This window comes from Oryctolagus cuniculus, chromosome 19 (genome assembly GCF_051225735.1).
Source record: "Oryctolagus cuniculus isolate XC-2025 breed Fujian yellow rabbit chromosome 19, ASM5122573v1, whole genome shotgun sequence".
In the NCBI taxonomy this organism is placed as follows: domain Eukaryota; kingdom Metazoa; phylum Chordata; class Mammalia; order Lagomorpha; family Leporidae; genus Oryctolagus; species Oryctolagus cuniculus.
Genome location: NC_142885.1, coordinates 57,503,886 through 57,575,974, shown reverse-complemented (window position 1 = coordinate 57,575,974; position 72,089 = coordinate 57,503,886).

The following is a 72,089-nucleotide window of genomic DNA, read 5'->3' as shown; positions in this document are numbered from 1 at the left end:
TAGGCTTTCAACACACGAATTGTGGCAGTAAACAAACATCCCAATCGCAGCAGCATCTCACCCTACGTGTGTCCAAATGGGCTCCCGAGTCACCCCCTAAACACTGTCCAACCACAGGCTTGCCCATCTCAGTAAGTGCAGCTCCATCTGTCAGGTGGCCCAGGCCAAAGAACTTGGACTTCCTAATGCCTTTCTCTTGCTCTCTCTCTCTCCCATGTTCAACCTATCAGCAAGTCTCGTCCACTCTGCTTTCAAAACAGATCTATGATCCACCTCTGTCTGTCATCACCTCTGAGGTTGCCACCTGGGGTGAGACCACCCTCATCCTTCAACTAGATAGTCTCAATAACCTCTTAAACCAACCCCCCTTCTCCTGTGCTGTCTCCCTAAAAATACGCTCCTAGAAGGACAACCAGAGTAATCTCTTACAACAAAAGTGATGCAGACTATATAGCTCCTCCACTTGAAACTTTCAAAAACACTTTCCATTTCAACAAGAGTAAAAGTCACAGCTCTAGCCATGGACTAGGAGACTCATCCAGCCCCACTGAGTCTCTGTTGTTCTTTGAATTCACCAAGACAATTCCCACCCCAGGACCTTTGCCCATGCTGCTATTCTACGAGAATGCCCTTCCAAACATCCACATGACCCCCTCACTTCTTTTAAGTCTTTGGTCAAACATAATATGATGGTGGACGCTTTCTCTAGCCACCCTGTGTAAAATAATAATTCTACTCCCCATCCCAGCCCTCACCTTTCCTCCCAGTCTACTTCCTTTCCCTCTATGGCACTCATCATTGAAAGATACATTAGATATTTACTTGGTTTGTTTGCTTAGTCTGTTCCCCCTACTGGAATCCAAGTGTTATGGAGGCATGGCCTTTGCTTAGGTTGTAGACTGATGTATCATTAGCACCTAGACTACAGTCTGGTTCTCACTAAACAGTTGTTGAAAGAATGGATGAAATTGTTGGTTTCTAATAAAACTGCTTTCCTACCTCCAAAAGGGCACAGAAGTGGCCCTGACTGCCCCCAGGAGGACAGCATGTCAGAATTAGATGGATCATCCCATGTTCACAAACAAACTGACAGGGCGATCTCACAGCCTTCCAGGGAACCAGCCAAGGGAGTGCTGATGGCAGGAAGGTGGGTCCACACTGGCCCTCTTCCCTTCACCCATGAGGCAGGTTCTTCCTCACTGTGGCAGGTAGATACAAAGCTATTTCTAACTGCTAATGATAATATTTAGCTGTGGGTGTGTGCTTTCAAGAAACACAGCCTTCTCCCATACATTAGATTTAATCCTCTCCTACTGCTCAGAAAAAGTTGCTTATTAACTCAATATTTACATAAGATTTTATTCACACTGTGAGCACAGCACTTTAAGTTAGTTATTTGTTTATATGCCTCTTCTGTTGGTCTATGAATTTCTAGAAGGAAAGAATGTTTGTATTCTCAGTGCTGAGCACAGTAGCTAGCAGATAGTAAATGCAGATCAAATGCTTGCAGATAATATCATTATCTAATATTTACTGAGTTATTCTGGTTTCCTCTTATTAAAACAGAGGTGTTCTTAGAGGCACCTTTCAAGGTTGCTGGTTGAGGACTGAAGGAGTTAACAAAGAAACCACTAGCGCCACTCCATGGTCAGCATTCAGCACATCTTAGTCAATGTCCGTGGTGTTGATGATGTTGTCATCTGAACATCTAGTTAATGCACTAATGTGCTTTCCTTATAGTAATTAGGAGAAATGCTAAACCAGTTGTAATCACGATAACACTTAACAGTTATTGAGTAGCTAATCAAATGCCGAGTTTGGGGTTATTTATATAATGCATTATCTAATTTTCACAGTAAACACAGGAGATGGGTACAATTCCCAATTTAGTGAGTTGGGAACAGACTCAGAGAGATTAAGTGACCTGCTGAAGCCTGCACAGCAAAGGACAGCAGGACTGGGGTTGGCTAGAATCTGGAATGGAATGGACTTTACAAACGCAAGGAGTGATGTGGTGGCAGCGCGGGGGGGGGGGGTGGGGTGTCAGACGCAGGCAAGCCCTTGGCAGTGAGTTCATTTAGTGCTGTTAAACCAGTCTGTAATGTGAAAGCATGCTGAAGAAAACTAGGCGTGCCCTCCTACCCTCACAGGATACTGAAAAGCTACTTACGTGATTAATTATTTAAGGACAAACTGACACTCACTGTAAGGTGCAGGGCGCTCTCAGAGATCACGACAAGAATTCCCAACGGGGTCGAGGTCAGAGAAAACCACAAGAGCAGAGACCGCAGCTCGCAGCAGGAACCTGACAAAGGTTATGAAAAACCCCACCTCTGGCAGGAGTCAGAGAAGCCGAGTGGAGCAGCACCTTTTAGGGGAGACAGATTCTGGGGGAACGAAACGGCCCCGCCTTTCCCCTCGGCCGTGTGATTCCAGCACCACTGGCCACTGTTCGGCAGGAACAGAGATGTGGAGAGAAACGTAGGCAAGGTTAATATCCTTTCTTCTGGTTTATGAATTTCATCGATTTTGCTAGAAAGAGAAGACTTCGTTTTCTGACCTGTTCCTACAAGCGGATTTGCTTGGGACAAGGAGGCTGCAACTGTGCAGAGACAGATGACCCTGGCCCCGAAGAAGGGAGCCAGGCTGCATCAGGAGAGTGAAGGAGCAGACGGCCCCATGTGTCTGGAACCGTGCCCTCCCCTTCAACTCCACGGGGGCTTGTCACTACATCTTGTCAATTTCACTCCTCAGCTTCTCTCCAATCTGCCTGCTTCTCCCAGCCCCACTGCCACCACGCCCCTAAGCTACCATGCTTTCCCCAAAGACCATTCACCCCACCCCGTTTCCTCTTACTAACAACACATTTGAGCCAACAGTGACTGTCTTGATACATATTTTGGTTCCTTGCACCTCGGTCTAAATCTCTTCCGTCACTTCCCGTGGCACTTGGGATGAATATCAAAAATCCTTTATGCACAGAAACAAGCTAAACATAAATCCAGGAATGAACGGATAAAGAAAATGTGGTCTATCCACGCAATGGAGCAGGATTCGGCCTTGAAAAAAGAAGGAACTCCTGCCACGTGCACAAACATGGATGAACCTTGAGGACATCACGCTAAGTGAAACACCAGGGTCGGAAGGAGGTCAAACACTGCACATTTCCACAGCTATGAAGTACCCAGAGCAGTCCAATTCATAGACTCAGACGGAACAATGCTTGCTGCCTATCTCCCATGTTTACTGTGAAAATTAGAATCTGCCGTTCACCAGGCACAAAGTCTCCACGAAGCAAGATGAACATGTTCTAGATATTTGCTGTAAACACTGCACCTGTTCAGGGGGGTGGATCTCATGTTAAGTACTCCTACCCCTATAAAAGATAAGAGAGTTAAATTAAATTTTCCTGAAAATTGGTATTTTAAAATTGCAATTTAATAAAAACCCAAAATTTTGTATTCCTCAATCCATCTGGGAAATGGGCACTTAGTAATATACTGCTAATTTATTCCAGCAATAGGATAAGCTATGTGTACGTTATTGAAAAATGCTGGAAAGGTATTATTGAGCTGATAAGTTGACAATCAGTGTTTTCTGTATATTGGGTTTTTTGTGAAGTAGAACTCACACACACACAGTTTGCAGCAGTTGGGCTTTGCAGGGTCTTCTGAGCCCTCCATGGTCTGGCCCTTGTTTACTGTTTCTCCTGCCTCCTCTCTTCTCTTCCTCAATATGCTACAGCTCAATTGACTCCTCCTGTTCTGTGGAAAAGCCCAATTGCTTCCACCTTGGTGACCTTGGAGGTCACAATGTAAGTGACTTCCTCCAAGATCCCTAGTAGGATGACCCCTTCCAAAATCCCAATTAGATCCACATGTTACACTCTACACAGCGACTTCTAACTGTGCTTTGTAGCACTCCCTGTATTTTCTAAGCCTATGTGTATCTGTGATGGTCTGTATACAGCCTCCCCAGTTAGAATGTCAAGGCCATGAGGGTAGAGGTTGTTCTGTCTCATTAATTAACTCCCAGGCATAGAAGGTTCAATGTATGCCATAAATGATTACAGAGTTTTTAATGAGGTAACAGATCCTGCTCTAGGTGCTAGGGATACAAAAGGAATCAAATATAATCTCTAAGAAAGCTGGAGTGGCAGATCTCTGCTGAAGCATGTATATCCAACTATAATTTGAAAAGGTAACACTTGATATGCCTCCTGGCTCATAGATATAAAACATGCTCAAGGGAGGGAGGAAGGAAGGGAGGGAGTGAGAAGGGAAAAATGGAGGAAGAAAAGGAAATAGGAAAAGAAACGTAGGAAGAGAGGGAGGGAGGGAAGGGAGGGAAGAAAGGGAGGGCTAGAGGGAGGAGCTTAATGGAGATTGCCATAGTGCTATACTTGGGAAAGGAGAAGGAAATGATGGGTTTGATCTTGACTAAAGGATGAACAGGCATTTGTTGAAAGTATGAATCTGGGGAAAACTTCTATCACAAAGGCTGCACTATGGAAGATGATCTGGGTGAGACTGGAGGCAGGGAGCCTGACTAGAATTCTGTAGCAAGAATTCGGATAAGATGATGAGCAGGTCTGACCTGGGAAGCAGAAGGAAGAGGACTTTTAGAGATGTTACATAAACACAGAATTTGGGGAGGCTGCTATACTGGCATTGTGTTTGGCTGTAACAATTCTAATCAATATTAGGCTAAATAATACAGACATCTCCTATCTCATTAATGAGAAGACCTGAGGCAGACACTCCTAAGTTGCCCAGAAACTCATTTATGTCTTTGAAGACCCAGATCCATTCCAGCGTGGACTCTGGCATTGTGGCTTTTGAGCCTCAGTTTGTTGTCTCATGTCTGTAAGATGGCTGCCATTGAGCCGGCGCCGTGGCTCAATAGGCTAATCCTCCACCTTGCGGCGCCGGCACACCGGGTTCTAGTCCCGGTCGGGGCGCCGGATTCTGTCCCGGTTGCCCCTCTTCTAGGCCAGCTCTCTGCTATGGCCAGGGAGTGCAGTGGAGGATGGCCCAGGTGCTTGGGCCCTGCACCCCATGGGAGACCAGGAAAAGCACCTGGATCCTGGCTCCTGCCATCGGATCAGCGCGGTGCGCCGGCTGCAGCGGCGGCCATTGGAGGGTGAACCAACGGCAAAGGAAGACCTTTCTCTCTGTCTCTCTCTCTCACTGTCCACTCTGTCAAAAAAAAAAAAAAAAAAGATGGCTGCCATTGCCCTAGGCATTATGGCTACTTCAAAGACAGGAAGAAAAATATGAGCAGGAAGAGCCAAGACATCAAGAAAGAGTTATTTTACTTCTTTATCCTTTGGATGGGGAGGAAGCACTTTCCAAAGTTCCCTCAACATCGTTGATGTTCCACTTGTGAGAATGGTGCCAAGTGGTCGTTCCTAACTGCAGGGGAAGCAGAGAAACCAGGTATCTAGCAAGAGTAAATCCGGGTGTCATGGATGGTTCAGATTCGTAATGATTTTCCTTCTGGAACTTGCATATTGCCCCAGCAAACAAAACTGAGATTCTGTCCGGCAGCAGAATGGCTGCTTGGTAGAGAACCAGCATTGTCTGCCACAGGGTGAAAGGTGGGACTTGGTTTTACTGCAACCACCTCGTCCTAGATGGGAGAGATGTCAGCCACCTCTCGGCTTCAGGGCCGTGGACATGACCACTTCCTGAGGCTGAGCGACTGCTCTTCGCTCAGACATTCCCGAGAAGATGATTATGCAGAGCAGCATGCGCTTCCTCATTTCCCAGAATATTCTCAAGAAATAAGACTGCATTAATAATTTGTTTTCTTGGTATGGGCCATTTGGTTGCAAAACGATATTCCAGTCATAGCACGATACTTCCCTCCCTCATTTACATTCACCGTTGGTTTAATTATGCTTTTCAGTCAGAATACTTATTAATTTTATAGACCTACCTGAAAATTAAATTGGATAAATTCCTTTTGCTTGGTATCTTGAAAAATGTGTTTTTCCAAGCTGTTGCCAGAGCCCACTTTAGCCCTGTGCAATTTTGTTCCTCTTTAAGTTCATTTGCAAATAACATTGTGCTGGTTTAAAGGACATTCATCATTTCTGAGCAGGAGAAACACTGCTGAATTCAGCCCAGTTCAAAGCAAAGTAGGACAATGGAGAAAATGGCCAGTATCTCATTTCCTCACTGAAGGGGGGAACCACTGAGGCATACAATATCCCCTAGGGTCCAAAGACTATGTCTTGCTTGTGAAGAGAACATTATGTGGTAAAGAACTAGGAAGCTGCAAGCTACATAAACGGAAGTGGAGCATGAGCCATCCCCACTGACCAGGGCTGGGGGAGCACAACGTGAGACCAGCAGGTGGTACATTTACTCATTAAATATTTACCAGCATTGACTATGCCTCAGGCACCATGGTGCTAGAAAGATAATTTAGACATTCTGGCCTATTTTTAAGTACCTTTTATTTTCAATAAGGCAGACAAGCAAATACACAATGAAGTGAAGTGTTAACCATGGTCAAAGCACAGAACACTGGAGGAGCCCAGAAACAAAGCTCTATGAGGACAGGAAATACGTTGGTGCCATACTGTTTTGTAACTAAACTGGTTAGCCCAATACCAGGCATCTAAATGCTGGATAACTCGCTGTTGAGTTGAATTTGATTAAGGAGAATCAGGTCTGCTGGCATATGCCAATGAGATGAGGTTAGCTGCTATAACAAACTAAACCCCAATATCAAAATATGAAACAGAGAGAGAGAGAGAGAGGGAGGGAGGGAAGGAGGGATTGCTTTGCTTTTCTTTCACACAGTATCTTGCAGGAACCCAAGATCCTCCCATCTTGGGGTTCTGTCATCCCCCATAGTCTCACCATCGTTTGCCCTCAGCTGATGAACAGAACAAGAGGGAAGAGAGAGCCACTGGCAAGTTCAATGGGCCATGATGAAGAGTGGCACTCAATGCCTCCTCCTGAATTCTTTGACTGGCATTGCACATGGCCACATGCAAGAGAGGTTGGGAAATGTGGTCAGACTGTGTGCCTGGGAGGAGAGGACACATGTTTAGTGAAAACATCACTGTCTCTGCTGTGTGGCTGGATAAGGCCACAGAGTAGAGGCAGAAGTTAAGTCATGGAAGAGATTCTGCTTCATGCCGAGGAGTTCGGAAATGGTCCTGTGGACAGTTCTTTGATCCAGAGAGCAGTATGGTTCAGCTTTGTGTTTGAGGGATTACTCTGAATCTGGTATAAGGGGCCACAATTACACACAGGGAGGAAGAAGAGGGGATGGACAGGAGAGATACCGGAAGGTAAAAATGGCAGAGCCAGGAGGCACTTGCACACCTTTCTCTTTGACGCGAACATTATACCTCCTGTGTCCTCCTTCTGAGTTCCCTTTCTATACTGTGCCACATGAATTGGTTTTCGACTTTCAGTGTAACTCTTAACTACATTTTCCTATTGTTCATTGAGTATGTTAAAACACAACTGCTTTTTGTGATATTGTTTGTCTTGGGATCTTGCTAAATGACCTACAACTTTTAGTGATTACTTTGTACCTATAAAAAACATAGGAAGTGGAGCAGCTGGAACTTGAACCAGCACCTATGTGCAATGCCAGTGTCGCAAGTGATAGCTAAACCCACTATGCCACAGCCCAGCCCCAACCTCCTCATCTTCTTGTCAGCACCTCTGTCTCTAGCCTGCTGGCCTTCGTATTTGCCTTTGCCTCTGTCTGGAATATTTCCCCTTCCTTGTCCTGTCACAAAACCTTCAAAGCTCAGCCTAGGAATATCCTTAGCAATAATGAAATGTCTACACTTACTCCAAGAAGCTTCTTGGCTTCAAGCCCATCATGAACAATCTTTACATGTAAACACAGTCCCATCTCATGGATGTAAATACAGTTTGCAATGCTAGTGAGCGCATATTTCAACCAATGCTTATGGGAACACATTGTGCTTTGGGCCCAGATATTCTTGTGGGGCTGATAATGCATTGTACAGTCTATGTAACGTAGAAACCATGCATGACCTCTCTCTGAGAGCCCCAACTACAAGCAGCACTTCGGGGTATTTCACTGCTTGACTCAACTATTGAGATTCCTGGAACCAGGGCAAGTATGTAAGTGGCCTGCCCAATCTCCGGCACCCCCTTTCCTGACAGCACAGCTTTGCTTTTATTCAGAGAAGTGATGCACCCAACTAAAACACATCCCCAGCCTTCTGTACAGTCAGGTATGTACATGCCAAGTTCCAGCCAATATACAAGTTGTTGTGTGGTATCGCAAGGAATGCCCCTTAGAGGGAGCTGACTGCCGGTAGAATGCCTGTTATGGCCAGGACTCTAGCGACTCTACTTGACCATGAAGCTATCATGAAAACGGAGACATTTGTTGTGGGCTCAGGGTGTCTGAGGGGAAAACCTGAGAGGGTGGGAGTGACTGCAGTGCTGGTCCTGGGCCTCCTACCTGCAGACTGCCTTTCATCGAAGAGTGAACCTTGCAAATCTGAGCCACGGTCATCCTGAGTGGTCTGATATTCATAGCAGCTGAACCTTATCAACTTCAGAGACGCAACATAGGGATTCAACCAATAGTAACTGGGGAAAAAAAAAAAGAAAACCACCTTTCCCAGCCTCAAATCACGCAGAGCATTTGCAAATATTACTGCAGAAGCCAAAGCAGAAAAATGGCTACTGTGCCTCTTTATAAAGCAACACGGATAACTGAGCAAAGGAATTACTTCGGTTAGTGACTGATCAGAAAATGACCTGGTTAGACTAATCACAAAACAGTGCTATGTCTTAGAGAAGAAGAGCAAGTAACAGAAACCTTTACACAAAGGCCATTTTCAAAGAAGTTAACTGCAGTCCAGTGTCCACTGACAGAAGGATGGATAAGCAAAATGCGATGTGTCCATAAATGGAGTACTCTTCCGACTTGAAGAGAGGAAATTCTGACGCCTACCACAACGTGAAGAACCTCAAGCATATTATGCTAAGGGAAGGCAATCAGTTGCAAAAGACAAACACTAGGTGATTCCACTTACCGGGGGAGCTTCAAGCAGCCAGGCTCACAAAGTAGAGCAATGGTTGGAAGGGGCTGGAGGAAGGGTGAGCATGGAACCCTAGCTGAATGAGTACCGAGTTTCAGTTTTACAGTATGAGATGGATGGTGGTGATGGTTGCACAACATTGTAAATATATTTAATACCACTGAGCTGTATACTTCAAATGGCTAAGGTGCTAAGCTTTATGATATTTTCAAACATTGAAAAAAATTAAGGGGTCACACACTGTGGTATAGTGGATTATGTCACCACTTGAATGCCTGCATTCAATTCGATATTGGTTTGAGTCTCAGCTACTGTGCTTCCAATTCAGGTCCCTGCTAATGCACCTGGGAAGTAGCAGATGATGACTTAAGTACTTGATTCCTTGCCACCCACGTGGAATACTCAGAAGGAATTCCGGGCTGGCGCCGCGGCTCACTAGGCTAATCCTCCGCCTTGCGGGGCCAGCACACCGGGTTCTAGTCCCAGTCGGGGTGCCGCATTCTGTCCCTGTTGCCCCTCTTCCAGGCCAGCTCTCTGCTGTGGCCAGGGAGTGCAGTGGAGGATGGCCCGAGTACTTGGGCCCTGCACCCCATGGGAGACCAGGATAAGTACCTGGCTCCTGCCATCGGATCAGCGCGGTGCGCTGGCCACAGTGCGCCAGCTGCGGCAGCCACTGGAGGGTGAACCAACGGCAAAGGAAGACCTTTCTCTGTGTCTCTCTCTCTCACTGTCCACTCTGCCTGTCAAAAAATAAAAATAAAAAAATTTAAAAAAAAGGAATTCCTGGATTCTGTCTTTAGCATGGCCCAGCCCTGGTTGGGGCAGCCATATAGGGAGTGAATCAGCAGATGAATTCAATCGATCTCTGTTACTCTACTTCTCAAATAAATAATTTTTTAAAAAGAAAAAAAAATTACCAAGGCAGTAGGGACAATAAATACTGTTCATTGGACAATAACTATTACAAGATAAAGTAGAACATCAATTCCTGGGTCTGGCACTGTGATGTAAGGCATCAGGCTGCCATCTGCAGTGCTGGCATCCCATATGGGTGCTGGTTCGTGTCTTGGCCACTCCACTTCTGATCCAACTCCCTGCTAATGTGCCTGGGAAAGCAGAGGAAGATGGCCAAGTACATGGGCCCCTGCATCTACATAGGAGAACTTGAAGAAGCTCCTGGGGAGTGAATTGGCAAATGGAAGACCTCTCCCTCTCCCTCTAACTCTGTCTTTCAAATCAATAAATTTTTTTTGAAAAATCCTGATTTTTCCAACAGGGTTGCTTAGAGAATCATCATATACTGGGTCACAACTGAGAGGACATCGACTCCCCTAGGTTATCAGCAAAGAGTGACTGACATCACAGGCACCACACCGGGCCGGGATCATCAGGACGGGGCAGTCCCCGGAGGGAAGCTTGAGTGTGGGCCATTCTGCGGCATCTTCCTTGTGGAGACACCTGAGGCAAATCTGAATGGAACAGAGGTTCATGGTTTTGCTCAATATGTAAGTCGGGCCAGGCATGTTGAAGAACAGTGGGTGCAGTGGGGCCCATGTCCCTCTAGCTGCATCACCACCTCTGTGTGATTCAACACTGGCTGGCTCCCTACTCTAGCTCCAGCGTCTTTGAAGGACTGTTTTTAGAACTGGCATGCCAAGGGGCAACCCTGCTTGACTTGCGCTTTACTGAGATGAGAGAGATGGGGAGGAGAATGCTGAGGATGGGATGATGATAAATACAAAGGTGGAGATGATGAAGAGGGGGGAAGATGAGGAGGAGGAAGGTAACGAATATGAGGATGGGGTGATGATGAGGAAGAGGAGGAAGAAGATGAGGAGGCGGGGAAGGGACATGAGAAGAAAGAGGAGGAAGATGAAGATGGGATGATGATGAGGAGGAGGAAGGTGACGAGGATGGGATGATGATGAACAGGGGGAGAAGGATGAAGAGGAAGAGGGCATGGAAGAGGAGGAAGAGGAGGCAGGTGAGGATGGGATGAGGAGGAGGAAGAGGAGGCAGAAATGAGGAGGAGGGGTAGGAAGAGGAGGCTGTGGGGGCAGCAAACACATCCCGCGTGGGGTGCAGGCGCTGCTCTAAGCACATTACTTGTTCTCACTGATGTAACCCTCACAACTGGGCGGGCCTGTGAGGCAGGCACTATTCTCTTCATCCCAAAAACAAGGCAAGTGAGGTTGAGAGGGAGAATAAACTGCCCAGGGCCACACACTTACAGCCAAGCCTGGTGAGTCCCTGCTGAGTGTGAGCAAAGCTCTTTCCTGTGCCTGGGAGGAATGGGGCCACAAGGGCTAGACATCATGTGTAAGGGTCTGAATGGCTGCCTCTCTGCTTGGTAATTATGTCTTGCATCTCCCAACTATTTTACGAATTCCTTAAAAGAGGAAATGTTCAGGGGTGTTATGGGCATTAAAATAAAGTATATTCATGTAGCATATATTATCATAGTAGGTAAAGAAAATAAGTTAACATAACTGGGGAAACAGGCATCAACAAACTAGAGTCAAAAGTATGAGGACACTATTTATATAACATTCTCCAAATATCAAAATTACACAAGTGGGTGCTACCGGGGGTTGAGGTGGGGGAAGGGTGTGTTTGTCAATAGCATGGAATCACCAATTGGGGCTGGCATTGTGGCACAGAGGGTTAAGTCAGTGCCTGTGATGCCAACATCTAATAACAGAACTGCTCTGTTTCTGATCCAGCTCCCTGCTAATGCACCTGGGAAATCAACAGATGATGGCCCAACTACTTGGGCCCCTGTCACCCACCTGGAAGACCAGGATAAAGTTCCTGGCTCCTGCCTAGCTCAGTGCTGTCTGTTGTGGCCACTTGGGGAGAGAACAAGCGGAGGGAAGATGTGTCCCTGTCTATCGCTCTGTAGCTCTTTCAGATAAACAAATCTTTAAAAAAATAGTATGGAACCACTGTTAATTTCCTAGGTAAAGAAGGGGCTACCACTACTGCACCTAAATATGTTGCCTGCCCAGGCCATATCCTAATATATATGAGACACTTCCAAAAGCTGATGGAAAATATAACTAGAAGAGTATTTTGGTGCAAACAATTTTGAAATCCATGCATACAAGGGATATCCAAAAAGTTCAAGAAAAATGCATCTTATCAAAACCCCATACACAGATTTTGGGTTTTCTTGCACAAAAAATCAACTTATATTTTAATTCCATTTTCCATTAAATTTTGAAGTTCCCTGGTATTGGCTTTAAAAGAAAGCAACTTTAAATCCTCCCATTAAAAAAATGATTAAAACACAGTAAATACTTTACACACACACACAACCCATCCTTGCAGAAGTTCATAAAAATTCCAGTGTGCACAAAGACCAAGAAAATTTTCAATTATAAATGAGACGTTAAAAGGTAGACAGAGCCCCCAAAGCGCGCACACCCTATGCAGCACTGTGGCGATGGAAGAGAGCTGTCTGCCCGTATTGATGGCGCGTTTATAATTGAAGAGTTAGAGAATGCAAATGAAAATGAATCAGCACCAACAGGGATGCCTAAAAGACATGAGAGAGAATCGCGGCAATTAAGCCTGTTGTCTCAGAGGAAATTAGACTGGCCCGTTAATTACAACACCTTAAAGGGAAAGAGGTCCCAATGATAATGCAATAAATTAAAATATCAAAAAGAAAATCAGTGAGTGCCAAGGAGAAGCCAGTCTCAGAAGCTGGGATGGGGATAAGAGAAGGGAGAAAAACATATCAGGAGTGAATACTGACAACTCGGCTCCCCTCCCGTCCTCTGCCCTCCTCCATCCTTCATTCCGGCTTCCTCTCTTCCTTTTCCTTTTCCCACTTCCCTTTGTCCTTCCCTTCTTCCCTTTCTCTTCCTTCTCTCCCTCCTCCTTCCCTTCCTTCCATCCACCACCCTTCCAGTCTTCTGAACACTTCTTTCTCTCTCTGCTTCCTCCCATTTCCCTCTTCCCCTGTGACTGTAAAGAGCTAATTCCTAGGGGCCAGAAAGGAGCTGGGGGCCTCCACTCATCCCACCGAGCACAGAGCACTGAAACCTGCCTGGGAAGAAGCCCTCACAAGCCTGCTGCTCTCTGGCCCACATCCCCTGCCTCTGCCCTTTATCTCTGCTGCCTCCACCGAGGTGAGCAGACAGCAGGTGGAGTGCTCCAGGAGAAGTGTTCTGCCCAAAAGGCATTCTCAGGCCTTCCTTCCTGTGACAGGGGGAGTTGCTTTCTATGGTGCAAAACTGGCCCAGCTTCAATTGCGCATGGGTTTATCTTCAGCCATAGACACTTATCACCTGCAGAGTTGTTTACTTTAACATGTCTTTAAAAATGCACTGCTTTTGAAGCAATGATATCTATTAAAGCAAGACTTTGCTGGGGACCGGTGCCGTGGCTCACTAGGTTAATCCTCCGCCTGTGGTGCCAGCATCCCACATGGGCGCCGGGTTCTAGTCCCGGTTGCTCCTCTTCCAGTTCAGCCCTCTGCTGTGGCTTGGGAGTGCAGTCCAAGTGCTTGGGCCCTGCACCCGCATGGGAGACCAGGAGAAGCACCTGGCTCCTGGCTTCGGATCGGCACAGTGTGCGGGCCATAGCAGCCATTTGGGGGGTGAACCAATGGAAGGAAGAAGGAAGACCTCTCTCTCTCTCTATAACTCTACCTGTCAAATAAATAAATAAATAAAAGACTTTGCTGTATGTTATATATTTTTCCTAGAAATATTAACACAAATACATGACTGCAGGACTTAAAACATCCACCCAGTTTCTACTTGCAGATTTGCCTCTTTCAGGCAGAAGCACTCCCTGCACAAGAAAGGCTGCTGCTCCGAGTCAGAATGAGATGTGGATTAATTACAGTTTCACTTGGCTTCTTGACTGCTGTGGGACCTTGGGCAAACTGTAATTACCCCAGAGCCACGATTTTCCCATCTGTACATGAGCTGTGATTATACTTTTCTTTCTAATGATTGTTTTGAGAACCTAATGCATGTATTAGGATGCATATGTTTTTTAAAATTACATTTTACTTGGAAGAGAGAAGCATAAAGAGATCTTATATCCACTGGTTCACTCCCCAAATGCCTGCCAACAGCTAGAACTGGGTCAGGATGAAGCCAGGAGCCAGGAACTCATTCCAAGTCTCCCACGTGGGTGGCAGGGGACCTCCCCGGGTGCGACATGAAAAGGAAGCTGGAATCCGGAGCGGATCCAGAATTACAACCCAGGCATCTGATACAGGATGCAGATGTCTTGAGCAGCATGTCAGTACTCTGTCAAAACTCCCGCCCTCTGCCACAAACACATTTTGAGTCCCTTCTTCCATGGCTCTTATCTCCCCATTTTATGTGCATTTTTTGAAAGTGGATAACATTTTTATTGTAAATCCTGGTTGGATGTTCAGCCCCTTACCGCCTGTTAGTCTCAGTGGTGGTACCAGAAGGGTGAAGACATCTGACCTTCTTTCAAAGTAGACCATAAGCTCTTTGACGAATGGGCCATATTTCCTAAGTCTTCACATCACGGTGATGCTTGACTGGTGCCAAGCATGTAGCAGTATTCCATCAATACCTGCTGACCTATTGATTTCCCATCCTGGCCAGAACTCTGAGCACTGCCAACGCTGGGCTCTACTGGAGGTGTTGGGGTGAGGTTGGCTGTGGAGCCATGGCTTCAAGACAGGGCTGCAAATAGTGCCCTGAGTTCTTTGGCTTGGCAACCCTGCTACCGGTTCCCATCTGTGTATCTGTTTTTCCTGTGAGAGAAGCTTTACTGATTCCATTAATTCTCTTTTACAACTCTGGCATGGGAAGGTGATATTATCCACGCTTTAGTGCAGCCTGTGTTTCTGCAAATTACAGGCTGATTATGGATGGAATGACAAGAAATACTGTTTTCACCAAATCATAGTGAAAGCCATGAACTGTCCCTTATTTAAATGACTGGGGGTAATCTGTCCTGGGGCCCATTCACCCCGGTCTGCAAACACAGATGGGAAATTTCCTCTCTGCTGAGACATTTTCATGTGAACCAAAGGATTCTTCCATTTGAGTATTTTAATTTTTGAATTCCTGAAGTCAGTTATAGGTTTCTTAATAAAGGGATTTTCTTTCTTTTGTAGCAATTACATTTCACTGTTTTTCCTCTCTCGATCGAAAATAAGTTTCAGGAGGCCTTAAAAGGAATCATCCATGGGAGTCTGTAGCTCAGGGTTTGGAGTTCAATAAGTACCTTATAAAAAAGAAATCTCCATTGCTCTGTGGTAAAGACAAGGGAAAGTCTGTCTTGTGCAAGTTCTTTTAGCTCAATAACTAATTAAAAACACATCCACTGCTAACAAAAAAGTTTCTCCCGATCTTATCTGCTACTTAGAACTCTTGGCAAAAAAAAAAAAAAAAAAAAAAAGAATCAGAGATTTCTGCACAGACTTTGGGTCTCTGAAGTAGAGTCTTGCTTACCTTGACTTCTCCCCAAAGCCTAGCAGAGTGTCTAGAACCAGACAGGCACATAATAAATGCTGAGCAAAATGAATGAACTCTTCTTTTTACACATTTTTATTAAAATATAATACACATACTTAAACGTTCATATATACTATACGTACAATTAGATGAATGTTTAAGATTTTATTTATTTATTTGAGAGGTAGAATTACAGATGGAGAGAGGAAGAGGCAGAGAGAAAGTTCTTCCATCCACTAGTTCACTACCCAGATGGTCACACTGACCAGAGCTGGGACGATCCAGAGATAGGAGCCAGGAGCTTCTTCCAGGTCTCCCACAGCATTGCAGGGGCCCAAGCACTTGGGCCATCCTCCACTGCTTTCACAGGCCATCAGCAGAGAGCTGAATCAGAAGAGGAGCAGCCACGACTAGAACTGGCACCCATACAGGATGCTGGCACTGCAGGCAGAGGCTTAGTTTACTATGCCACAGCACCAGCCCGATGAATCTCTATAGACTTGAAGATGCCTATGAAACCAGAATCCTGACTGATCAAGAGACAGAACAATTCCATCACTTCAGAAGTTCCTCTCGTGCCCCTTTCCAATCACTGCTCAGCACGCAGAAGCAGTCTCCTGACTTCTAACAGCACGGAGTGATGTTCCTTTGGGGATGATCTGGTAGGTGTGCTTTCATGAGTCTTCTTCTGTTGCATGTTAAGATTCTGAAATCCATCCTGTTGATGCAGGTAGATTCAGCTTGCTCATTCTCATTACTTTGGTATTGTTCCATCACAGGTGCCACAGAGAGAATGTCCCCCCGCCCCCAACGCCTATGCTGAATCTGTAATCCCCCATGGGAGGGTATTTGGAGGTAGAGCCTTTGGGAGGTAATTAGAGTTAGGTTAGGTCACAAGGCAGGGTCCTTACCATGGGGTCAAAGCCTGTACACAAAGGAGAGGGAGAGACCTGAGATGGCTCTTCCTGCTCATCCACGCACTAAAGAAAGGCCAACTACGCATGAGAAATCAGCCATGTGCAAACCAGAGAGAGCCCTCACCCAACACTGGATCTTCTGGGGTCTTGATCATGGACTTCCCAGCCTCCCAAAAAGTGAGAAATAAACGCTTATTATTGAAACCACCCAGTGTATGATGACTTGCTATAACATCTCAAACTGAAAAGAGCATGGAAGACACAATTCATTTTCCATTCTACTGCACACAGGCATTTGGCAGTTTCAGATTTGCAAGTTAGCATGAAAGGTATTGTTATGGATAATCTAATGCATATCTTTCGGTGACTATGTGTATGTTTTCCTGAAGGATTATATCTCTGAGAATGAACATGGCTGGACCATAAAGTGTGGAAGAAACTGCCAAACATTTTCACAAAGTATTGGTATCTATAAAACACTCTCAACAACAGAATATGTTAGTTCAACTTGCTCCATATCCTTTCCAGGATTTGATGTGACTGGTCTTTTTTAGTCAATCTGATAGCTGTGTATGGGATCTCAGTGTGTGTGTGTATATGCGTGTGTGTTAGTTCTTTCTACCTGAGATGATTGTAGATTCACATGCAGTTTAAGACGGAATACAGAGATCCCATAGACCCTTCACTCAGTTTCCCCCAATGGAAACATTTTGCATGACTGGAGAAGGACATCACAAACAGGAAACTGATTTGGTGCATTCCAACCACAGGCAGATGTTCCAGTCTGACGGGTGCTCCTGTGTGTTGTGTCATCTAATTTATTCAATTTTACTGCATGTAGACTTGCTGATCACCACAGCCAAACTACAGAATAATATCATGGCAATGATCTTTCTGTCCCCTTCTAAATCCAGTGTTGCTTCTGCCCCTGCCCCATTCCCTGGCCCCTGGCAACTACTAAACTACTCCTCCTCTCTGTAATTGTGTATTTCAAGAATTTTCTGTAAGAGGAATCATACAGTAGGCAACCTTTTGAGATTGGTGCTTTCCTCACTCAGCATAATTCTCTAGAGATCCATCTACATTGTTGAGTGAATCAGCATTGATCTTTTTCATTGCTGAATAAATTCCAGGAATAAACTTTTAGAAACAGAGTAGCATCTGTTTCCAAATAAGCATTTGTGCTGATTTAATTTAGGTTGTTCATGCTCAAATAGGTTTTCACAAGTTAATTTGTTCACCAGTTCAACAAGCATTTATTAAGTACCTACTGCATGCCAAGCAGAGTGCTAGAAGCTGTGCACACAAGAGACACCTAGGGCTCTACTTTGTGTTTGTATACAGTTACCTGCTTAAGACACACATCTTCCTTCACAATTTAAGAGTAATAACGTTGAGGCAATGTTCATTCTTTGCTTAGAATTTTCTAGCTACATTATGGTACCTGACACATAGTTGGTCCTCAGTAAATTCTCTAGATGAATGAATGAGCACATGAGTGAATGAAAAATTGAATGAATCATTAAAGTTGTATTGAAAAGAACTTGATGTTCTGTAACTGCACCAGTCCCCTGAAATGTCTTGGCCGATGCTGGCATAATAGACATCCTGGACACCCAGCACTGTCTCTAACAGACTCACTTGATTCCCAGGCTTCTGTGAGCCCGGCCTGCCTGGAAAGTCTGCTTTTAAGTTCTTCAATTTGATCTCCATCATCACCCACTGCAAGCAGGAATTGTTGATTTTCTTTAATTAAGGCTGGGTGGATGGCTTCCTGAGTGGGTAATATATTTCCCGATTTCAGCATTTCATCTGTACAGCCCACATTTCACTCAGAAATGAGGTAGATTCATATGGCTTCCTCTTTGGTTGCTTATTTGCCTCCATTTAATGAAAGCATAAATAACAGGTCTATTCATTACCAACTTTTGAGTGGAAACAATTGCTGGGTTCCCTTATTTGCTTGCAGTAATGTTCTTTGCCTTGGGAGTGCCTTCTGCCTCGGTCACTGCAGTATTTCCCCAATCAGTGGCCAGAGACATCCTCCAGAGGCTGGCACTCACCTCCAGCTCACCTTTGAGGGAAGCAATCTCTCTCCTAGCCCTCCAGAGCCTCGACCAGTGCACTAGGAATGCTCCCTCCCTTATGGGAGGAGAACCTGGGACCTTATGAAGTAAATGAGACTGGTAGGTCCATTAATTCTATGAGTACACCCCAGGGGCACGTAGGTCTTTATAATGTAATTACTACTGAGAAAGTCTAAATTTCAGTGTACTTTGCCAAAAAAGCACTTTCTAGACAAGAAAGTATCCCATTTTGCCTACTCTGATCATGTGCCTAACTTTAGCCACAGAAAGCCTACAGGGTCTTCATGGTGACTATTGACTGATAAAGGGGATAAATGGTCTTTGAGAATTTACCATTCATCTCTAAGTCATAACCCATATTTGCCAAGTGTCTACCACACTGGACATAGAGTAAGGATCACCAGAGACCTAATCTCTATCCTGGACCTGGACACTAGCTGCCCAAGTGGTCTCCCAGCCCCTTTCACTCCCTGTGTCAAGGCTATTCACTCCATGGTTGCATATTGGTCTTCCAAAAGCATAAACAGCACAGTACTCCTCTGGCAGGGGTGGCGGGGAAGGAAGGGAAACTCCCATCCACTGGATGGCTCACTCCCCAAATGCCAGCAACAGCCAGGTCTGGACTAGCACACTAGCTATGAGTTAGGAACTTAATCAAGGTCTCCCACATGGATGGCAGGGACCTAACTGCTTTAGCATCACCTGCTGCCTCCCAGGGTACACATCAGCAGGAAGTGGCAATGGAGAGTACAGCCAGGGCTCAATCCTAGATACAATATTTGGTGCAGTATCCTAAGCAGTATCTGAACCACTGTACCAAGTACTGGGCCCCTTCAATGTGGATCTGAGCTCTAAGTGCAGTTCCTGGCTAGTGGCTCTTGACCTCTACCTAAGAGAGACTCCTCCTTGTCCTGGAAGGATCAGTAACATGGAAACTTCTGGGTGACATCACCCACCCTTCATTTTGACATCATAGCTTGCGGCTCAACTGAGAAGCTCGGAAGTTAGCCCAGTACATGGCCCAAAGTGAACACACCAGTAAAATAGGATGGGTAACGAATGAATAAAGACAGATTCCTTTTCTGTCCATTTGTAAGCTGACATAGGTCACCCACTTAAAGATGTCGCAGAGCAGGGCAGGAATTGTCATTTTTTTTTATAATGGTCAGAAAAAGAATGTTTTTATATGCCAGCCTCCAGCACTGGCCACAAAAGGAGTTGGCATTGGCTTGTAAAAAGCAATTTGAGAGAGAATACTCAGTCCTGTTGCCTAAAAACACCCATCATATATGAGTTCTGAAATTTCCAACTTAGTGCCTTTAATGGAATGTATCATAGATATTACCTTCTCAGGCATCCTTGCATACTTAGCCTTTTTCTGGCACGAAATCTAAGATGTGTCGTCAGTTTTTGAAAGATAATTAAAAAATCTTGGGTTTTTATTTTCAGTCATACTACCAACTTACTGTGTGTCTTAGACAACTTCCTTCCCTCTCAGAATACTAGTTTCTTTATCTATAACGGGAAAAACAGGATTAAACGATGCATGAGGTCTCTGTTGATTTGGACATTTGGAATGAAAATAACGTAACTGCTATCTTACAGCAGATCAGAAACTCAACTGCACATAGGAACAAGGCAAGGAAGCCATACTAGCAAGCTGACGAATCTGGAAAACTGGAAAGCAGCTGCTCATGAGAGAGCTGTCCAACTCCAGCTGGGAACGTCAGCCCAGAGTTACCTGATCATCTGACATTCTAAGAAAAGCCAGAAATCCACAGTATCACATAAAACATCCTAATGGCATGCATGCTGGCAACTAAATCATTTAGTCAAATGAAGAAAAAGTGTTGTCAACACCAAACATTTATGTTAACTCCATCTGATCCATGGCCAAACCAACGCACCTGAGGAGGAGAATGAGAAACTGCTTGACTAAGCTTGCATTCCGTGTCCACGTCCCTTTATTGTAAAATGCCCCAAAACTGGTTCTATTCTATTGCTACAGAATCCCCCAACTGGGTCTGCTCACCTGATGAGCTACAAGCCAATCTGTGACACCAGGTGGTTGAGAAAAGGAGGGGCCTATTGCAAGGTGCAGAGCAAGGAGCTGGGCAGGTACTGCTTAAATTCCTGTCTCCGCCCATGAGGAGTTAGGGGTGAAGGTGGTTATAGACTGAAGTTGAGAAGAAAGGGACATGTTCAGTGTGTGTCCAGGTCTCTGGTTGCTCGGAAGTGCTTTTGGCCTTACTTCAATTGGTCAGTGATACTGTGTTTTTGAGAGAATGCTGATGATGGCAAATGACCTTCAGTCAGTCTGGGGCTCCATGCAGGTGGCAGTTATGTTTTGCTCTGGGTTCGGAGTTCCTAGAAAAGAAACCTCTTGAGACAAGACTGAAAACCAAGATATCATCTATAGGGGAAATAAATGACCTCATAAGTCTGATGATCAGGGACCACATGGGGCTGGTTACACCACTCCATCAATTCAGTGAGCTGATTTTAGCAAGTGGTTGATTCACAATCAAGCAGGACAAGGGAGCACTACGCTGAGGGAGGGAGGCTGGGAGACTAGGACCTCCAGGCATCCAGCACTTGTGTTCAAGGCACTGTGTAGGGCTCAGCTTCTCCTTGAGATGGTTCCTTAAGTCAGAATGGGGAAAGATTACACAAAAGCTGCGTATGTCTAATACAAGGCACAGATCGAAAAGACTAACATCACCCAGAATCCCTACTGCTTTTCCCCCCTAAAGCCATGCATTGTTTAGCTTGAAACTGCTTGATTTGAACAAGAATCCATGCATCTATTCTAAGCAGATTTTTCCTTACTATATAGAATTTCTACACCCTTGAGAACAGGCCACCACAAATGATCCTTGTGTTCCTAACTACAAGTCTTGGCAGCCACGGAGCAGTTTTGCTGAAGGAGGCCCTGGTTCACTTCTCAGCAATTCTGACTTCTTGAGGGACTGGCTTTTGTTTATTTTCCTCTCTCCAAAGCATGCATATTTCATTCCAGCAGCTTTCCCACATCAGCAAAATCTGTTGCGCCAGCACCAGGTTCCTCTCGTGCATTGGCTCCATCCTGATTAACTCTATTTATATAATTTATTTTGGTTGCCTGTTTCCCATTTGGGAGATCGATACAAATTTAAATGAGAAGTGAGAGTGTTTGCAGCCACCTCAAGTGTTGATCAAACGCAGAACAGGCTGCTAGACTCTGGGAGAAGAGCTCGAGATGAGGTCACTTTGATCTCATCTTTCCCCAAAGGAGAAGGCAAGAGGGAGGAAGGCAGAGTGGAAGCAACGGAGGTAGGGAAGGAAAGAGAGAAGGAGGGAGGGAGTAGGGAAGAACAAAGTGGAGAAAAGAAGGAGGGAGGGAGAGAGGAAGGGAGGAAGGAAGTGAGGGAGAGAAGGAGGGCAGGAGAGGAGAGGGGAGGAAGGAGGGAAGAGGGAGTGAGAAAAGGAAAAGGGAAAAAAAGAAAACAAAAAGGAGGAGAAAAGTAGTAGCCAAACCAGCTTTCCCACTTTCCAGTTTGGTTGACAGTGCCTTTGGCTAAACTTTGATACAGATATCTGCACGCTGAGACCTGATTAGAAGTCAGTCACCCAGGTTTTTGCTGCTATGGGTTCCCAGGTAAAATCAGAAGATGCCGCCAGCTCATGTGTGCAGGAGTTTTTGGCTGTCAGTGGGTATTTCAAACAGCAGGCAGGAAATGACTGCATAAATCAGCCTTGGTGGGCAGGATGCCATCAGGCTGGTGTGAAATCCAGGATGTGATTGGGTTTCCTGAGGACCTAGCCTCCTGGAACTGGACTTAAGCCTGTGCAATGCAGGGTTGGGAAGAGAATTCTGTGTGTTCTCCTTTCCTTTGGGATTTGCTCTGACACCGCCTGCTTTCTCAGGAAGAGGTGGTTGTGGAAAGCAGTGTCAAGTCCAAGCTGGCCCTGGGCCAGTTCTTGCCACATATGTGGCTGAGGAGAGCATGCAGGGTAGGTGGCAGAAGGACATGGTCCTGGTTTGTCCCCACCTCTCTGAGTCTGGGCAGTCCTGCAATTCTGCACTTGGAGCTGACTGTGGCATTGCAGCGCTTGGGGAAGGCTACAGTAATGTGATCAATGGCACAGGTCTATTTGGCTCTCCAGTCGAGGAACACAGATTCACACGTCAATACAGAAATCAATTCTGAATAGATTGAATATGTAAATGTGCCTTTAAAAAGGAAAGAAAGTAACAGACTGTATAAACTCAGAATAGGGGAAGAGTTTCCCAAGCTAGACAAAAAGTCCACAAGCTGTAAAGCAAATGATTGACAAATTAAAAAAAAAGTATTTAAGATCTTTTCAAACAAAGACCATATAGAAACAAAAGACAATGAGGTCCATTTGTGTAATGACACATGCATATGGTAGCGTTGTTTGTAGAGACTCCTACACAGAAAAGGAAAAGGAAAAACAAGAGATAGTAGCAGACACACACACACACACAGAACAAGAGCCTGAGAACTGAAAGCATTCTGCATCGATGTTGTTCAGAATGAATGCGTAGGCACCAAGATGAAGGAGATATGGTAAACCAGAAAGGCAACGTGATGTGGTCATCCAGAGGCATGCGTCACACAGACGTGCACAGACATGGAAGAGCAGCAACGAGACGACTCGGAGATTTAAAAATCAGCACCAAACCAACCCAAGGCGATTTTTAAAAGCGTGGAGTAACAGATTTAGCTTAGCTTAGTTTGTGACACTGAAAAAGAAGTTTCTGAGCCAGGCTGCTCGGATTTGGCTCCCTCTATCTGCACTTACTAGCTTGCAAGCTAAGTAACCTCTCTGTGCCTCGGTTTTCACATTTTGTGAGTCAAAAAACAAAAAAAGAAAAAGAAAAAAGAAATTGACCCATAGATGTAGACGGCCCTAGTGTATGCATGAAAATAAATGAGTGGGATGCTTTGCTAGAGTGAGGAGAGGTGAGGCTGAAATACTGCAACTAATACGGCTGATATTCAGTAGTTAGGGACTCTGGGACCACTGCAACTGGTTTGAGACTGAAGTATTTTCCTTGCAGTAGACGAGGAGTCTCCTGCTCTCCTGACTTTCCAGACTGCCCCATGATCCAGGGAGTAAAGGGTTAATGCTGTGGCTTTCCAGGAGGTCTCCAGCTCCAACCTGAGGTATTTCCTTGTTCCTGTGGTTGGATTCTGGATACTGCTTCTAAGAACAGCAATGTATATTACCTGTGTGTTTTTTTAATCAGTAAACTAAAACATGGACAATAATGTAAGCCTACATTTCTGCATCGCAGTGCCATTTTCCAAGGCCAAAGCTGGCCCCTGCAATTTGCAAACTGCTGTCTTCTCCTCCCTCTCCAGGCAGTGTTATTCAAACTATTCTCCACCAGAAGCCAGCGTGGTAAATAACTGAACCTCTGAAAGAATATTAAATACTTAAAAAAAATCCTTAAATACTACCTACACAGGCTCTTACTGCAACCTATGGGATGTCTTCCTCAAATTCACTGTTCGAAATCTCTTGAGCCCTAGAAGTCTTTTAGAATAATACCAGGCAATGAATGCCCACCTGGTAATGTGCTATAATTTCTCTATCTAGCTGTAGATGGAAGCCACACCTGGATTTGTACAAGTTGAAAAAGAATAAAACATCCCAGGCTCCAATAAATAGCTGTGTCGATGACAGATTTTAATGTACTATATTCCCCGGAGGGCTGGGAGTGGAGAAATGAGCAGAGAGATTAGATCATAGGCTTAAAGGGGAAAGCAAGCCTCCTCTAAGCTGGCTCCTTTACAGGTGGGATAGTGGAGTGGTATGGGGATGCTTCTGTTTTAAAGCAAGAACAATGAAAATGAGAGAGGCTGTTTCAGGACTGGAAGTAGTTTCCAAGACTTCACAGGAGACCTGAATGGGACCCATTTCACAGAGGAGGAGGCAGAGGTGTTAGACAGTTAATCTGACCCACAGGTCTCAAAAGCAGTCAGCCTTGATTAACGGGAGTTGAGAGCAGGCGCCTTTGTTGCCATGGTCCCAGGAAGTGCACAAGTGGAGACATTTCAGTCCCCAGGACGTACAGAGACACAGAAATGATGGCAAGACAGGTAAGTGTGCGACGTGTCTGAGGAGGTCTCCTCAGGCCTATTTCCAGGGAAGGTGATTTCTAGCTCACTTTGAAGTGGAAAAGCCAGGCAGGGAGTTAGATGGGGATAGATGAGCCGGAATTTCTCCTGTTCCTGCACTGTAACTCTGTCTCCTTACCTATCAATTTAATATGCCCATTTTCCCATGGTGCATCTGTGTCTTATCCAGGACCAGGAAGGAGGAGATGCCCTAACAGCTATGTGGAAATTAAACTCCACGTGGAAGTGCCATGAAAATCCCAGAAAGCCTCAGGTATACCAGACTCCAACCAGGCCCCTCCCCACTGTTTATTCAATTAAAGCACCACCATCTATCTCATAAAAGAGCTGATAACACAGGAGGTTTCTTTTTGTATATTTTTCTTGACCACGTGTGGGCCTCCTCTCCCACTCTCTCCTCATAGGCAGCTCACTGGCCCACTCAGGACAGACATCTCTCTGTGTGGGGTGGCCCACACTCCCGTGTGACTGTATATTCACTGTCTCCCTCTCAAGTTCTGCCCTCACTTGTGCAGTATTTTATACTTCTGCTTTGAATTCTTATCTCTGTGGGGGCAAGAACTGGGAGTAAAAGTTAATTTATGTAGGCCCATAACAATTTCAAGTCTCAATTAATTCAGAGCTAGTCCTTTTGTTGATTTTGCAAGGTTGGCTGTTGAATTTGCAAGGCTTGGTCCCTCCCTGTCAACACACACACGCACACACGCACACACGCACACACGCACACACACACCCCTGACTTGTCAGCGTATTTGCCTGCTCTTTGCCACTTTCTGTACAATGAGTGAGTAAAGGGTGACATCACTGTAACTGTGTTAGGAGAGTTCCTGCTCCTTCCAATGTCAGACAACAGAGGAGACTGAAATGAGAGGGAGGGAGGGAAGTGCGATTCAGCATCTGGTGTCTGTTGACGATATCCCATGATCATTTTTACACAGGGCAGTGATTCTCCACCTCCTGAAACGAATTTAATGGTTAGGCAACATTTTGTTTATATGCCCCAATGTTTGGGTAAAGGTTGTTCTGGAGAGATTCTCCCAGATTCTCAAAGGGTTCTTAGGCCCAAAAGAGGTTAAAAATCTACTGCTGTGGGGGGTCTTTCAATCAAATAGGTTACGATATTCAGCTCTATTCAGTCGTTCTTTCATTCAACATACACTTATTGAGATCCCACTGTGGGCGAGTTGTGGTCAGCTGCACGGCCTGAGAGGGGAAACCACATGGATGTCCCTTCCTTCAAGGAGCTTGCATTCTTGACATTAAATAACTCAACTGGAGACACATGAACAGCATTAAGAAGTTCACAAACAAGGCCAAAATGTCATGAGAGTGCATTTCCTGGCTTACCCTGGGTTAGGAAAGAATCCCTTGAGGTAGTGATATGTAAGCCGAACTCAGTATAAGTAGTCAGGAGGATAGGATTGCGTAAGCAATGTCTAAACCCTGGCCTACGTGATTAGACCAGGAGTTCATGTGGTTCGTACATTAAGCCAATCAGTGTGGTCTGCAGATCCATCAGTGTGATCTGCAGATCCATCAGTGTGGTCTGCAGATCCATCAGTGTGATCTGCAGATAAATCAGTGTGGTCTGCAGACCCGTGGCATCAGCATCACTTAGGGGCTTGTTAGAAATGTGCATACACGAGCCCTACATCAAAAGTAATAAGAATCTGAATTTTTAACAAGATCTCCAAGTAGTTTATATTTGCATGGAAGGCTGAGGAGAGTTGCTCTCAATAAAAGAATCAGCATTTGAGGAACTGTCAGAGGCTAGAACTCCTGGCATTCAGAAAGTGGGGGAGGTGGGAATGATTGTAGGGCTGAGGCTGGAGAGAGGGGAGGGCTCAGACCACGTAAGATTCTTGCAGCCATATTAAAAAAATACTTGAAGGCTGATAAATGACTACACTTTTGGCCAGAACTGTTAAATCCCTAACTGCAGTTTGAGCTATGGGGCTGCATATATTTCATGAGTGAAGAATAGCAGGCATCACCTGTTTCTCCATCTGTAAAATGGGGATAACAGTTCCTCTAAGGCAAAGACCTTAGTGTCATTTAATGGATCACTGGCTATAATGCTCACTTATCAGAGCTAGATGCACAGCAAGTATTTGACAAATGAGTTTACTTCTCATTGATTCAACAAATATTTGTTCTGATTTTTCATTTTAAGCTCTGACATAGGATCTGGAGATGTCACGCTGAACAAGATGAGACCTACAGACTTAGGGAGCACCAAACCACAGTGGAGAAACCGGGCTTGAAAGAGGTGATTATGACAGACTGACAAACATAATAGCAGGAGAACCACTGCGGGTGTAGGAGTGCACACAGATGGGTAATGGAACCCAGGCAGCTTGTGTGATGCCTCCCAGAGGACAGGATGTCCAGGCTGCTGCTGGAGAACGAGTGGGACTCAGCAAGCCCAGGAAGAGGCAGGGTCACAGCTGCGTAACAGAACTGGAGGGACATTTGCAACCTCCAGAGCCAACAAGGAAGAGACATCTAGAATCAACAAAGAATTCCTGAAAGTGATGAAGACAAGACAGGGAACTCAAGGACAAAAATGCAAAAAAAAAAAAAAATCCCAGGAACTGATGATTAAGATATGGAGAAACATGAACAGCTCTGTGATATGTTAAGAGATTCGCACCTTCCTTAATAACCAGAGAAATGCAAATTAAAACATGAGATGCAACTTTATAACCATTAGAACGACAAATTACTAGAAAGATGGAAAATGCTGGGAAGCATGAAGCTGGAAACTCTCTTCCTGGTGGAAGTGCCAGTCGGCAACACCACCTGGCAAAGCTACTGATGGGCATTGATCAACTTAGATAGGTGTTTGCCCTGGCATACTAATCTCGTTCTAGATGATATCCCAGAAAAATGTTTATACATTCATAAAAGATTGAGTTTGGAGCTAAGATTATTTGTGGTATGAAGACAGTGGAGGCAACTCATACATCCACCACTAAGAGACTGGATAAATAAATGTAACATATATATATATTTTTTTTTTTTTCAAAAAATCACATAGCAAGAAGTCACAAGTTAAATATATAGAAAGCGATATGGAAATAGGGTAAAATGTGCTGCATGAAGAAGCCTCAGAAGGAGGTTTTTAACACAATTAAAAGCACCTATGATGAAAATAACTGCACATGTGTATTATTTACAAGTGAAGATCAAACACATGGAAACGGCCCCTAGGGGGTGGGAAATGATAATGGGGACTAGGTGTATATGGGAAGATATAAGTGAATCTTAAGACAATAATCAACCATGCACGATGATATTCCAGGCACCAGGAAACATGATTAACTGGTTCCTCTCTGTGCTCCTGAGATCCAACAAAGAAATAATCAGGAAAACAAAACAAAACAAAAAAGTAGGGGAAAGTAGTTCAGGCACAAGGAATGGCACATCTAAGTTCTAGAGTCACAGGTAGGCCTACAACGCATTCTGGGGTAGAGCGAGTTCAGTCGGCCTGGAAGGAAGAACGTAGAACAGGGAGTGGGAAGGAGGGCCCAGATCATGCAGAGCCTGCAAAGCTGTATTTAGAGAATCAGGATTTATCCAAAGTGAGATAAGGAGCCACTGAAGAATTCTAAGTGACACGAATGTGCTATTTGTTTGCTTTAAACTTCAACAATGAGAAAATAATCCAGACAGTGGAGCCAGACTAAGCAGAGTCGGAAGCTCAGTACATTGATCTGTATTCATAGGGCAGATCTGTCAAGTTTTCATGAAGTGGGCTTTGGGCCTCTTCACCCAAGTCATGGATGTCGCTCCCCCTCTTCATGGAGGAACGACACAAGACCCTGCGCTGTTCTTTCGTCTGCTCGGCCCTCCCTGGGTTTGCCGCTGGTTCTTCCCGGGTTGGCTGCTGGTCCTTCCCGGGTTGGCTGCTGGTCCTTCCCGGGTTGGCTACCGTCCCTTCCACCTCCGTGGAAGGGCGGTTCCCCCTGCCACTTTCCCCACTTCCGCGGGGGAGCGGCACACCGCCGGCCGGCTCTCTCGGGGGCTGCACAGGTGTTCCCCTTAGATGTTCCTCTTAGATGTTCCTGGTGCAAGTTGTCTCTCTCCTCCTTTATAGTCCTCTTCCACCAATCCCAACTCTGCTACCCACACGCCGAGTACACTGCTCTCCTCCAATCAGGAGCAGGATCAGCTCCTGGAGGTCAGCACTCAAGTTGGCAAGAGGCAGCTGCGTAGAAGCTGTTTTCTCCTCTCCCAGCGCCATATTGTGGGAGAGCAGATGCATAGAATAAGTCTTAATTCCAGTAACTCAGTCCAGTCCGAGTTGCTCCCCACAGATCCCCCTTTCTTTTTATTTTTGGCGTTGATACGCGCCTGTCTTCGGTGCCCCGCGGCGCACACTCTGCTCTGCTTGCTAGAGTTGTCCACAGGTGCTTACAAGCCCTACCAATCAGGCAAATCGAATCCGGGTCCTCTCTTCGCCATGTTGTGAGGAGGTTTTTAGGCGCTGATGCGTGCCTGTGTTCGGTGCCCTGCAGCGCATGCTCTGCCAGAACCACCTGCAGGTGCTTACAAGCCCTATCAATCAGGCAAACCGAATCCAAGCCTTCTCATTGCCGTATTGTGGGGAGACTTATTGGTGTTGATTCATGCCTATCTTCGGTGACCTGCAGCTCATACTCTGGTCGAGCTGTCTGCTGGTGCTTACCGCCTTACTAATCAGGCAGACCGAATCCAAGCCTTCTCATTGCGGTATTGTGGGGAGACTTATTGATGTTAATTCGTGCCTGTCTTCGGTGACCTGCGGCGCATAAGCTGCTAGCCGCCCGCAGGTGCTCACCACCTCCCTAATCAGGCAGACCGAATCCAAGCTCTCTCATTGCCATGTTGTGGGGAGGCCTTATTTTTCTCTATTTCCCTATCTCCGGGCATTCCTATTTCTCCTATTTTACTTCTATCTACCAGCATTCCTATTTCTCTCATTTTACTTCTAAACTTCTGTTTCTCTTATCCCTGTGGCTTCCCGGCGCCCGCCCCGAGGCTGCTTCTCGGAGGCTTCCGCGCTTCTCTCATCTGCGTGGCTTCCCGGCGCCCGCCCTGCGGCGGGCTCCGGCTCTGCGCGGCTCGGCTTCGCGCGTACACTCCGCGGTCTCCACACACTTCGCGCCCGCACCACAGCCTCGCGCCAGCCCAGTGTTCCCTATCTACTTGTGCCCCGCACGCTCTCTCTGCGCGCGGCAGCCTCCACGAGTCACACAGCCCCAGCTCACGTTTCCGCCACTAGCATTCAATCCAAGTTCCCCGGGCTAACCTGGCGAATTCAACCCAGCTCACGTTTCCGCCCCACGATTTGGCTTCCCGTCCTTTGCTCCCCGGGCTAATCTGACGGATTCCAACCTGGCTTACGTTTCCGCTTCTGGTTTTAACTTTTCGCCCCTTATTCCCCGGGCTGACTCGACGAATCCTAAGGTAGCTTTCGTCTCCGCCTCAGACTGCCCCCGCGGCTTCAATTTCCCTAACATTTTTCTCTACCCGGTATATTTCCCTAAGTTTTCTTCCAACAATATTCCTCCCTCATTTCTCCTGGCTTCTCCCCACAGTCCGTATCCGAGTCTGTCTGTTCTAGCTTTCACTTTCGCTTTCGACCTTAGAGATTTCTCCCAGCTTCCCCCCGTAGTCCGTATCCGAGTCTATGCCTAGGCTTTCAATAGCTCCTTCCGGCACCTTTTTCGTCCAGCTTTTCCCTAGGCTGTTTGCTAGTCTCTCTCTCTCCGGTATTTTCCACTTCTTCCCGTTTCTTCCCTCCTAAGTTTCCTATCCGAGTCACGGCACCATTATGTCGCTCCCCGTCTTCGTGGAGGAACGACACAGGACCCTGCCTAGGCTTCATATCCGAGTCACGGCACCATTATGTCACTCCCCCTCTTCGTGGAGGAACGACACAAGACCCTGTGCTGTTCTTTCGTCTGCTCGGCCCTCCCCGGGTTTGCCGCTGGTTCTTCCCGGGTTGGCTGCTGGTCCTTCCCGGGTTGGCTGCTGGTCCTTCCCGGGTTGGCTACTGTCCCTTCCACCTCCGTGGAAGGGCGGTTCCCCCTGCCACTTTCCCCACTTCCGCGGGGGAGCGGCACACCGCCGGCCGGCTCTCTCGGGGGCTGCACAGGTGTTCCCCTTAGATGTTCCTCTTAGATGTTCCTGGTGCAAGTTGTCTCTCTCCTCCTTTATAGTCCTCTTCCACCAATCCCAACTCGGCTGCCCACACGCTGAGTACACTGCTCTCCTCCAATCAGGAGCAGGATCAGCTCCTGGAGGTCAGCACTCAAGTTGGCAAGAGGCAGCTGCGTAGAAGCTGTTTTCTCCTCTCCCAGCGCCATATTGTGGGAGAGCAGATGCATAGAATAAGTCTTAATTCCAGTAACTCAGTCCAGTCCAAGTTGCTCCCCACAATGGACCTCATGTCTACCCATTTTGGAGCATGAGACACTCAGTGACAGTTTTTCTTGTAATGACACAGGGAGCGAAGTACATGGTCGTATCTTCCATGTGTCCTTGAGCAGTCATCAAACTGATAACGTGTTATCATAGTCATGGTCTCTTTATACATAACCACCACCACACAAGCACCTCCTACCTCCGTAACTACTGGAATCCAACAGGAATTAATTGTGTGATTGATATCATCTACAATTTATGTGAGGATGAAACCAAAATGAAGTCAGAGACATTAACTAACTTGCCCAAGGTAACCAACAGTGAGGAACTGCACGCACCAAGGTTGAAACAGGAAATGCTGTTTCTAGAATGTTTAAGGCTGGTACGGCCCTTACACAGCTTACTGCAAACTGTGTGGCACTGGATGAACTACAACACACATGGTGCCTAGCACACTGAAACCTAGAAATATAAAATGAAAAACCTTTGGGCTATATTGGGATTTTATTATGTTCTGTGTTACATTAATACTTTCAAAAATGTATTAAGAATCTGTATTTTGAAATCTGAAGATTTTACATATATATAATTGCAAAATTTTGGTTTACATGAGAAGTTGGAAATGGTCTCCCATTCTGTTTTGGAAACATTGACTATAGCTGAATAATAGATATTCACTTGGAAATGGCATGTGCTCTCCAATTTTCCAGTCTCCGCCCCTCTCTAACACACCATGCTCATTTTTCTCATTCCCTAACAGATTTTTATGTTATGACTCCAGTTGTAGGAAATAGATGGTCTGATCACTGGGAGAACGAAGCAATATAAGGTTTTTAAAATCCGAAGTTTGATCTATCTCCAACCTGAATCCAAACAAATATTTGTAGGGTTGATTTTCTGGGTCTCAACTTGCATCGGTCAGTTCTTATTTGGCCTTAATTCTCTCTTTTATGAAACAGCCAAGTGACACAACAGCAGATACTGTGAAACTATGAGCAATGGGGTGGTGCCTTCAGAAGCCGAACATGAGGCTTAGCTTTTCCAATAATTCCCTATTCATTCAAATCTAATTACAAAATGATTTTTAATCATTGTAAAATAAATTCACTCTTCATGTCTGGAAATGTTAAAGCCCTAATTTAACAGCAACAACCAAAAAAAAAAAAAAAACCCACAAACCCTCTCTAATGGATTTGTACTAAGAAACAGAACATGGCCTGTGTTGTCAGATGTTCAATAATTTAACTGCAAATGAAGTGTGCAAAATACAATATTTGTGTCATAAACCACCCAGCTTGTCACATAATAGATTTTTGAAGAGTCACGTCTCACAACACTGAGCAACGCTACGTTGGAAAACTGGAGTAGCCAAATTGAGGTTTATAGGTTCCATTTGCTTGTGGAGAAAGGGATTGAGTCACTCTTCACACAGTGACAATCACAGAAGTGCAGTATTTCTTTGGATTCTACTCTTCAAAAGCAGTAGCCAGAATTCATCCATCCAACTGGACGCTACAACTCATGTGCCTTCCCTATGCTATGAGACATGATGCTGATCACTTCCCCTTGCCTAGGGGGACTTTTTGGTTACTTTCTGATAATAATCACAGTACATGCAATAAGGTCTCCCCCACCACACAATGTTCATGTATCAATCTCTGAGACTGGTGAACATGTTTGGTTGCATGGCAAAGGAGAAATTCCAGTTGCAGATGGAGCTAAGTTGCTAACTGGTTGACTTTAATCAGCGACATTAACTTGGAGTGCCTAGATTTTCCCTAAACATCCCAAGGGTGCTTCAAAACAATAGGAGGAGGAGGCAGGAGGATCAGAGAGGGATGTGGTTATAGAAGGAGGTCAGAGTGATGCTAGGTAAAAACTTGACCTTCCATTGTGGCAAGGAGCATTGGTGGAGGATGGGCCCATGAGCCAAGGAGGGTTGGAGGCCTCAAAGAGCTGGGAAAGGTTAGGAAACAGATTCTCCCTCAAAGCCACTGGAAGGAATGCAGCCCTGCCAACTTCTTGATTTTAGCCTAGCAAGATTTCTGTTGGACCTCTGCCTTATATAACTGTCATGATCATAAATTTGTGACATTTAATCCACTTAAGTGAAGGCATTCTGTTGCAGCAGCAATTGAAATCTGACACATGGATGTTGCAGTATAATGGGTAAACTCAACCTGCAAAGCTGGCATTCCATACGGGCACCTATTTATGTCCTGGCTGCTCTGCTTCCAATACAACGCCTTGCTAATGGCCTGGGAAAAGCAGCAGAAGATGGCCAAAGTGTGTGGCTCCCTGCCACCCATGTGGGAGATCTGGATGAAGCTCCTGGCTTTGGCCTGTCCCAGCACTGGCCATTGCAGCCATCAGGGAAATGAACCAGTGAATGGAAGTGTACTCTCCCTCTCTCTCTTTATCTCTCCCTCTCTTTCAAATTAATTAATTAATTAATTAATATTTTGGGGAAAACACATTTGTAGGAAAAATAATACAAGAACTGAGGCACTGGCCTCTTTGGTTAAAAATTAGACTAGGAATACAAACACATAATTTTGAGATGCACACTTATTTTTCACATTTTAATGTTTCTCAAATCAGGATGTATCTCACAATTGAAGAACACAGTTAATAGAGTGTTTCCAACCTAAGCTCTTCTACCACAAGTTAAAAGCTATTATTAAATAGATGGTACAATTTATAATCTTGAGCAACTCAAAATCACACACAAAGTAGTTAAGAAGGGAGCAGGTAGGATTCAATTCAACAAGCACTGAATGTGAATGCAATCAGTGCCAAGCCTGTTGCTAGCTCTCAAGTACACCGGACATGGAAGGAGAACTCCACTCCACAATTTTCAGAGACAAATGGGACCGTGGTCTATGCATGACAGATTACACTAAAACTCGGGCTGATTCTTAAGGCTCCAGATACAAAATGCTGTGAGATCAGGAAGTGCATCTGACTGGTTCTTCCTGTGCCCCCCGGTGTCTGGCAAACTAAGGGCCTAGCCCAGAGAAGGTCCCACTTTCTAAGACTGTGTGTTTTGCTTGCTTTCTCGCATTTTTTTTTTTTTGACAGGCAGAGTGGACAGTGAGAGAGAGAGACAGAGAGAAAGGTCTTCCTTTGCTGTTGGTTCACCCTCCAATGGCCGCCGCGGCCGGCGCGCTGCGGCCGGCGCACCGCGCTGATCCGATGGCAGGAGCCAGGAGCCAGGTGCTTTTCCTGGTCTCCCATGGGGTGCAGGGCCCAAGCACCTGGGCCATCCTCCACTGCACTCCCTGGCCACAGCAGAGAGCTGGCCTGGAAGAGGGGCAACCGGGACAGAATCCGGCGCCCCGACAGGGACTAGAACCCGGTGTGCCGGCGCCGCTAGGCGGAGGATTAGCCTAGTGAGCCGCGGCGCCGGCCTTGCATTTTTTTTTTTAAACTCCATGATCATATTGTGTGCTCATTTTAATACAGAAGAAACTGGGCTTGGACAGAGTAATCCATTTTCCCAACGTCATACAGTACCAACTGTTTAGACCAAGGTTTCTAAGCCTTAGTGTTACTAACACTTTGGGTTGGATGAATCTATGTGATGGCAGGGGTCAGGGGCTGCACCATGCCTTGCAGTAAGTACATCTTACCATCATCCATGAACCCTAGTGACGGGGAGAGATAGTAGGACACTCCACTGCGCTGTGACAACCAAAAATGTCTCCAGACATTTTCAAATGTCCCCTGGCAGGAGGAGAGGGACAAAATTATGAGCTGAGACCCACTGATTTAGACACATGGATATATCAACGTGACAGTATGGGTACTCTTAAAATATGTCCATAGGGGTGGGTGTTCGGTAAAGTTAAGACACCACTTGAGGATACCATATCCCATATCAGAGTCCCTCAGTTCAAATCCTGGCTCTGCTTCCAACACAGTGTCCTGTTGTTGCATACACTGGGAGGTAGCAGGTAGCAGGCAGTGATTCAAGTAGGTGGGTCCCTATCAACCACATGGAAGAGCTGGATGGAGTTCCTGGCTCCTGGCTTTGGTCTGGCCCAGTCTTGGCTGTTGAGAACATTTGGGGAATAAAGCAGCAGACAGAAGATCTCTCTTTCTCCTTCTCTCTTTCAACTAACTAAATAAAACCGTTAACATTCCACAAAGTCTTTAACGCTCTTCCTTTAAAGGGTGAAGTCTGGTTCCTATCCCTTGAGTATGGAGAACGCTAGGAGACTAATAGAGGGAGTAAGTTGTACAGTATAATGACAATGAGATTAGGTCACAGGAGGCATTTTGGCCTCCTCTTTTTTCCTCCCCCTGAACTTCTTGCTCCAGGGGAAGTTACGTGCAAATTCTGAGAACACAGAAAACCACTGTGAAGAGGTCTACATGCAGAGGAAGCAAGTCCTCCTTCGTGCAGCCAGTGAGGAGCTGAGGGATGCAGCAAACACAAGGAGCAAGCATTGTGGAAGTAGCTCCTGCAGCCCCAGTCAAGCCTTCACATGACTGACATTCTCAGCTGACGTCTTCACTGTAATTTCACGAGAAATCCAAAGGCAGAAACTCCAAGCTAAACCACTCCCAGATTCCTGAAGTTGGAAACAGAGCAAGGTGACGCCTGTCTGTGTATTAAGTTGCTAAACTCTGGGCTATTCGTTACGCAGCAACAGATAACTAATACACATCAAGTTAAATGCTAAGGGGAGGAGCAAGTGCCACAGAATGGCTGGTATTGAAGGCACCTGGTAGACACAGAGACAGAAACACTTGAGAAGGGGCACTGGGAAGGCAGAGGAAGCCCGCTTTGCAAAGAACCTTGAGATGCATGCCCAGGTATTTCAAACTTTTCATGCCATTATGGGGAGACCAGACCTGTGCAGTTTTCTGTCCCTATAAATACAAATCTCAGCATGCCATTCTATTGTTTAAGTTGCTCAGTATCCTCCTACTGCTTTAAGCACAAAAGACTAGCACTAAGGGAAGCAGGGAGAGCCTTTCATTCCTTCTCTGCTGCGTATCTGCTCAGTCTCATCCTCTTTCACTGTGGTCCAGTATTGTCCCTGCCTGACAGACACATGTGCCCTCAACACTACATCTACCCACACACATTTAGTTCTCTAAGAGATGGGGCTCTCTTATGCTTTTGCAAGGGCATGCCAAAAATGTTCATGGAAAACTGGAATTCAAATATACACTTAGTTTGGTGCAAACATTTTGAAAACTATGACTTTTTTTCTATAACATGAATTTTCCAGGAAGCTTTTGAAGACTCTTCAGATACATTTGTCCCTGTTTTGAATTTTTTTTCAGCCTTTTGGACCCCTGGACTACTTGTGTTTTTTTTTTTTCTCCTTACACAAAACCTTCTGGAGTGGTATTCCTCCCACACACCCTCAGTTTTAGTCTGGGTAGATCTGTATCCCAGCATTCATGAGACTATTTTGTGTTTTCCCATTTATATCACTTTTCCTCAACCTTGACTGACGCTCCATTAATTCTTTGGTTGTACTTTTTATCTCTAAAGATGGTGGGCATCTAATAAATGTTTGTTGAACAAACACATGATCACTAAGTTGCTGCTGACTGCTGTGTCTCAAGAAATACAGACTTCGGTGTGGCTTAGTAGCCATGCGATTTGTCTTAGAAGGTTTCTAAAGAAAAATAAGCCCAGCATTAAGAGGCCTTATCTTACCCAATGGATGTATATACCTTGTAGTCCAGCTGGACATAAACATGGATATAGCAATAGCAGGTCTTGTTCTCTTTCACAAATCACCAGACTCGTTCCTCTCAGAACAGACCAAGAGGCATTACCCTCGCTTTGAAGGATGACCTAATTTCACTGACTCATGGGTAGAAACCCCGAGATGTCCGTCCCTTTCCACCAATATCCCCAGTCTTTCCTCATATACTCAGAAAAATCAGCTATCTCCAATTCCGTATTTTTTTTTAGACAACTTTGCTCTTGCTAGCTGTTTGGAGCTGCTTAACCATTTGTTGTAGCACCAGTCTGTCTTTGCAATAGGAAACAAGTAGAAGCCACGGTGAAGGATCTGGTGCTGTGGGTATTTCAGGGCAGGGGGAATCTACAGCCAGAATGCTGAAACTTACATAGGACAGGAGTCGGCAAACTACGGCACACTGGCGTAATCTGGCTCTTTTCATATGTTCTTTTGAGCTCTGAATGGTTTTTATGGTTAACATTTAATTGATTAATTTATTTATTAATCAGAGAGAGCCTTTACTCCTCAAATGCCCACAACAGCTGTAACTGTCCCAATTTGAAACCCAGAACTAAGAGACTCAAACCAGTTCTCCCACATGGGTGGCACTCGCCCAACTGCTTGAGCCATCCCTGCTGCCTCCTGCTGCCTCCCATGGAATGCAATAGCAGGAAGCTGGAGTCAGGAACCAGAGCCACGAACTGAACCCAGTACTCTGATGTAGGATCCAGATGTCTTAAGTGGGTATCTTAACTACTAGGCTAAAAACCTGCTTGTATGTTTTGTTTCAAATCAGTACATTTTAGATGATTATATAACTATCTATATAATATCTTTGATGCTTGCTTCTTGATTTGCAAAGCCTAAACTACTTACTATATGTGACTTCTTAAGAAAGTTTGCTGACCCCTGATGTAGAAGGAGGGAAAAAGAGTCCCTTTGAGACGTATTTGGGAGAACAGAAATGTCATTGATTTTTAGGTTGCTTACAATGGGGTATGCCTTGGAGTGCTTCTCCTGTTTCCCCAGGGACTCTCTGTTGTGTCTGCACTGGTCACAATGGCTTGAGAGTCTCGCCTTCTCCAATGGGGCTCAAAGCGCACCTCCAATGACAGAGGCAGCGCAAGTGGAAGCAGCCACCATCTGGCCACTTACAGCCTCCTTGCTGACAGTCCTCAGGCCAGGCTTGGGAAGAATGATATAAACTCATCACCATCTGTTTCTACGGGCTGCATGGGCTCTGGCTCGCTTGGTCCTGCTGGTGCTGTCCCTGGGCAGGGTGTGTCCTGTCTCCAGTTAATCACAAGGCTCCTCTCTTCTCCAGGCAGCTCATCAGCTGGAGAGCACAGCCACTTCTCACAGAGGGCCCTCTTCCCCATCAGGGCAAGATACCATTCAGCAATCATTTTGGCTTTTCCAGACGTAATGTTCTTTCTCTCTCCTCAGTCCTTCCTGCTCCAGTGGAAAGTATAAGGATTCTATTTTAAGACATCCTTCAGCACCAAAATACCACTTTGAGACACTCATGTTCTTCCTTCCAGTAATCTCTTTTGTTTAAGGCATAAAGCACTCACCGGGAGGGGCGAGTCGGGGCTTCCTACAGGAAGCCAGCCAAGGGCAATGTGGAAACTCTTCTGCTGCTTCTAAACCCTGATTGCTGAGCACGGTGGAGATCCTTTGCCAGCCTCACTTCTTCACCCTTTGTTTCCCTAGACTGGGGACTAAGGATATCAGAGATAACAGAGCACTCAGACTTCACGTGTGTGGGGCACCACAGTGAGAAAGGACAGGCCAATAATGGCCAAGAGGGCATTCCGCCTGGCCACACGGGAAGGGATCGGGACCATGAGAACAAAAGAGAAGAAAGGGTAGTAGAAACAGTTTCTCCCACAATGAAAGAAAAGTGAGTCTACATCTCCCAGTAGAATCAGGGCTAAGTGTCCAGTGACATCATGCAAACTAATGGACATGTGGGAGAATGAATTACAAGCACAAGTCCCAGTTCATCTGCCTTTCTACTGATAACATTTTTCATTACTTTATTATTTTTGAGACAACATATTTTTAATTTACATGATAGACAAAGGTTTAATGGCTCTACTAAATAAAGAGTTCAACAAAGAAAAAGACCACAGCCCACAAAGAAAATAGGCAAGGGTTATAAATAATAATCAAATGAAAAGATGTTCAACTTCATTACTTGCAGGTCCAGTGCTAATCCAGTTAAAATATTCAATTCATTTACTACAGTCAACAAGCCTGCAATATAGGAACTGCCATTACTCTGTATTGACAGATGAAACTAAAGCTCAGAGAGGTTAAAGCAGTTGCCCACTGTCACACAGCTCAAGATGGCAGAACCGAGACCCAAACCCAGGCTTGACCCCAGAGCCTAAGCACACAAGCTCTCTGTTCTATCAGCTTTCCTTTAGGAGTTTGCTTCCAGTATTACACCGCCCTGTCAGGCAGGCACTAGCATATGCTTTGGAGAAACCAGCTCCCACAGACAGCTGTCTAGATGGTGTTGATATTATAAATGGTATTATGAAAAAATAAGGATACAGCTTATAAATCAGGCAAAGGGAAGTTATGATTCTTCTGGACACTCTAATCTATCTCCCTATAATTGCCTGTGTATGAAATGCCTGCATGAGGTTATCGAAGTATTCCCCGAGTCGTCTGTGAAGGTAAGATTGCAATTTTAGCGACCCTTGTTACATAAACCAAAGCAATCTGTTCTACTTTGACACTCTGACACTCCTGGCTTGCAAAAGGGATGAGGGCAGGTAGGGAGAGGCATTTGTCCACGTTCCTGTTCCAAAGGAAAGGATGAAGGGTTAATGGTGAGGCATTCTTGGTGTAAAAGACAGCTCTGGGCTCTGACCATAGTAAACACCAGCCAGCAATCTTAGGGATACTTAAGTAGAAAACCACAGCTCCATTTCTTCAAACCATCTTTAACCTTTAGTTCTGGAAACTCTAATTAAAAATCAATTCTGTTTTTTTTTTTTTTTTTTTTAGTAAATCTGACAGTAATTCTATCTCTAATGGCAGGGGTAAGATAAATAGTACGTCAGGTAAACTCAGCAGGAAAATGACATTTTCATTAGCAATTTACTGGGTGTGAAATTTCCAGCATGATAAAGCATTCCTGAACAATACAGGGAAAGTGTCCCCCTAGGGCGACCCATTCTGCTAATTAAGGGGGGAGGGCACTGATGGGATTAAATGGCTGCTACCCAAATGATCTTGGTGTTCACAGCAGTTATTTTGTATGCACCTTGCACGCAGAAAATAAGTCGGGACCCAAAACAATAAACAAGCTGACATAACAAGATGATTGCAGCCTATTGCAGTCCAGAAAAATCTAATCTGGTCTCCTAACAGCATCGCAATCTTTATTGTGACTGTATGGGTCCCAATTCATCAGCCCATTTTGGCAAGCTATCCCAGCCCATAATCATTCACTTTCAGGGTAGCCTCTGAACAGGTATTGACTTGAGAGACTGGCAATTCATCCTGGGCTCTGTATCCCTTCATCAACATTCTTGGCAGTCTTTGAAGCAGGCTGGGAAAGAATCTGGCCTGTATATAGCGAGCCCCCAGAGACACCCAGAGAAGGAAAAAAAGAGGGCAAGGAACATTCTCATTGTCAAGGAACAACAAAACACTGGCATCACATCCTGTACCTGCCAACACTCCGGGGAGATTCCCAGTGATCCACCTACTCGAGGTAGGCTCATGAATGCTTAGAGTAGGACAGAGAGGAAGGGGGCTGCTTTAGACCTGGGACTCCAAAATCATGTTCTTATTTAAACATTACATGAAGCCCATGATCTAGCCACAATAATTTACCCCTTGTTCAGATGACAAAACTGAGGCTTAGACAGCATATTGTTCACATCAGCTAATAAATGACTTCTAAACAAGACTAACCCAGTTGTTTCTAAGCTTTTTGTTCAATTGAGGTAACATTCAGATAATACGAAGTTAAGGACTTAAAATGTGCAAGTCAGTGGCATTAAGCACATTTACAGTGTTGTGAAACCATCACCTCAGTCCAGTTCCACGACATCTTCATCACCTCAGGAGGACATTCTGTGCCTATGCAACTATTAGTCCTCATCGCCCATCACCCCCGACCACTGGCACCTGCTAATCTGCTTTGTCTGTCTTTGGACTTTTAGGTGTGGTAGAACCCTAATCTATAAAATACAAGAAAATAAAGCCGGTAGTTGATGTTAGGGGGCTAGGATCTTAGAACTTTGCATCTTCAACTTTCTGGACTCCAAGGGGAGCCCCAAGATACCATGTATAAGTCTTTGTACCTTACCAGACTATAACAGGACCCTCTGGACAAACTTTAAGAAAATCTATCACCAGCTCATCCATTTTATTTCTCATTTTCAAGGAGACATGTGAGAGCAATATAGTGTGAGAAATGTTCTTACGAAGGATATGATGAGGTCTCTGAATGGAGCCCATGCATCTCCAAAAGGGTAGAGTACGTGACAAAGGCATATCCTCCTCAAAGCTCCATAGTTAGGAATCCTGACTGGTTGCTTTGTTATACGCATCTCCATAGACAGATGGGGGAGGCACTTCACAGCTTGTGTGTTGGATAAGCAAAGGGGAGATATCATTGGATTTTGCTTTGAATGCATAATTACACACAGTAACAGAAGTGCCAGAATACAGCCATCCTTTTTACTGGAATGCTCACCTGACCTTCCAACCAGCTTGGCTGTAGCTCAGGAACTGAAGCTGGTACAAGTCCATGTGATTTGCATCTGTACTTAATAATGGTGAGCAGGAGCCCTTCATGTAACTGGCACGGTCATCGCTTGCATGCTGTACCCACACCCTGCCTCTATGAACCTACAGAGTGTATAGTGAACCTTCTGATTTTGCCCCATGACTGCAGATTGGGCCAAGAGTAGACATGGAGCATAAATCTGATTTGAGATCACCAGGGCATTACTCAGAGATTGAGAATGAAGCTCAGGGGCTATGCACTATTGCTGCTAGGCACTTGAGTCAGGAGTCATCCGATTCTGACGCTTATCTGGCTCAAAAAGACACAGCTGACATGCAGAGAGAGCAAACAAGAAGAATGAAACAGACAAACATGCATGACGACAGAGGGGAGACATATGTGTTCCCTATCCAGGCACATTCCTAATATGGCAATATGGACTTGGCCTCCTGAATTCCCAGTTCTCGGCTCCTCTGAGATGGGGCTGGAATTTTCTAAATGATACCCACAGCGCTAGTTGGGGTTAGGTTGGTTGACAAAAGAACCTACACAGCTTAAACCAGTTCAAATATGAAGGGAGTTTGTTGGTTCACAGAGCTGCAAAGTCCAAGCAGATATGATAAGGTGCTCAGACATCACCACCACTGGTTTTCTCCATCTCTAGTGTCTGTCTTCCTCTGAGGTGGCTTCACTTTCAGAGGAGTTCACTGAAAGATCTCAGGAAAGCACCTCAGGTTCCTAATAGGTTTAGAAAAATGGGGATCTTGATACTCATTGGATAGTTTGGGTCCCATATTTACCTGAGAACCAAGAAGCCATGGCCCACTGAGTGGGTCAAGTTGACTTCTCAGTCTACGCTTAAGCTCCCTGAGGTGTGGAACCAGCCCCAGCCAAATCAAGAGGACTAAGGGAAAGCAAACAGCCACTGCTCAGAGGAACATTAGGATGATGGTGACTGGGCAGTGGATGCTGGCTGGACAGGCATCAGGAGGCACCAGTCTCACACTAGGCACCTTAAAAGAAAGCACTGTTTTAAATTAGTCTGAGCAGGTTTCTGGTTTTTGGCTAACCAAACAGTCCCTTGACTAGATATCTAGAAAAAAATCTTCCCAAAGTGCTGTGCAAGGGGAGGAGGGAATAAAGGTGAGTAAGACAGATGTCTTCGCATTGTATAAGATCAACCCAAGGCATACAAACTGTACATTCCAAGTGAGAGCTTGGTCCCAAGAACACCCCACCCCAGGATTTCAAAGGTGCTAATGAGGCCATCAGGAGGTTCTCATGGCATTTATCTATCTTGGGGATTAAAGGTTTCAAACAAAAATCCTAACCATGAGAATTTCAAGTGGTTAGGATGTCAAAACAGGAACAAAGCTCCAAGTAAAGAATGACACCATCTAACAGACTGAGAAGCACAGGTATACACAGAGGGGATCAGACTTACCCCCTAAATATTTCTTGCCTCTATTTCTCCCTGGGTGTCCCACCAGCACCTCAGCTGTGTATCTCACCTAGACTCCTGGGACACCCACTCTTGCTCTACTGCAACACAATCTCCACTTGCCAGCCAGAATGATCTTCTGCAAATGCAGATCTGCTAAAAACGCTGCCCTCCTTGCCTCTCAGTCAGTTTCCCATTGCTCTGATGTTTGAGATTAAAATTCTTCTCCAGCCACCTCTCTTTCTTGGTCCTTCAGCCCATCTGATCGGCTCTGAGTCCAACAAATTCTCCAATGCTCTGTCAGGCTGTGGAGGCCACCAGAATTGATTCTACCATTCCCAATCCTCGGGAATAATGATTAGTTTACTCCGTTCCTTTGGATATCTCTCTGGGAATACTAGCCAGGGCAGTTCAGATCTGCTTGTGAGGCCCACTCATTGTCACCCTACATTTTTATTTGGTGATTATTTCTCTGGTGACTTGTATCTTCGGCAAAGTATCTCAACACTGGTTCTAAAGAAGCTTTGGCCAGGTAACTTCCTGCTGTGTGTGAAAGGATTGGGGAAGATGGAGCAAACTCTGCCCTGGTGCGTCATAGCACATTTAGCAGCACTTCTGGTTTCTACCTTGTAAATTCCAGAAGTATCTCCTCCCCAAGTGGTGTCATGCAACCATGCCTCCAGACATTGCACAAATGACCCCTGGGGGAGACATAAAATTGTCTCCAATGAAAATCACTACTTCATAGTCTACTAAACTGTGAGGTCCATGGGAGAAAGAAATAATTTCAATGTCTGGTAAATGTTCATTTGTGTTTCTCAACTGTGGTTTCATGGAGGCAGCTTTAAATTTTCTACCACAGGATCTGACCCCACACTGGAATCTCTGTGTGGAATCTGAGTGGGGGAATTAAGGCCTAGAAATCCACAGAAAATAGAACCCTTCTCAAGTTACTGTCATGTTGCACTGTGGGTGGTGATCACAGGGCAGGCATCCAAGGGTGAAACATTTGTTGAGTTAATGTGAGAGAAAGAGTGAGGGAGAGAGAAGAGGCAGGAAAAGAAGTGAAAAAGGAAAACAGAAAAAGCGAGGAAGAGAGGCAACAGAAAGAAAATGAAGAGAAATGAAGTCTCTTGCTAGACTGGGACTCATAAAAGGAAAAGTTATTAAATCCAGAAATCAACACTGGGGCCACATTTGAGGAGCTCTGAATATCTTTCTGCTCTTCTTGGGTAGGCAACTTAAAGTCAATGAACATTTCAGAGCAAGGACTCTTCAAGTTCAAAGCAGTATTTTAAGGAGTTGCTGTCCAGCACAGAAAAAAAAAAAAAAAGAGCAAGACCTGGGACAAATTGTATGATATATAATACTTGGGGGTGAAAAGAATGGAAATAAAACATCAAATACCAAGGATTCTCTGTAGGAAGAATTACCTGGCAATTACAGGTAACCAGTGCAGGTGCCTGGGAACACAACAGCTATGTCTTCATCATTCTGCAGTTTAACAAGGACAGAAGATATTGAAAAAGCAGGAACGTGACATCACCAAAGGTGAGATGTGGGTGCCAAGGGAGCCTAGAGTGGCTTCCTAACCTGTCTCAGGGCTCAGAAAACACCGTGAAGCTGGTACCTTCAGGGTAGAGGAGGACAGGAATGGAAGAGAGAGACTGGGAGGGATGGGCAGGAGTTCAACATAATAGGATTTGCTCGAGATAAAAACAAAGCAGAGCAATGAAACACAAGGGAAGAGAAGCCCTGTGTGGTTGTGGAGGACCGAAGTCTAGTTCAGGGTCTCAGACTTTATTCAAAGTCCCATGAACGGGAGAATTTCTTTCAAGCAAAGCAGCAACACCATTCAGACTTGCACTTTTTGAGATGTCAGTTTTGCTATGAGCTGTGACATAGAAACAGCGAGAGAAAAGTTGGCCAAAGATTTCCCAGGCTTTGAACCTACCTGTGTGGGAGGAATGTGACATAAGCATCTACGGGGAGAAGCCAGAAGTGATGGGAGTTATGGGACAAAAAGCATTTGCATGTTTTTCTCCTATTTTATAAAACTTTAGGTCCCCTGTGGTGGACTTCACAAAGTGCCTAGACCTGTCTGAGCCTACAGGTGCCTGTGTTTCAGTAAGAAGAGCCTGGGGGTACAAACCAGGACTCCCTGCAACCCTAGGGAGTCCAGAATTCCTCAGTGATCCTTCTGTGTCTCTGATGAAACACACCAAGTAAAGAGCATTGATTGTGGAGCTGGGCAGGTCTGACTTCCAGCTGCTTCCCCACAACTGCCCAGCTGGACCACTTCCTTAATCACCCTGGGCCCGGTTTCTTCCTTTACAAAATGAGGATGCTAAAAGCTCCCTGTACATTTCTGGGAATCAAATAACAGACACTATTTGGATACTGCCAAATATGTAAAAAAGCAGTTGGCAGTGGATAAAGACTGGTTTTCCTTGCTGTCCCAGTGGAAGCATCTAAACTGTGTAGATTAATCACCAGCTTAAGCTATTAGCTGCTACAAACTACTATACCATGAACAGCCATTTCCACAATGCAGTGTTAATTCAAAATGACACAGGTAGGGAAGGCTTGGTTGATTGTTTCTTCCATTCACATAAGAGCATGTTTGTAGGGTAGAGGCAAAAAAACTCAGGACTCCAGGCAATGGAAATATTTGAGTAACGGCAGAGCCAGAACATTTGTAGTGAGTCAATAGACCACTCTTTCCTCCCTAGTAAATTCTCCATCTTGAGCTTCTAAACTATTGGCATCTTTGTTATAAAGCAACTTCTGATCTATTGCTCTTACAGAGGTGTATTGAATACACTTGAAGAAGAATGTTGCTTTATTATAGACCAAGGGCTTTGTGTGTATGATTTATGATTTGGAGGGGGCGTACCTGCCTGGTATTACCCACAGAAGAGACAAATTATGCAAAGGAAATTAACTTTCTTGATGTCTAGCCTGTGTGTTTAGCCAGGGAGCTTCAGAGTGACAGAGACATGACTCAAAATAGGTGAAGGAAAAATGGAATTGTAAAGACACTGAGGAAGCTTGTGAAAGAATTGGAGCAACCAAGTCAAAGAGAAGGCAGATTTGGAATCTCTTTGTATTTATTGTAGCAACTGTCTACTTCTTTCTTTGAGTTCTTATCTACACGAGCTGATTTTGACTATATGGCAGAAAGGTGACCTTCTCACAGCTCCTGAGTTTTCAACCTAGGAGGTTAGTTCTATGAGTTCATTCCCTCAATGTCAAGCTGTAATTTCCTAATGAAGGGACTCATTGACTTAGCTAGGTCAGATGCCCCTTCTTGGGCCAATCAGCTGTCTCCAGTATAGTAATGTACTATGATCCATTCTGGACCAGACTCATGGACCAATTAACAATGGTTATAGATACAGGATCATTTGAGAAAACTATCTTTCAAAAGGAAACTAAACAGATGTTGTTACTGGACCAATGCCCAGAAAAAGAGCCAAGCTGGACAGACCAAACAACGGGGTGAACACTACACCTCTGTTCTGCAGGTGGACATATGAGGACTCCCTTGCCTCAATGAGTTTCACTTGAAAAAAATCCAGCAATGGACAGACATATCTCATACAGATCTAATACAGATCTAGCCAAACTCTTAATAGGCACTTGCTCTCTTTCTCTCTAATACACACACACACAAACACACACCCATGTGCTCAGACATTGAGAAACCACTTGACTTCCCTCTGGGGAATACAACCTTTCGTTGAACGAATTCACTCTCTGGCATTGATTGATTTGCTACCAAGGGGAGACCAAAGGTATGCAGAAACCTGAACTCAAAGATGGCACAAACTCATTGGTTTTCCCTCTGTGGGTTTTCCCACATGAAAAGTGAAGAGAGATTTTTGCAACCATTTTTGGGATGGATGAACAGCCAGTGCTAAATCTTAAGCTGATGCCTCATTAGGGACTGTTTCTCTGACAACCAAACTCTTCCCTTCTTTTCTGTTTTTCTTTTATTCTTAACTGACACATTAAAAAACTGTACATTAATCTGGGACACTGTGCAATGTTTCTAGACATAAATGCACAGAGTAACATCCAATCAGGATAAATGTATTTGTCTCATTTAACATTTCCTTATGGTGAAAACATTTAAAGTTATTTCTTCTAATTGTTCAAGAGAAATACACAATACAGTATCATTATCTGTGGTCACTGTACTGTGCAACCCAATACCAGGACATCTTACTTCTATCTAACTATAGCCTACTGCTCTCTTAGTTAACATTCCCCTCCTCCTCCTTCCCTCCAACTCTACCTCCCCTCTGGTAACCACACATCACACTAGAAACAGCTATGAATTCTGTTCTATACATGATGATTGTCTTATCTTTCTGTCTTTCATGCTACCCTGTAACTTCTAGAAAGTTAACACCAGTGCTTATTCATTATTCCACATGTTCAACACAGTGCTTAGTAGAAAATAGACACTCATTAAAAGTTTATGGAACAGGGCCTAGCGCTGTGGTGTAGTGGGCTAAGCCACTGCCTGCGGCACTGGCATCCCCTATGGCCAACGGTTTGTGTCCCAGATGCTCCTTTTCCGATCCAACTCTCTGCTACAGCCTGGAAAAACTGCAGAGAACAGAAGATGGCCCATATGCTTGGGCCCCTGCACCCATGTGAAGAAGTTCCTGGCTCCTGGCTTTGGATCAGCTCAGCTCCGGGGGGGTTGCAGCCATTTGGGGAGTGAACCAGTGGATGAAAGATCTCTCTCAGTAATTCTCTGAAATAAATTTTAAAAAGTTGATGGAACAAACGGATGGGGTGAAGAAATCTACATTGGCCAACCTCACTTATCCATGGAAATTACTGTTCTCAGCAAAGTGGTAACCACACTGACTTTCGCAATGTAAGTCCAAAGAACGGAGAGCTCAGGCTGTCACAACCTACAAAGACCACCAGAATTTGCTTCTCCTTAGATGCTCTCTAGGGCTAGATGATAAACCAAGGGGAACAGAGGCTCAGTGACAACACACTCAGCCCAGGAGTACTACTGTCAGTAGTCCAGCTGAGCAGAGATACTTCACAACACTTACATAACAGTCACCAATTACTAAGTCCTTACAGGGCATCAGGGGCACCAGGCACCATCTCAGGACTCTGAGGGCCATGTTCCCCCACTGGGGATATCTGAAGATGTGTGGACACAGTTCCACTTGTCCTCCTGCCAGGGAGAGAGAATCTGCTGCTGGCATCTAGTGGGAAGAAGCCAGGGATCCTATACACAGGAGCTGGTCCCTCAACATAGAATGGTCCAGCCCCCAATTTCATGAGTGCCAAGTTTAAGAAATCCTGATATAAGTCAACCCCCTGAAAAATTCAATTACTGTTATTGCGACAAATATTATTATTTTCCTGGTTTTACAGTCGGGAAACTGAAGAATATGTAAGCTGCCCAAGTAGCAGGGCTGAGATTTGAACCTCAGCCTTTTGCATCTAAACTCTGTCTTCTTACCCTCTATTTTATGACTCTTTGTAAGTCTTGCCTATAGGGTTGAACTAACCAGAGAACTTCAGTAGAGCAGCCTTAAGCCTATTTAATACGCTGAGACTGAGGAATTTCCAGCTGTGGACACATCCGATCTTACCTAGTTTCATGTGAGAAACTAGAGATGTTACTTCGTCTGGAACTGGGAGTATCTTTAAATTGAATCCAGTTCTCCCTATCGAAACATAACAACTGTTAAAGTCATCCAGTCTCTTCATTACCAGCACTCCATCCAGCTGTTGAAATCTCTTTTGAGTTGGTTGTTAAAAGGTCCAACCACACCTTGGTAGCACTGCTCTTGCTGGCGAGACTGCTTAGCAACAACACAAACATCACTCAGAATCAAATTATCAGATGCACCGACAAGATGCTCCTCGATCTAATAGTGTGCTAACTGATGGCTGGGAGATGTTCTTTGAAGCTGTGGAGGCAAATGTGAAAGCTAATTCAATTCTCAAATGAATACAAGTGAGAAACTGTTCTTATAAACCTGATATTACTGGAGATAGGGCCAGCACATCCAACTGCCTCGCATCAGGGAGGAGAGGGAAGTGAGAGCTTATTTTATTTTTGGTAATAGAGAACTGGGCTCTGTGACCATACACATTTGACCTTGGGTCCCAGGGTGGGAAATGTAGAGGGGTGAGGGCTCATTTCCAAGTCAGCCAACAAGCATACCACCCCCTAACTGCAGCGAGTGAGGGGATGGTGTAGAGGCACTCAGAGCCAGGGAAATCACATCTCTGTGTAATAGACTAAGAATGCTCAAGAAAATTCCCTGAGAGGACAAGGATCCAGGGTGACCAGGGCCAGTGTCTTTCCAGTCCCTGAGCAGGATCCTGAGTTTCTACAAAGGTATCTTAAGGGCAGGGAGAAAGAATTTTTGGAAAGCAATGAGGGCCTGCAATTTGCTTTGTTTTAGTGTCTGTGTTGTGGGAAAAAATATTCCTTAGAGACAAAAGGTTTTTGCTGAGTCATGCACATCCCTAATCTGAGTTGAAGGCAGCTGGGCTCCAAGGAGGTAATGTACACTCCAACTCCATTCAGCCCCTCAATTCAATTCCAATGTAAACTGCTTGGAATTAGTGCCAGATTCCATTTGTTAAGGCACTTGGGGCCACAGAACCACTCCACCTTTCAATGCCAGCTCTAAGTTCCACGAGCCATCTGTAGTTCTGCCTGGCCAAGTGGCCAAGTTGGCCCCAAACTTGAGGAGTCCCATGAACAACTTTAGGTTCAAAAATACGCTAGAACGATTTATACAATTCAGGAAAGAGCTATCCACTCAGCCCTCTGTATATTCAGTCTCCACATACAGGGTTGAACATACGAGGGGTTGAACACATTTTAAACACCGCATCTTTCTGAAAGTGAACAGACTCTTTTCCTTGCCATTGCTCCCTAGATAATACAGTACGAGGACTTAGATAACATTGACATTGTGTTGGCATTACAAGTAATCTAGAGATGACTTAAATTTTATGGAAAGACATACTGAGGCTCTACACAAGTGTTTTATATAAGATACTTGAGCATGTATGGATTTTGGAATTGCAGGGAGATGGGGATACTGAAACCAATACTCCACAGATACTGAGTCAGGGCCATTACAATTACTGCATTATAAAGGATCCACATGAATCCCAAGATGAGAGATGCAGGAGGTGGCAAGGATTGGAAGCATCTCCTGTTCAGGAGTTTCTGTGCCTGTGGAGTCAGGGTGCACTTGACGTCAATACCCTCACCCGTCAGGAAGCTCTCCGAACCTGTGGTCCAGAGTCTTTGCCCAGGTTCCACTCCATAGACAGGACTGCGTCACTGGTCACATGACTGAACACCATCCCCAGCCCTCCCTGCTCCCTAGAGGTCTGGCCTGAGGTTAAGTTTCAACATCCAAATCACATGCTTGGCCAGCTGCTGCTTGACACCATCTCAGGATCCAGGCTGGGTCACTGCATGAGCCTGAGTGCAGCCATGGTCCAGAGGAGCTCCTTAGGGGCAAAAATGCACATTCCGATCCTGCAGAGAATTCCAGTGGCTTTTGAAGCCCTGTGCCAGGAACCAAGGACAAAGATCACATCTTCCTCCCACCAATTATAGCACAGCCTCCGCTCTGTTACCCGAGCATGTCCCTTGAGAGGCTCCTGGGTATCTGCAGAGAGGTCAGATGGCAGAATGTGAAGGGTGCCTGCAGGAGGGGTGCTGCAAATGGCACACTCACAGAGCAGTGAAATGAGGCTCAGAGATGCATAGCCTGAAAGCTGGGCATCTACGCCTAAACCATGGAGATCGTCTGGATGGTTCCGTGTTCATTTCCCATGGCTGCCATAACACTGTCACCCACATAATGGCTTAAAAGAGATCTTCCAGATCCAGAGGCCGGAGCCTCAAATGGTCTGCAGGACCCCACTCCTGCTGGGGGCTCCAGGAGGATCCACTTCCTTGCTTTCTCCAATTTACAGGAGTCGCCCACCTCTTTTTGCTCAGCGGCCCTCTGCCCCCGCTTCATATTCAAAGCCAGGAATATAACATCTTCAATATTTCTCCCTTTCCCAGCTGTCTCTGCTGTTATGTTGCCTTCTGTACACCTGGGACTTCTGCATCGCTGTGATTATATCAGGATAATCTCACCATCTCAAGATTTGTAAATTTATCAAAATTGCAAAACTTCCTTCCGTATATAAGGTAAGGGGACCTACCCACAGGCTTGGGGCTTAGGACATGCACATCTTCAGGAAGCCATTATTAACCCTGCCATGGTTCCATCCATTCACCACGCATACCTGCATGAGTTTGCAAGGTCAGCTCCTATTTGTGCTGTGTCACAAACCCACAATGATGACAGTGGAAGAGGAAGGGACTGTGTCCCCATTTCCAAGTTTGTTTCTTGGACTGGTCCCCTGCTAGTTTGGTTGATAAGGGACGGCCACACTGGGTCGTATTTATCAGAGGGGAGAACAGTACACTTACGACTGATAAAGCTCTGTGTACACTGCCCTCCTATCGCACCTGCCCATGTATGCTGGGCTTGTCTTGTATTCCTAGCCTTCCTACACAGTAATCCTGTGCCCTCTGTCATTCTAGATAAAGCAAAATTCTCTAAAGGTTAAGACATTTTTTGAGAAGAGGACATAGCATCAAGAGTAAAAGCAGACATGTTCAAGGAGACTGAGGCATGGGGAAGTTTCTGAATGCAAAAGAGAAGGATTATGTAAACCATTTTGGAGCAATAATTGGCTAAAAGGATCAATAACATGGGTGGTATCAGTCCATAACATGAGTGGTGTCACTCCAAGGTTGGACAGGCAGTCTCAGGCAGACATCCTGGCAGAAGTATTCTCTTGCAAGGTTGCTGTGGCCTTTGTGCAAGGTTGTGGTTCCGGCAGAGTTGTTTGTGAATAGTTATTGATGGCAGGTGTGCTTCTGTGTGAGGGTGTATGTGTGTGTGTGTGTGTAAGAGAGAGTGAGGGGAAGGGAGGGGAGGGGAGGGGAGGGGAAAGGAAATGAAAGGGGAAGGAGGGAGAAAGCAGAGGGGAGGGAGGAGAGGGGAGGGAGAAGGGGGGAGAAGGAGAGGGGAGGGAGAAGGAGAGGGGAGGGAGAAGGAGAGGGGAGGGAGAAGGGGGAAGGAAGGTAGAAAGAAGGGGGAGAGGAGGGGAGGAGGGGAGAGGAAGGGAGAGGAAAGAGAACAATCTTCCTTTATAACCTACTGGCTTTATTTCCTTATTTTTGTGATGGTTTCACACAACACACTCCATTTTAGTTTTTGACAACTTCCACATCTTTAGCTAAGACCATAGAACCCTGAAAACAAAGGTCTTTGTATGATCTACATTCTTATGGAATAAACTTGTGCTTTATTTCCTACTTGGGCAGATTCTGATCATTTGGAAGACAAGGCTGTTTCTCCCCCACTCCCCATGGACTTGCTGAGTCAGCTTCAGGGGTCTGTATCCCTCTCCTCTTTCTCCAAAGTGAAGGCCACAGTGGCTACCAGGAGAACCACCTCTATTCACGTGCTTTTGCACAGGTCAGGCGTTTTTGCCCCCACTGCTGCTCCCAGAGACTTCTTGGCAATGTTGGCAAGTATTTTGGTTATTACAAGTTGGGAAGGAACCTGGGATCCAGCTAAACGTTCTAGGATTCACAGAATAGTCCTGCCACAACAGAGAATTATCTTGTCCAAAATGTTAATGATGCCACAGTGAAGAAACCCTGGCTCAGGCCCCAAAAAGGAGGAAAGAACATCCCAGAAAGTTCAGTCTGCTTCTCTGCTGATTTAGGTGGTCCACTCCATGAGAGAGCTGGGCAATTACAGAGGCATGTCAATAAGCAGTCTTCGTGCTTCCAAAGTTCCCACCACAAGCAACAGGCTACCTGCGTCCTCTGGTCACATCTGCCTTCCCACGCAGCAAGTCTTCTTCCCCCTCTCCTGCTGTCTACCCATGCAGTAAAATTAAGCAACAGGAGACCCCTGCTGAGGCCAGCAGGAGTAGGGAGGAGACTGGCCATGGAAGCCTCGAATTCAAATGCTCAGGACTGGACTCCAAACCTGTCCTGCATGCCATCTACGTTTTGCACTTTGGTGTCTCAGTAACAGGGATGTGGGGTGAAATAAGGCAGAGTTAAGCACTCAAGGCTTTCTCTTGGTTTTTGTTCCTCAAGTCATGGGAGGGCTCAGTAAGGAACCATGTAATGTAATGCTCTCCAGAGCCATGAGGCCCTGGGCAAACCAGGTGATTCCAGCCAGGGGAACTTCTTAGCATGGACCTCTTAGCGCGGACTCAGTGCCTGCTCTATGGGAAAGTCAGGTCCTCGGCCAGCAGGACAGAAAATGACCAAAAGGAATTTGTCCACTGGATTAGAGAGAGAGAGAAAAAAAAACTCCCATTCTCCTAGTTCAGAAGAAAAATGAAAACGACTAGTGCTTCCTGTATAAGCGATAAGTCACATATGTAGTTACAGAGGATTTAACTCTTCCTTTCAAAAGCCAACAGTTTTGAAATCGCTTTGTTGATTGAAAAATAACTGCTGGCTGCAAACATTCACAACACAAAAGGCCTACGTCTCCTTCACCTTAACCAGAATACAATCTTTTCATAGTTAACAGATAGCGTATTGTCCATTATGTGCTATGCATTGTTCAAGGCTGCTAGGAATGTTTTAAGTATCCATCCAATTATTCTTCTATTTTTAAAAATATTTTAATCTTGATTTATTTGAAAGACAGGGGATGGAGAGAAGAGTGATAGAGAAAGAGATAGAGAATGACTATTGATTCACCTTTCTGCCTACTGGTTCACTCCATAAATGCTTGCAACTGGGATTGGACCAGGTCAAGGCCAAGAGCCCAAAACTCAATCCAGGCCTGCCATGCAGATGACAGACCTCAAGCACCTGAGCCATCACGAGCTGCACGCCAGAGTGCATTAGCAGGAAGCTGGAATTGGAAGCAGAGCTGGGACTTGAACCCTGGTACTCTCACAGGATATGAGCTTCCCAAGCTGTGCCAAATACTCCACCTCCTTTACAATTTTAAATATCTGTATCGTCTGTAATGAGATCACCCCTCTCATTCCTAACATCAGTATTTCTTCTTCATTATCAGTCTGGCTAGATGTGTATCAATTGTATTGATCTTCTCAAAGAACCAGCCTTTCATCTTATTGATTTTCTCTGTTTTCTATTTCATTTGCTTCTGCTCTGATGTTTATTGTATCCATTCTCTTGCTTACTTTCAGTTTAATTTATTCCTCATTTTCTATTTTCCTAAGGTGGAAACTCAGGCCATTGATTTCAGACCTTTGTAATGTTCTAAGTACAGGCATTTAACACTGCAAATATCCTCCAGTACTGCTTGAATACATGCCACAAACGTTGGTGTGTTTTCACTTTCACTCAGTCATATATACTGTATTTCTCTTTGATTTCTTTTTTGACTCATGAGTTATTTAGGAATATGCTCTTAAGTTTCTAAGTATTTTAGGTTTTCCAAAGATCCCCAAATATTTGGGGTCTTCTGTTATTGATTTCTAGTTTAACTCCATTGTGGTTAGAACATATAGTTTGAATTTCTTGAATCTTTTAAACTGTTGGTACTTGCATTTTGATTCAGGATATAATCTATGTGGTAAATTTTCTGTGTGAAAATTCAGAAGCAAAAGTCCATGCTGTTGCTACCGGGTGGAGTGTTCTCTAATGTTAATTCAGTGAGGTTGGTTCATCCTATTGTTCAAGTTTCCTGTATCCTTGTTGCTTTTCCATTTATTGTTCCATCCATTACTGAGAGAGGAGTTTGCTTTTTCTGACTATATTTGTGGAATTCTTTCTCTTTGCATTTCCATCAGTGTTTGCTTCATGCATTTTCAAGCTCTATTACTGGATAAACATGCATGCCCTCTTGAATAAGTGACCCCTTCATTATTTGGAACTAACCTTTATTCTATTCTCTGATGTTGATATAATCACTTGAGCTTCTTATAAAAATACTATTAGCATGGCATGTCTTTCTCTATCCTTTTACATTCAGCCTACTTGTGTATCTAAAGTGCATTTCTTGTAGTCAGTGTGTCGTTTATAGTTAGATCTTGAACTTTTTTATTCTCCTGGACGTTGTTGCACATTAACAGGGATGGTTAGATGGTTTAAATTTAATGTGATGTTGATAGGGTGATATCAGTCATCTGCTGTTTGTTTTTCAATCAGGCTCATTTGTTCTGTTTCCCTCTCTTCTGTTTCTTCCTTTTCTTAATCAAATAATTTTATGATTTCAATAGATAAAAACTAATAGCTTTATTGAAATGTAATTCACACCATAAAACTCAGCCTTTTAGAGTATAAAATTCAGTGGGTTGTAATAAATTCAGAATTGCTCAACCGTTGCTACTCTCTGGAACATTCCATAATCCCAAAAAGAAACACCGTACCCATTCAGTAGTGACTGCCCTCTTCGTCTTGTCCCCAGTTCCTGACAACGACTGTTCGACTTGCTGGGTCTGTGGATTTGTTTGTTCCAGACATCCCACACCAATGGCATGAAACATACGTGACCTCACGTGCCAGAGTTCTTCCAGTTAACACAGGGTTTTCAGGGTCCATCCCTGTCATCTCAAGCATCAGCACTGCATGTCTTTCTATGACCGAATAATACGGTACTAGTATTACATTGCACAGATATACCAGATGGTACTTTTCCATTCATAAATTGATGAGCACTCAGGTTAATTCAGTTTTTAGCTAACATGAATCATGTTGATACAAACTTTTGTCTACACATTTTTGTGTGGACATATGTTTTCAAATCTGTGTGTGTGTGTGTGTGTGTGTGTATGGAATTGCTACCATATGGTAGTCATGTTTAACATTGTGAAAAATTGCCAACTTTTGCCAAAGGTAGTTGCACAATTTCACAATCTCATTGGTTATTATTTATGTTCTAATTTCTGTGTCCTCGCCAACACTTGTTATGATCTTCTTGTCAGTAGTTGTCAAAGTGTGAAGTAGTGTCACATTATGATTCTGATAATCATTTCTCTACTGAAAAATATTGAGCATCTTCTTGTATGCTACTGACCATTTGTTCATTGCCTTTGGAGAAATCCTTCAAATACTTTCTTCTTTTTTGCCCTTCTCCCTTTTTATGTTCAGTTTTAATAATTACTATTGCTGCACTGTGAGACTTTATTTTCTGGATATAAATTCATTGTCTGGTATGTGACTTTGTAAACATTATATACCATGCTACACATTACCTTTCGATTTTTTGACTATAGCACAAAGATTTTGAATTTTGATAAAGTTTCACTTGCATTTTGGGTGTTCATATCTAACAAGACATTACCTACCAGAAGGCTACAAATCTATACTCCTGTTTCCCAGATGTTCTATAGTTTTAATTCTTACATTTAGACTGATAACACATACTTTATTTTCTGTGTATGGTGTGAGATAGTGGTACAGTTTTGATATTGGAGATGACTCCCTAAAATCTACACCAAAATCTGGTCCTTTAAAGTTCCCCAGAAGTGATCAATTTGTTCACAATTGATCATAATGATAGGACTAAGAGCCAAAGGGAGCACATAAACAAGACTAGTGTCTGCAAATACTAGCTGATAGGATAAAAAAGGGAGAGAACGATCCAACATGGGAAGTGAGATACACAGCAGACCCATAGAATGGCAGATGTCCTAAACAGCACTCTGGCCTCAGAATCAGCCCTAAAGTCATGCGAATCTGGCTGAAAAGCCCATGAGAGTATTTCAGGCATGGAAAGCCAAGACACTCTGGGGAAAAAAAAAAAAAAACACAAACAAACCACAACAAGATCTCTGTGAGTGAGATCCCAGTGGAAAGAACAGGTCATCAAAGAAAGAGGTACCTTTCTCTGAAGGGAAGAGAGAACTTCCACTTTGACTACGACCTTGTCTAAATATGATCAGAGTCGGTGAACTCAAAAGGCTTCCATAGCCTTGGAAACTCATGACAAGTGCTTAGGGTGATTACTGATGCCATAAACAAGAGTGTCAATTTGTTAAGTCAACAACAGGAGTCACTGTGCACTTACTCCTCATGTAGGATCTCTGTCCTTAATGTGCTGTACATTGTGATTTAATGCTATAACTAGTACTCAAACAGTATTTTACACTTTATGTTTCTATGTGGGTGCAAACTGTGGAAATCTTTACTTAATGTATGCTAAACTGATCTTCTGTATATAAAGAGAATCGAAAATGAATCTTGATGTGAATGGAAGGGGAGAGGGAGAGGGAAAGGGTAGGGTTGCGGGTGGGAGCGAAGTTATGGGGGGGGGAAGCCATTGTAATCCATAAGCTGTACTTTGGAAATTTATATTCATTAAATAAAAGTTAAAAAAAAATAAAGTTCCCCAGAAGTGCCATCTGGGGTGCCACATATGCTACCGGAATTGGGGGTGCCATTCTATATCAACATATGCTTATTAATAAATCCCCAATATTAATAAGCTTGAGAGAGTTCTTGCCTAATATTTAGAGAAGAATTCTAAATACCGGCACAGATAAACAAGGCAGCATGGTACATTTTAAGCTTTATTTAGTGAGAAAGATGCATAGGAGAGTGAGAGCTTTATCTAAGAGAGAGAGGTAAATAGGGGTTCATACCAAGCACCAGGAACCAGCCACGTGGAGGAGCATCTAGGCCAGGAAGCCTAGGGCTCGTGGCCTGGAGGCGCAGGGCTACAGCAAGCCCCCTCCTGGCAAGAGGCCAGGGAAGAAGAGAAGGGCGGGACACACCATGTCCCAGGCTTTTAACCCACTTCCAAAGGGGAGTGGTTAATTAACCTGATTGGCTGGTGGGTACCCAGATGTGGCCAGGTAGGGGTATGAGGTCACACAAGGGTGTGGTGAACGTATCAGGTAGGGTATGAGGTCACACAGGGGTGTGGTGAAGGTGTGGTCTTCCAGCTCACAAATCTGATCGATTTTAACCTGTATGCCTGTCTACTTCAGTTTCACTCTTTTATCTGTGAGAATCCAATTGTAACATCATTTATTGAAAAGACTATGGTTTTCCATTGAATTATCTTAGCACCTTTGTCAAAATCAGTTGATCATTAATGAAAGAGTTTAATTTTGAACTCTGACTTCCATTCACTGATCTGTATTTCTAGCCTTATGCCAGTACTACACTGTCTTGATTTTCCTAGCTTTGAAGTGTGTTTTAAAATCTAGAATTGGGGCCAGTGCTGTGGCACAGCAGGTAAAGCCCCCGCCTGAAGTGCCAGCGTCCCATTTGGGCGTCACTTTGTGTCCTGGCTGCTCCTCTTCCAGTCCAGCTCTCTGCTAATGGCCTGGGAAAGCAGTAGAAGATGGCCCAAGTGCTTGGGACCCTGTGTCCATGTGGGAGACCTAGAAGAAGCTCCTGGCTTCCAATTGGCCCAGCTCTGGCCATTGTGGTCATCTGGGGAGTGAACCAACAGATGGAAGACCTCTCTGTGTCTCCCTTTCTCTCTGTTAATCTGCTTCTCAAATAAATAAAACCTTTATAAAAACAGAGAATTAATTGAGCCAGCAGCCCACAACTGCATCTGAGTCTCCCACGTGGGTGGCAGGGACCAAAGAACTTAAGCTATCACTTAAGCTATCTGCTGTCTCCCAGAGTGCCCATAAGCAGGAAGTGGAGTTGAAGGCAGGCATTCTGATGTTGATGGGAGCATCCCAAGTACGCCACAGCACCTGCCCCTTAGCTACTCCACCTGGGTGTGCATCAGGCTGCTAGAAGACTTCCTGCTGTTCACTGATGCTCTGTCCATTTTTTCTGTCTTGTGTTTCACTTTGTAAATTTTCTGTCACTCTATTTTCAGGTTTCTTTATACTCTGCAATGTCTAATCTGCCATTAATTCTGCCTGGTGTATTAGAGTTTCCATTACTAGAAATCTAATCTGGAGTTTACAAATATCTCCATGTCTCGTCTTAACCTTTTGAACAGAGAGAATATTGCTATATTATTTGTTGCAATGTTTCCATCTGATACATCTAACATCAGTGTCATTTCTGGATCAGTTTTGATTTTTTTTTCCTCATTATAGTGTGCTTTCTCCTCTGCATGCTAGTAATTTTGAGTGGGTGTCAGGCATTGTGCATTTTAACTTATTAGGCACTGGGGTGTTTTTTTTTTTTTTTTTTTTTTTTTTTTTTTTTTTTTTTTTGTATTCCATATTTATTCTGGAGTTTTGTTTTGGGACATAGTTATGTCAGTTAGGAACAGTTTGAGCCTCTTCAGTCTCATATTTAAGATTGGCTAGGCAGGATCAAGGCGGTGTTTTATATAGCATTAATTTTGCCCAGCACTAGCACTTTACCAAATGCCCATGCATTCTGAGTGTGTTTAAGCCACATGGTGGGAGCATGCTGTGTCCTTAGCCCTCTTCAAGTACTGGGCACTGCTCCTGCTAACCCTCGCAGGTGGCCTTTCCTTGGCCTGGAGGAGTGTCCTCTCACAAAGGCATAGGTCAGTGCTTGGTCGTGGTCAAGGGGAACCCTCACAGACATTCAGGGGTGTCTTTCTGTGAGTTCTCTCCTGTTTGACACTTGCCCTGAGAACTTTGCTGCCCTTGAACTCTCATGAATCTAAGTGCTGATGAGTCTCCTGCTCTTAAAATTCCCACGGGCTCTTCCTGGGATCTGCCTTGCTAGAGCCTAGAGACTTCCTCAAGGCAGTAAGCTGGGAGCAACTGTAGGGATTTCTTCATCTGTTCCTTGCTTGTCGGGCTTCACTGATCTTCTTTACCTAATACCTCCAGTACATTAAGAAAAGGTTGTATGTATTGTGTCTGGTTTTGCAGCTGGTTTGGGCCCTTTTGAGACTAAATCCAGCTTCTGTTATTCCACCTTGTTTGGATGAAGGTTGAGTTGGTGGATGTTCCAGCTATACCTTGGGGATAGTTCCCAAGATACAACTGTTTGTTCAATCTCTGATAGTACACTGATTCCAAATGAAAAACAGGTGAGCAGAGAGGAGGTTGAGGCTCTCAGACCTTAATTCTTCCTTCAGTTCAGTAGCAGTACGTTTGGTTACCACACAGTAGCTATGAACACAGAAGTTGGCCCTCTACGCGAGCATGGCGTAGACAACACAAACCATGAACACCCAGAAATCAATCGAGGAACTCCGATCCTTCTCTTTCGTGTGAGCCCCTCAAGTGATCTACTGATCCAAGGCAGAGCTAAGCTCTGGGAAGGAGCCATGAAGAAGACATGAATATATGTAAACCTTACCAATTGGGAATTTTTTTAAAAAGAATGCTTTAGTCTGTTTTCAGTTGTTATAATACCTGGGGTGCGGTAGCCTATTTTAAGAAGGGTTTTCTCAGCTTGTGACTCAGGAAGCCCACCAGGACAGCACCTGCACCTGCTTGGCAGAGAGGGGAGCTCGCCTGCAGGCTCATGATGTGGCAGAGGGTGTCACATGCGGAGGCAGAGCAAGCTGGCCCACCTGGGTCTCATTCTTCCTTACACAGCTACGAATCAGTCATGGGGGCTCCACCCTCATGAATTCATCTAATCCTGACACTTCCAAAGAACCCCACCTCCAGAAGTCAGTAATAGATGACCTTGGAGAACACGTGTCCACACCAGTCTTGGAGGACACAAACACTCAGGCCATATCAGAAAACGCAGAGACACTGGCAAAATAAATAAATAAATAAATAAATAAATAAACCAACCAACCAACCAACCAACCTAAATGAAAGATCTCGCGCGAGTGAGATCCCAGTGGAAAGAACAGGTCTTCAAAGAAGGAAGTACCTTTCTCTGAAGGGAGGAGAGAACCTCCACTTTGACTATGACCTTGTCTAAACAAGATAAGAGTCGGAGAACTCAAAAGTCTTCCATAGCCTTGGAAACTCATGACTGGAGCATAGGGAGATTACTGATGCCATAGACAGGAGTGTCAATTTGTAAAGTCAACAACAGGAGTCACTGTGCACTTACTCCTCATGTAGGATCTCTGTCCTTAATGTGCTGTACGTTGAGACTTAATGCTATAACGAGTACTCAAACAGTATATTTCACTTTGTGTTTCTATGGGGGAGCAAACTGTTGAAATCTTTACTTAATATATGCTAAACTGATCTTCTGTAAAAAAAAAAAAAAAGAAATTATCAATTCCCAACTTGACTCTCACTGGGATTAAACATGACAATAGGTCTGATCTGATTTCATCACCATTTAAAAATCATCTATTATTTTTCACTTTATGTTTCTGTGTGGGAGCAAACTGTTGAAATCTTTACTTAATGTATGCTAAACTGATCTTCTGTATATAAAGAGAATTGAAAATAAAGCTTGATGTGAATTGAAGGGGAGAGGGAGAGAGAGAGGGAAAGGGGAGGGTTGCGGGTGGGAGGAAGCCATTGTAATCCACAAGCTGTACTTTGGAAATTTATATTCATTAAATAAAAGTTAAAAAGAAAAGAAAACGCAGAGACAAATTCCAACCTCCTCCTGTTCCTTGCCGAATTCCAAACATGGTCCACTGTTCTTTCAGAAGAGAGGCCGTGGGGTCAGTGTTGTAGTAGACCAGGTTAAGCTACCACTTGAGATACTGGCATCCCATACTGGAGCACCAGTTGACATCCTGGCTGCTCCATTTCCCATCCAGTTTCCTGCTAATGTGCCTGGGAAATCATCAGATGATGCCCCAAGTCCTTGGGCCCCTGCCACCCACATGGGAGACCCAGATGAAGCTCATGGTTCCTGGCTTCAGGAGTTAATCAGCAGCTGGATGGTCTCTCTCCCTGTCAAATAAATGAATACAGAGAAAAAAATTTTTTTTAAATGAGAGTGGCCTCAAACTGCAAAAAGAGGTATATTGTCTGGGAGAGTCAGGAAAGATGTAGGGGATAAAACAGGATCTGAAAGAGGAGGTAGGGGCACGTGGAAGAAGGGAATTTCTCACTGCTGACTCAGCCCTTCGTTTGCTGTTCTCTCTTCCTACTTGTTTGCTTATTCAACAAACTGGTGCCAGAGACAGAGAACAAAGAGAGGAGCAAAAGTAACAGCAAAGCAATGCCCACACGAGTGGGGCTTACAGATCTTCAGGGAATACGCTCACCTGTGCATAAAGTGCTACAGGGCAACAGGAGCGCTTATCACAGGTGGCCTGGATTTACTATGTTAGGGGATAACATTGGCATCAGAGTGAGCTGCCCAGAGAACAGTAACAGCAAAGAAAGAAGTATTATGTACAGGCCAAGAAGCGAGAGCCAGAGGTCAGCCCTGACTCCAGATTTTCATCTCAAGTCCTGCTAGGGACTGAAGCAGAGTGACTCACTGCCTTGGTCTTGCTTCTGACCATCATCTTGGAGGCCCTGGCAGGATGCTACAGGGTCAAAGGTCCTAGACTGCTTCTGGGAGGCAAATGTGTGTCCTGCTGTCACTCCCACCCCAACCCACCCTAGCACACCAGTGCCTGGTGTGCAACACACAGCTCCCCATCTGACTGGCATTCTGGAGCACACAATTTCTCCTCTAATTAGCCAGTGCACCAGTACTGCCAGTGGCTTCTGAGGCTGTGGGGCCACCAGAGGTCACATCAATGGGCTTGGTGTAATCAGTTGTTGCCATACAAGCAAAGATATTTAATTCTAATATTGGGAACAGCTCAAAATGAATTCTATTAAAACATATTCAGAATTGAGGACCAAATAGAAAATCATACTATCAATGAGCAACTTCCTACACTTGATACTTTCAGTTATATGACCCTCATGTCCTCCTCATTTGCAGGTTTTTTTTTTCCCAATTGCTATTCTTGTTTTACAGCTGAAGAAACTAAGGCCTAGAGGTCTGCTGAGTCACACGGCTTCAGTGCTGGAGGTGGGACGCAGTGCCATGACTGGGTTATTACTGAGGTCGTGTCCTTTCTGGTCCCCTAGCTGAGCTGCCCTTCTAGTACTCTGAACTGTGTTTTACATCCAAAACCGAATCAATCCTTATCTTCTCCAGAGAGCTGAGGCAACAGGCTTTTGCAGCTGTGGTTTCTTTTTTTCTCTTTCCATTTTCTATTGTTAATTGTGTGATCTCTATCAAAATAAGATTATTCGGCCCAAATGCATGCCCTGGCACTGCCGAGTCTCTGGTCCAGGGCGACTGTGGTGCGGCTGTCCAGAGCTGCCTGTCATCTGGAAGAGCCAACGAGGAACAGAGCAAAGGGAAGGGAACTTGCTGATGCTAATTACTCTGCCTGCTGTATGCGTCTCAGATCAAATATCATTTTGTCCTCTTTCTCCCCTTTAGGGGGGAATTAATTAAGCTCTAATTACACCGACAGAAAAAATAGAAGGCACAATAAAATTATTTTTTTTATAAAAGCTATTAACAAGGTGTGAGCATGGAGCTTGTTATAACCCAGAGAATGAGACTCATTTGAATTTTATGGCCTTTCCGTTTACATTTTTTTTTATTAAACCTTTCCTTACAATCCTCAATATGTCTTCTTTCCATGGTATAATCATCCTTGGGAATTTCTGGGTGTTAAATTAGATACTTGGGGCTCCTTACTCTGCCTGCACTTGGTCAGACCCTGGTGTGTCCCATGAGACAGATTAAAAATAATTTTTTCAGCTGATTTAAAAGTTCAGGCCAACTTTTTTTTTTTTCCAACGTGAAATGAAGTCTGACTTGCAGAGTCCCTCTGGTCCAGGCAAATTAGATAGGAGCCAAGTTTTCCTTGTTAGAGAGAAACTTTGAAGTTTTTTTTTTTTTTTTTTTTTTTTTTTCAATCAGGACATCTCACTGCAATGAGAGAATGAGGGTTTTTCTGTCAAATAGAACCCAGCCTTGCTAACAGAGGTGGGCTGATGTGAAGGTAGAAAAGGCCTTCCCACTGGAACAAAGTGAGGGGTCCTTCCACCCCACAGGGCCTGAAACAGGAGCTCTCCCGAGGGGCAGAAGACAGGATTGGCACCCCGGGAAATCCAAGGCAGGGCACACTGGGCCTCCAATCTTGACCCTAAACCCCACCAGCACTTTGTCTACCAAGCATGACTGAGCCATCTGGGTGGAGTTTGGAATCTACTGAATCACAACCTCTTGATCAGGATCCTGGAATCTGTGTTTCTCAAGCATCCTCCAGAGAGATGATGGTCACCAGCAGGGCAAAGGAGCCAGCTGATTAAAATAGTGAGACCAGGGCAAAACCACAAGTTTTCAAGGAACAAGGAAGGCACCAAGAGTACTAAGTAGCAGAGACGGGACTCAACCATGGGAGAATAGAGATTCTAGCTAAGGTAGCTTCCCACAGGGGAATTTCGTTGACATCTTACCATTTGTCCTGAATATTTTTAAAGTTTTTATTTATTTTCATTATATCTGAAAGGCAGAGAGACAGAGAAAAATCTTCCATCCTCTGGTTCACTCTCTAAATGCCAGTAACAGCCAAGATGGGCCAGCCTGAAGCAAGGAAACAGGAACTCCATCTGGATCTTCCACAAGAGTGGCAGGAACCCAACTATCTGAACCATAATTGCTGCCGCCCAGGGTGTGCACCAGCAGGAAGCTGGATCAGAAGCAGAGCAACTGGGACTCAAAGCAGCCACTCTGATGTGGGATGTGGTCACCCCAAGTGGCAACTTAAGTGTTGCACCAATCACCCAGGATTGGTGTAATTTTGTATTCCATCCTAATACACATATATGTACAGACAGATATATTCACATGTATATCTACATGTGTATATGTACCATTGCTTGCATATGTGTTTATCCCTGGAGACTGTTCCACTGCCTAGCACCACCCAGTGGTCAAACACAGGCTTGCCCAAGATTTTTACAAATCCCTGGTGGGCTTAGGGGTAGGGTACAAATAGCCTCTGGTTCACTTATGGGCTCTGAACTCCTTCCACTAAATTTGTTCCATTTCCAAATCCTCCCAGTGTGGGACCATCTCTACTTTTTGATGCATACACAGTGAACTACACGTGACTTCCTCTAAAAGCCATTCTCAGAAGGTATTGATCTCTACAGTGCACTCTAACGATGATTCTTGCCCTGGCTCAGACAGGACTATGAGGGGGCCCTGTGAAGTTCTCAGGAATTCAACAACCTCGTTGTTAAACATGGTCACTACTAAACTTTCTATGGATATACAATCACATAAATTATATGATTAACAAAAGGAATAAGTATTAGAAACTCATCATTTGCCAGTTGTTCTACTAAATATTATCTAGGCTTTTAAAATTATTCATGTTAATTGTATCTGTGTAGAAATACTATAAAATAAGGTATCCTTACACATCTCTGAGTAGCTTGAGATTGGCCATCACAGGAGTATTTACACCATAGAAACCGGTAGATCTACAAGCTGAGTCTTTATTTATTACTTTATTGGTTTTCTAAACCTAAAAATCAGTGGAGGAAATGTTAGCCATACAAACTATGTGTTATAACTATGGCTGTAGGGACCAGCACTGCGGTGTAGTATGTAAAGCCACTGCCTGCAGTGCCCGCATCCCACATGGGCACTGATATGAGTCCCGGCAGCTCCATTTCTGATCTGGCTCTCTGCTGTGGCCTGGGAAAGCAGTGGAAGATGGCCCAAGTTGTTGGGCCCCTGCACCCATATGGGAGACCTGGAGGAAGTCCCTGGCTCCTGGCTTTGGATAGGTACAGCTCCAGCCATTGCAGCCATTTGGAAAGTGGACCAACAAATGGAAGACACCTCTCTCTCTCTCTCTGCCTCTCTGCCTCTCTGCAACTCTGCCTTTCAAATAAATAAATCTTTTAAAAAATCAAAACTTTTAAAAAACTATAGCTGTTCTATTATGAACAGCACAAAAATCAAAGAAATATTTTTCTCAGTGTTGGAAAACATGTTTCAGTAAGCAAATTATTCATGTTAATGATAAATGAAGTTCTGACACAAGTTATCCTTGTTTTGGTTTCATATTATTCATTAACAAAAAGGAAAATATCAATCAACATTCATACTGGAGCTACATTTTTACCAGAATATTGGTTTATAGAATGATTTTTGTCAAATCATAGTTACACTGAGACTACAGACCAGCTATAGACAAATTCCACAAAAGCACCTGTGAAATCAATTGACTATATGGTAAAGAATACTGTATGATTTATTCTTACTGTAAGTTGTATGTCAGTAAAACTCATAAGAAACATACATATGTTTCCCCAGACACCTAGTTGTTAAATATACACCAGTCCACCACGTGGAAGCAGGGTATATTACAATAACATAAATACACTGAACATTAAATACCCTGAGAGGTATATATACTTTCTCACCTCATCACATGCAATTTTCCTCCTAATTCTTTTCTGTATATTCTTATATCTCTTTTATCAATGTATTGGACATTTATGGGTTACCACCTGAATCTCTCCCTTTCTCCTTACAACATCTTTTTTAAAAAATATTTATTTATTTATTTGAAAGGCACAGATGCAAAGAGAGCGAAAGCGAGAGAGGGAGAGAGGGAGAGGGAAAGAGAGAGGTAGGTCTTCCATCTGCTGGTACACTCCCCAAATGGCTCCAACAGCTGAAGCTGGGCTGATCCCAAGTCTGAAGCCAGGAGCTTCTTCTGGGTCTCCCACGTGGGTGCAGAAGCCCAAGCATTTGGGCCATCTTCCACTTCTTTCCCATAGCATAGCAGGGAGCTGGATTGGAAGTGCAGCAGCCAGCACTCAAACCAGTGCCCATATGGGATGCTGGCATGCAGGTGGCAGCTTTACCCACTACATCACAGCACTGGCCTCAAATATCTGCTCTTTCATGGGGAAGACACCCTTCTTCTATTCCCAGTACTATTGTTTGGGTAGAATTAATCCCACTGCCCAGTTTGAAGAATTGGCTCTGATGGACTTAAGCTAATCAGTGTGTTCCAACTCCATAGCCACAGGGATTGGTTCAAAGCCAAACACAAACCCCAATCTCAGAGAGAGAATTCCAAAACTTAAGGAAGAAATATCAGAAGAGATGTACTCCTTTTCTTTGGACAGCATATTATAAGATAGGAACTATTTAAGCCATTTTACTATCACAAGAAGATAGCTCCTGTCTTAGGACAGAGAAACCATCAGAAATTGATGATGAAGCCAAACACCACAGAAAGCAAAGGAGTTGAACAACCTGGATCCTTGGCACAGTTACTTGAGGTACTTGATGAGTCTTATCTGAAGCTAGATATTCCTTATTCTTAAATACAAGAACAAGTGGATCCTCTTTGGAAACGTCCTTTGGAGTTGGATTTTCTGGCACCTGAAAATTAAAAATATCTTTAACTCGTATTTACTCTGTCTCAAGGACCTCAATTTCACTCCAAGTTGAATCAAGCCTTTTTATTCCTCAGGAGGAATTTCCCTCTACCTAGGAAGAGAAAAAATTTTTACTACACAAAAATAAGTTTCTAATACATCAAGAAAAGAGAATATTCTAGAAAGTTGTCCCATATTTATTTTGTGACTTCTCCAAACTCGCTCTCACAGGATCTTATACCACAGGAATGGGCAGACTCCAGAAAGAGAAGCCTGGCACTAAAGAATTAAGTCACCACTTTTATTTCAGGGAGAACTTTTCTCAATGATTTTCCTAAACAAGAACTGTTGTTTGATTATTCATGTCTGTCTTCCACACAGTCACAGAGGAGGCTATTGAGAGATCAGATGTAGCAAACAGTGGCTCCAATGAGTTGAGGGATGGCAATTATAATAGCAAAAATGTACATAATGCTTGCTATGTTCCAGGTTTTGTGTTAAGAGATTTCTGTAAGTTAATCCTAGAAGGTAAGAATTGGCTTCCTCAGTTTATAGGTAAAGAACTAGAAAAGCATTGCTCAAAGTCACACATCTTAGCCCCTGAATCTGTGCTTTAGTCACTAAGTTATACTGCATCTTCATGTCATGCTTGGGAGAATACTGGGGAAATGGAATTATGATCCCATTCACAGAACAGAGGAGCACAGATCATGAATTGCTTCCAAGGCTCTAAGAATGGCTGTAGAGTCCCAGTATCCACAATGAATGCTGAAACAATACAAGCAAAGCTGAGGTGAAACCAAATAGCATTATTGCCTTATAGGGAGCAGAAGGCAAAACCAGAGAGGCAATCATGAGCACCTTTTCAACAGAGCAAGATAAAGATCACAGGTCACAGAGATGGGACCATGTCAGCCAGTTGACAGGGTGGGTTGAAGACACTATTTCAGAATGGGACTACAGAATGAGAACACACGTATCAAATTAGGAAAGCCATAACAGTTAAAGCCTGCATATTCATGTAAAGAGTCCAACGCTAGATGTGTATTGTCCCAAAGATGCTATGTAAGAAATCATGCCAAAGCTCAGTGGCATGCAACAAGCATTTATTTGCTATTCACACACTTGTGGGCCAGCTGGGTTCAGTTACGTATTGCTGCTGTAGATTTGTTCTGAGAGGAGGAGCACGGTGCGGGCAAGAGGCGCGGAGTCACCACACAGACACCAGGAGTTGGGTGAAAGCAGGCCAGAGGTGAGCAGCTCGCAGACTCATTTATTTCAGTTGGTACAGCAGCTTATATAGCCGAGGCAACCAATTCAGTCAAGGAGCAGTTTATGTCCTAACCAATCACAGCCTGTTGCCAGGCAGGCTCTGTTGCCAGGTGGGTTTCAAAGCCATTCCTTTAACTGGCGCTCGCTTGCCAGCAGCCATTTTGGCATAGCCTTCTCATTCCACCACATTTCCCCCTTTTCATTTATTTTTGAGCAATGGGAGGCATGATCCTTGGCCATACCATTGTTGACCCCATTTCCATGTGGTCTCCGTACGTGGCTGTGCCTATCTTAGGTTGTCCCCCAGGGGATCTTACCCGTCATTGACTAACCAGCCCTCAAAATGGAAGACCACAGGAGTGCTTGCTCAGATAGGGGTAGGAATGAGGAACAATGGTAATCATGAATGGCATGACCACACACAGGCTGTGGGCCATTTGAGTGGCTGACCAGAGCTAGTGGGGTATAAAGCAGTAGCTGATGTGGCTATGGGCAGTTCCTCAGGGCAGGATGATGGGGCAGCAGCTTGACAGTTGGTAGCAGGTGCGTCTGCTAACAAGGCGGACTCTCAGTCTTGTTCAGCAGGTTCTGGTTGACAGTTGCAGGCTTGATGTTTCTGGCTGGGACCCAAATGGGCTGTCCCGCATTCTCTACAAAGTCACAAGCATATCCTTGGCCCTTGGTTAACAGAAGCCTTTCTATGGGTGTTGGAATCCAGGGCCTGAATTCTGTGTCCACTCTGACATTTACAGCAAATATGCAGGTGGGATGGGGTCTAGTGGCTGCCCTAAGAGCCTGGGTTGCCCAGAAACTGCCACAAATATGGGGATCCTCACTGGATGCGGATAGGATGACCCCACATGGATTATCGCCTCGAGGTCGTCTAAGTTCATCCCACAGATATTTGTGGGGTGGCTGACTAGGCATTGCTGTGTTGTCTGTTGTCATGTCATTTTCACTGTCAGAGCTCTCTCTCCCTAAGTCATTAACTGTTACCTGTGAGGCAGAGGCCTGGAGTGACAGGCTCTTATCACCCACAGATTTATTATGTTTGGTAATCCATGTGGGCTTCTGAGAGGGGTATCTTTCCCATGTTTGAGCACTTAAGAGTGGCATGCCATGCCAACTCTAGCCAAAGGAAAGACAACCACAGCACTGCTGCCATAACAAAACAAATTCCCAGCACCTCAGTGGCTGATGGCATTATGCAGGGGGTTCCCTATGTTAGACGAACAGACAGTGATGTATCAGATTGTAAGTATGTCCTGTGCTTAGTGGGGGACTTCCTTGATTCATTAGGTCAAGGCTGTATGCCCACATGGTGTCTCCGGAGTGTCACCTCTCTTGAGTGAGGGGAGATGACTTGGTTCCAAATTCAGGGATGATCAGCCCCTTATGTGAATTCGCTGGGCAAACTGAAAGTAAAAGGAGGAGCCGAGAAGTTACGCTTTCTGAGCACTGTGTGCCTAACCTGGGGTCACTTCAACCAAGGACAAGGGCAGGGGTGTAGGAGAGGATTCTGTGCTTACCCTCACAGAACTGAACAGCACACAAAACACTGAGGGGCCTACTTGTCGAAATGAAGAGGGGACCTCGCCAAGTCTGTCATGCTGCGTCTCAGTCACGTTTGGTGCCAGATGTTGCTGTGGACTCATTCTCAGAAGAGAAGCGCAGTGGGGCAAGAGGTGCGGAGTCACCACACCGTCACTGGGAGTCGGGTGAAAGTGGGCCAGAGGCGAGCAGCCCGCAGACTCGTTTATTTCAGTTGGTACAGCAGTTTATATAGCCAAGGCAGCTAATCTTGTAAAGGGGCAGTTTATGCCCTAACCAATCACAGCCTGTTGTCAGGCAGGCTCCACTGCCAGGTGGTTTCCCAGGGGGTTTCCAAAGCCATTCCTGAGTAACTGATGCTTGCTTGCCAGCGGCCATCTTGGCATGGCCTTCTCATTCCACCACAACTTACGCGACATTCTGCTATGAGCAGTGAGCTGAGCTCAGGGCAGCTCTACATGTCTGTTGGGCTATCAGGCCAGGGTGGGTTTATATCATGGCAATAACAAGAGCAAGTGAAATCATACAATGATATTTCAAGTCTTTCACCAAAGGAACTCATATGGCCAAGCCTAAAGGCCACGGCTTAAAACACTGTGCACCACATGGTCATGGAAAGTGGTTGGGCTTCTAATACTATTCCGGGAGAGGGAATAATTAAGACCAACAATTAAGCCCTCAAAGATAGCCTTTGTTTGCTTAACAATGATATAAGAAGGAAGGTGAGAGAGAGAGAGTGCTTTCTGTGTTGGAGAGGAGAAACGAAGAAGAGTGCAAGGAGTTGAGCAGGTTTATGGTGGAGTGAATGGCAGACAGGGCATTTCTCCCAAGCCTGGATGCATATAGGAGATAGGCCACAGCTATTTCTAAGGTACCCTGGTGTGAAGACTCACTCAAGATTCATGTACTGAAACTGGCTCAGGCCAGGTGAAAGTAATGAAGCTGTGATGTTCAAGGTCATACAGAGATGCTTAGCTTTCCTCCATTTCTGGAAGGGTTCTCAGGCTATCTTTCTACGGACAAATGGTCAAATTTGTGTTCAGAAAGTGTCTTCACTACCAGGATGGCTATGTTAGGGCTATTTATTTTTATGGGAAGCATCTCAATGTTTTAAAATTAGTTGAGAGATGAGAGAGACAGATAGACAAAGAGAGCTCCCATCTGCTTGTTCACTCCCTAAATGACCACAATACTGGCACCGGGCAAGGCCAAAGCTGGAAGTCAGGAACTCAATCAAGGACTCAACCAGCAACTTAAATGCTGTGCCAAATATCTGGCCCACTATTTGCATCCTCAACAGACACCTCCAATCTCTTCTGTCCACCAGAGATTACAACCATGGCCAAAGCAACTTCCTGAGCTAAATTATCTTTGCTCTGCGTCTGGTCCTCTGAATCTGTAATCCTATCCAATAGTGCCAATAGTCCCTGGATAGAGCACTCTAGGTTGTTTTCACTAGGTATCAGAATCAGAAAGGGCTTCACAACTGCCAACACCTCACACATTCATAAACCACAGCAGAAACTATCAGAGCAGCTCCTAACATCAACGGCATGTTGGAACTGTCTTATGGGCTATGATATTACAAATGCCTTGGTCTTTTCCCAGACCAATTAATTCTGCTTCGTAAGGTTTAGGCAGTGCTGGGATACAAGGGTTAAAATCACTCTCAGACTCTGTTGTCTAATCAGCATGGCCCATATTGATCTTGTGATTGCTTTTAAAGTTTACTGTGAAAATATTAACTATGTCCCTGTGCATTTTGTGCTCAGCTTTGAAGACTAACTTTTTCTGAAGTTCAGAACATCATTGTTCTTTGTTCTGAAAATTCTGCAACAGTCCTGAGTGAAAAGCAAGGGGGAGGCATATCTTTTCAACAGCGGCAAAGTTCAAAGTTTCCCTCTGCAGGTTGGATAATGCCAGCCTGAGAGATAAACCGACAATAGACAGCTTAACAGAAAAGGCATGTATCAATGTGCAGAAACACAGG